Source organism: Musa acuminata, chromosome BXJ2-2, assembly GCF_036884655.1.
Source record: "Musa acuminata AAA Group cultivar baxijiao chromosome BXJ2-2, Cavendish_Baxijiao_AAA, whole genome shotgun sequence".
Taxonomy (NCBI): domain Eukaryota; kingdom Viridiplantae; phylum Streptophyta; class Magnoliopsida; order Zingiberales; family Musaceae; genus Musa; species Musa acuminata.
This window is the reverse complement of record NC_088339.1, coordinates 5,056,091-5,128,179: the sequence shown is the minus strand read 5'-3', so window position 1 is coordinate 5,128,179 and position 72,089 is coordinate 5,056,091. Positions and strand designations below refer to the sequence as shown.

Below are 72,089 nucleotides of genomic sequence, written 5' to 3'. Positions count from 1 at the left end.
CGTAAATCGGTGTTTTCGTACATTACAGTTTACGTTTACGTTTTGATTCTGCAAAACTGTCTTCTGCGTCTTCACGAACAAGTTTCTAAGTGCTGATCTTTTCAAATCTGTTTTCAGACGTAAACCAGTGTTTTCGTGCGATATTTACATTGCAGTTTATGTTTACGCCTTGATTCTGCAAAACTGTCTTTTGCGCTTTTACAAACGAGTTTCTAAGTTCAGATCCCTTTGAAACTGCGTCTAGACGTAAAATTGCATTTAGACGTAAAACTGTCCAAACTATGTTTAGACGTTTTAGACGTAAACTCAGTTTAGACGTAAATCTGAGTTTAGACGTAAATCTGCGTTTAGACGTAAATCTGCGTTTAGACGTAAATCTGCGTTTAGATGTAAAACTGTGTTTTAGACGTAAACTGAGTTTGGACGTAAACTGAGTTTGGAAGTAAATCTGCGTTTAGACGTAAATCTGCGTTTAGACGTAAATCTGCGTTTAGACGTAAAACTACGTTTAGACACAAACTGCATTTAAACGTAAATTGTGTTTAGACGTAAACTACGTTTAGACGAAAACTGCACTTAATCATAAGTTATCTTAGAGTCGGCTTTTGCTTCAAAACTGATTTTTATCGAACGAACGCAGCTTTTGTTTTTAATCGCAAAAAGATTTCCGCTGCACTAATTCACCCCCCCCCCCCCCCCCTCTTAGTGCTCTCGATCCTAACAATTGGTATCAGAGCAAGGTTAACTCTCTAACGGATTAAAACCCAAAGAGAAATGGCATATGCCGGAAACCAAGAGGGGCATTCTATTACTCGTCCACCCATGTTCAGTGGGACGGACTACACCTACTGGAAGACCCGAATGAGGATCTTTCTTATTTCTATGGATTTTGAACTATGGAACCTTGTCGAAAACGGTTTTTCAAAGTCTTCTCTTCCAATGATCGATTGGAATGAATTGGAGAAGAAGGCTTTCGCTCTTAATGCAAAGGCTATGAATGCCTTATTTTGTGCACTTGACAAAAACGAGTTCAACCGCGTTTCAACTTGTGAAACTGCATTTGATATTTGGCACACACTCGAAGTGACCCATGAGGGCACAAGTAGAGTAAAAGAGTCAAAAATCAATTTGCTGTTACATTCTTTCGAACTTTTTCGGATGAAACCGAGTGAAACCATTGGCGACATGTTTACCCGTTTCACGGATGTCGTTAACGGTCTAAAAGGACTCGGAAAGAGCTTTTCGGATTTTGAGCTTGTTAATAAGATACTAAGATCCCTTCCTAAGAGTTGGGATCCTAAAGTCACAGCTATTCAAGAGGCAAAAGATCTGCGAAATTTCCCTCTTGAAGAATTAATCGGGTCATTAATGACCTATGAAATGACTTGTAAAGCTCATAAAGAGCAATAAGACATCCTTCCAAAGAACAGGAAGGATATGGCACTCAAAACTTTTGAAGATCACTTGAGAGAAAACTCAAGTGATGAGGACTGTGACGACGACTTGGCACTTCTAACTAGAAAATTTAAAAAATTCATTAAAAGAAACAAGTTTAAGAATGATACTAAAAATAAACTTGAACCCAAGAAGGATCAAGTTATTTGCTATGAGTGCAAAAAGCCGGGACACTACAAGAGTGATTGTCCCCAAGCCAAAAAGAGAACAACAAAGAAGAAAGCACTCAAAGCAACATGGGATGATTCGAGCGCATCTGAGGAAGAGGAGTCCAACACCGAGCAAGTTGCTCATTACGCCTTAATGGCTATCGGAGAGGAGGTAACGAATTCATTAAATGCTGATTTATCTTTTGATGAATTATTAAATGCTTTCAATGACTTATTTGACGAATGCAAGAGTATCAGTAGAAAATATAAATTGCTGAAAAAGGTGCATGATAGTCTTACCTGTGAGTTTGACAAGTTAAAAGTTGAAAGTCATGATAGTTTAAATTCATGTACCAAATGTCATGATTTAGAAACCTTCCAAAAAGAAAACCTGCTACTCAATGATACCTTGAAGAAATTCGAGGTTGGTAGCAAGTCATTGAACATGATCCTTACAAATAAGGGTCACGTTCCCAAAAGAAGTGGAATAGGATTCGTGAGAAGTTCTCACCAAAATCCAACCACCTTCATAAAAGGCTCCATCTTACATGTTCAACATCAAAACAAATGCAACTTTTGTTGCAAATTTGGACACAAGACACATTGTTGTCCATTCAAGAAAATAAGTCCAAACAAATTGATTTGGGTTCCTAAAGGAACCATGACAAATTCTATGCAACATGATAGAAAATATAGATCTATTTGTGAGGCACCCAAAAGCAAATGGGTACCTAAAAATTATCCTTTCTTGTAGAAACCCATACCATCCCAAGCTAGGAGCAAGAGATGGTATCTTGATAATGGATGCTCAAGGCATATGACCGGAGATCCATCTCAATTCTCTAAGCTCTCTAGCATAGATGAAGGCTATGTTACCTTCGGAGACAACAACAAGGGTAAAATCATTGGCAAAGGAACCATAGGTAACAAATCCAACTTTTTTATTGAAGATGTCTTGTTAGTTGATGGTTTAAAACATAACCTCTTGAGCATTAGTCAATTATGTGATAAAGGATACATTGTCAAATTCGAATCCAATGCTTGTATCATTGAAAAACCCCATAAAAACATGTCTATGATTGCATTAAAACAAAATAACGTATACACTATTGACATCAATGACTTGTGTAATGAAATGTGTTTTTCAGTTTTAAATGAAGATGCTTGGCTATGGCATAGAAGATTAGGTCATGCTAGCATGAAACTAATCACTCAAATATCATCTAAAGAACTTGTAAGAGGAATTCCTCATATCAAGTTCATCAAAGATAATGTATGTGATGCTTGCCAATTAGGTAAACAGATTAAGGGTAGTTTCAAGACTAAAAATCAAATAAGCACCTCTAGGCCCTTACAATTGATCCATATGGACTTGTTTGGACCAATCTCTTCATCAAGTCTAGGAGGTAGCAAATATGCCTTTGTCATTGTTGATGACTATAGCAGATATACATGGACCTACTTCTGAAAACAAAAAAATGAATGCTTTAGATATTTTACCAAGTTATGTAAACTTGTTCAAAATGAGAAGGGTTCTATGATTTCGTCAATAAGAAGCGATCATGGTGGAGAATTTCAAAACCACGATTTCCAAGAATTCTGTGAACTCAATGGATATAACCATAATTTCTCTACTCCAAGAAATCCTCAACAAAATGGGGTAGTAGAAAGAAAAAATCGAAATCTACAAGAAATGGCAAGAACCATATTGAATGAACACAGCCTACCCAAATACTTTTGGGCCGAAGCCGTAAACACTGCATGCTATATTTTGAATAGAGTACTAGTAAGACCCTTACTCACCAAAACTCCTTATGAGTTATGGAATAACAAAAAATCCAATGTTTCATATTTTAAAGTCTTTGGGTGTAAGTGTTTTATCTTAAATGAAAAGGATAAGTTAGGAAAATTTGATGCTAAATCCGATGAAGGAATCTTTCTTGGTTATTCTTCGGTTTCTAAAGCTTTTCGTATCTTCGATAAAAGAACCTTAATTATTGAAGAATCCATTCATGTTGTTTTTAATGAGATTTCCGAAATTAAGAAAAATGATCTTGATGATGATGTTAATTTTGATTCCTTAAACTTAAATGAAACCCCTTCTCCAACTAACAACTTGAATGCATCCACTTCCGAAACATCCGTACCCAAGGATTGGAAGTATGTAGATGCTCATCCTAAGGAGCTAATATTAGGAGACACATCAAAGGGGGTTCAAACACGATCTTCTTTTAAAAATTTTTGTGTCAACGCCGCCTTTCTCTCCCAAATTGAACCCAAATGCGTTGATGAAGCCATGAAAGATGATTCATGGATTATCGCAATGCAAGATGAATTGAATCAGTTTGAGAGAAATGAGGTGTGGACGCTTGTTCCTAGGCCAAATGACCATTTAGTAATTGGTACTAAATGGGTTTTTAGAAACAAGCAAGATGAAAATGGTATCGTGGTTAGAAACAAGGCTAGATTAGTGGCCAAAGGTTTCAACCAAGAAGAAGGTATCGATTACAAAGAAACCTTCGCACCTGTGGCTCGATTGGAAGCCATAAGGATGCTCCTTGCCTACGCTAGTAGTAATAATTTTAAGTTATTTCAAATGGATGTTAAAAGCGCTTTTTTAAATGGCTTTATTTCCGAAGAAGTTTATGTTAAACAACCTCCGGGATTTGAAAATAATAGCCTCCCTAATCATGTGTTCAGATTAACTAAAGCTCTCTATGGTTTAAAACAAGCCCCAAGGGCTTGGTATGAGAGACTTAGTTCTTTTCTTATCAAAAATAACTTCACAAAAGGCAAGGTTGATACTACATTATTTATCAAGAATTTTGAAAATAATTTTCTTATTGTTCAGATTTATGTTAATGATATTATCTTTGGCTCTACAAATGAATCTCTTTGTGAATCTTTTACTAAAACTATGAGTCTTGAATTCGAAATGAGCTTAATGGGAGAATTAACATTCTTCTTAGGTTTACAAATCAAACAACTAAGCAATGGCATCTTTATTAGTCAAACTAAATATGCCATGAGCGTATTAAAAAGGTTCAATATGAACAACTCAAAGGTTAGTAACACTCCTATGAGCACCTCCACTAAGTTAGAAATTGATGAAAGTGGAGAAAGCTTTGATCAAAAAACTTATAGGGGTATGATAGGAAGTTTACTTTACCTCACTGCAACCAGACCAGACATCATGTTCAGTGTAGGACTTTGTGCTAGATTTCAATCAAACCCTAAGATATCTCATCTCAAAGGAGTTAAAAGAATATTTAGATATCTTAATGGTACCACAAATCTAGGATTATGGTACCCAAAATCAGAGAATTTTGAGTTAATTGCTTATGCTGATGCAGACTTTGCTGGTTGTAGATTAGATAGAAAAAGTACATCAGGATCATGTCAATTCTTAGGACATGCCCTTGTTTCCTGGTCATCAAAGAAACAAAACTCGGTTGCACTATCAACAACCGAAGCTGAATATATTACAGCAAGTGCATGCTGTGCACAAGTTGTATGGATGAAAAACACTTTAGAAGATTACAAAGTTAATCTTAAAGATATTCCCATTAAATGTGATAACACGAGTGCAATTTGTTTAACCAAGAATCCTATACAACATTCAAGAACAAAACATATTGATATTAGACATCACTTTATACGAGATCATGTCACTAATCATGACGTAACCATAGAATTCATTGACACTAAACATCAACTAGCTGACATTTTTACAAAACCTCTAAGTGAAGAACAATTTGATTTCATAAGAAGAGAATTAGGAATGTTGATATGTCCGAATAGATAAACTTGCTAAAATTATTTTCGGACTATAGTACATCACTTGATTGCCATGTTTCTATGTGAAAATCTGCAACAAAATCTTGTCCGAATGCATCTTATTTATTCGAATGCTATAATACAGATTCTCTCGTACACTTTCATGAATAAATTTGATGAAGTGATATGTATGTACTCCAAAATTCCTCTATAAGCTTTTAAAGCAATCTTTATAAAGGGGGAAGAAGTTTTTAAAGCAATCTACGTAAAATTCCTCTATAAGCTTGCTAATATTTATTTTCCTGGTATCATAATTACTATGCTTTTTGATGATGACAAAGGGGGAGAAATATATGAATTGATAAACACTGCTATGATTATGCCATCCTTGCATCATCAAGAAATATATGAACATATGAACATGTGCTGAAGTTTGCATTATGCCCTAAATTGATCATGTGAAGAAAATGCAAAACTTGCTAGAATACTTCAAATGTGTGCATCATGTAATAGTGTTTCACAGCTTTATATGATAATGTTTAAACTACATGATGAATAGTTACAAACACAATCATACAAACTTGTTGATGTATGTCAAGCCTTGACATCATCTTTGAAGAGATACATCATGATGAGTATCATGATGGGAGTATTGATAAGTTTAACTGATCTAACTTATCAATACGTCACTTGAATTCTTAGGTCTTGAATTCAAGATTGACTTATCTCAACTATGGCATATAGACAGGGGGAGTTAAGGATAACTCAATTATCAATTGATTGTCATCATCAAAAAGGGGGAGATTGTTGAATCTCGGATTTTGATGATGAAGTCAATTGTCATTTGTTGTCTAATCTATGTGTTGAGATAAGTGTGCAGGATTATCTACGATGAAAGTTAGACAAGCAGCAGGAGTTGCGCCGGAGTCAAGTTCATGATCACATTGGAAGTTCGAGAGTTCGACGGAAGTTCGGACGGTCGTCGGAGGTTCTGCGAGAACAGATCCGAGAAGTCCAGAAGCTTGCCAAGCGAAGCTCGTCGGAACTTGCCAAGGGGATCGTCGCAAAGTCCAGGAGTTTGCCGGAAGTCCGCAGGAGCATCACCGAGGGTTCATCGGATGATCGACGGAAGTTCGCCGGAAACTCGCCGGAAGAAGCGATTGACGCACCGAAGCAAAGCTGTAGAAATTGTCTTAGATTTAATCGTAGTTAGCACGTTGATTAAGTTGGAAAATGGGAGGTGATCCCTTTGGCTTAATCTTGGGGCAATTGGGCCCCTGAAAGACTAAAATTGGGCCGAATGGAACTAACCATTCGGACCCTGATTGCACCAGGAGGTGCAACCGCCTAGGCCAGGAGGTGGCACCGCCTGGACTAAGCCTCCCAGCGAGACTGGGCGGTGCAACCTCCCCAGCCGGGAGGTGGCACCACCTGAGCTCAGTCTTCGAGCAAGACTGGGCGGTGCAACCTCCCTGACAGAGAGGTGGCACCGCTTGAGCTCAGTCTTCGAGCAAGACTGGGCGGTGCAACCTCCCTGACAGAGAGGTGGCACCGCCTGAGCTCGGTCTTCGAGCTCTGCCAAGCTGTGCAACCTCTCCAGTCAAGAGGTGCAACCGCCTGATCCCGGAATTCCGGGATTTGATCGTTTTGAGCTCGAAATTTGAATTGGGTTGGGGCCTATAAATACCCCACCCATTCAGCACTGAAAAGATATAGACCTACACCGAAATCTTGATCTTTTCTGTGATTCTAAGAGCTCAAAAGTGTTGTAAAGCCTCTAAGCCTCCTCCTTCTGTTCTTCAAGTTCTTGAGTTGTAAAGTGAGGAGAGAAAGGTCTGTAAAGGTTGTCTCCTGAGCCTGTCAAAAGGAGAGAAACTGTAAAAGGGTAGTTGGCCTTCGCCTATTGAAGGAAGGCCTCTAGTTGACGTCGGTGACCTCGTCGGTGGAGGAAGCCAAAAGTGGAGTAGGTCAAGACTGACCGAGCCACTCTAAATCTCTGGTTTGCGTTAATTTTGAGCACTTTATCATTGCTGCAAACCTCCTTCATAACTACTGCTTTCTGCGCTTTTACGAACAAGTTCTAAGTGCTGTTCTTTCATAATCTGCATTCAGACGTAAATCGGTGTTTTCGTACATTACAGTTTACGTTTACGTTTTGATTCTGCAAAACTGTCTTCTGCATCTTCACGAACAAGTTTCTAAGTGCTGATCTTTTCAAATCTGTTTTCAGACGTAAACCAGTGTTTTCGTGCGATATTTACATTGTAGTTTACATTTACGCCTTGATTTTGCAAAACTGTCTTCTGCGCTTTTACGAACGAGTTTCTAAGTTCAGATCCCTTTGAAACTGCGTCTAGACGTAAAATTGCGTTTAGACGTAAAACTGTCCAAACTGTGTTTAGACGTTTTAGACGTAAACTCAGTTTAGACGTAAATCTGAGTTTAGACGTAAATCTGCGTTTAGACGTAAATCTGCGTTTAGACGTAAATCTACGTTTAGACGTAAAACTGCATTTTAGACGTAAACTGAGTTTGGACGTAAATCTGCGTTTAGACGTAAATCTGCATTTAGACGTAAATCTACGTTTAGACGTAAAACTGCGTTTAGACGCAAACCGCATTTAAACGTAAATTGTGTTTAGACGTAAACTACGTTTAGACGAAAACTACACTTAATCATAAGTTATCTTAGAGTCGGCTTTTGCTTCAAAACTGATTTTTATCGAACGAACGCAGCTTTTGTTTTTAATCGAAAAAAGATTTCCGCTGCACTAATTCACCCCCCCCCCCCCCCCTTAGTGCTCTCAATCCTAACAATCACTTTATACGAGATCATGTCAATAATAATAATGTTATTCTAGAATTTATTGATACAAAACATCAATTAGCGGATATTTTCATAAAAGCTTTAAATGAATATCAATTTGACTTTATTAGAAGGGAATTAGGCATGATGAATTATCCTTGTGAATGAGCTTGATTGTATATATTTTCTAAAAAAATTTCATCATCTTTTCGGTTTTCGTAGATTTGATTTCTTATTATTGTAAACCTCTATGCTACCTTGACATGCGTTTGACATTATCCTACTATATGATGTTGGATGTTTCTTTCTGAAATTTTGTCAACATTTTGATGCCTCCTTCATATTATTTTGGATGATTTGATGTCTTCCTTGAATGATCAATATTAATGCTAAGTTGAAGCTTTGTCAATTTTTCCATATCCTTTTCAAATTTATTTTTCTTATGAGATGATTTTATGAATGGCTTCAATGATCATGAGTTTTATGCTTAAAACCTCATCTCCTTTTTGTTGATAACAAAGGGGGAGAAGAATGTGCAAAAGATTGATAACTTGTGCAAAATATGAATTGCAAAAGCTAATATGTTATGTAATGCAAATGTCTTATATACATCAATAGCATGACTTATATAAATTGCAAAAGCTTGTGTAATGCAAATGTCTTATATGCATCGATAGCATGACTTATATGTATTGCAAAAGCTTGTATAATACACATGTCTTATATGCATCGCAAATGTGATAGCATGACTTATATGAATTGCAAAAGCTAATATATTGTGTAATGCAAATGTCTTATATGCATCGCAAAAATGTCTTATATTCATCGTAAAACTTTTTGAGAATATCGCAATATAAAAGTTTTTTGATTGGTTGTCGTTTCGTCTCATGATCATATGAAATCATGCCTTACATTTATATCATGAGATTTATGTTGAAAGTTCATATCTCTTGTCGAAATGATAATTGTTTTTTATCATTCGACTTGAAAATAATTTTCATAGCTTAAAATTATGAGAAATACAAAGTTTCGTATTTGCTCATGCTTATAGAAAATAATGATAAGTTCAACGGATAGAACTTATTGGTTTAAGCTTGAATTCAAAGAGATTGAATTCAAGAGTTTTTATCTTATCATTATATGGCATGTAGATAGGGGGAGTTATGTTTAACTCCGTCATCAATTGATTGTCATCATCAAAAAGAGGGAGATTGTTGAATCTCATATTTTGATGATGAAATCAATTGATGGGTTAATTGATCTAATCCATATTATTGAGTTAAGTGTACAAGATTAACTATGATAGCTTGATGATATAAAGCAAGTCTACTGGAGTCAAGTTTGATGGGTGTTCGAGAGTCCGTCGAGAGTTCGAAGATTCGTCAGAAGTGCTGCTGGAACTAACCGAGAGGAAATCGGGGACTTGCCAAAGTTTTCGGAAGTTCGCTTGAGAGATCGTCGGAGGTTCGCGAAGATCACCGATAAGGTTCGGCTACTTGCCAAAGACTCGCTGAACTCGCCACAAGACCGGGAGCTTGTTGGAGGTCCACCGGAAGAAATCTAAGGGTGTATCGGAAGTCCACCGTAAGTTCCCCGAAAAGCTCACCAGAAGGAAACTCGACGTTGCCGGTTAAAAACTTGCTTAGGACTATGTCTTAATTTCATAGTTTGCATGTAATTAGGGTTAGGATTAAGGGTTAATCCTATAACCCGGTTATGGGCCAATTGGGCCAAGTTCGGACTAGTTTGGGCCAAGTTTGGAGCCCAACCAGTGAGCTGAAATAGTCTAGGCGATGGCACCGCTAGACTAGGCGGTGAGCCCGAAGGATCAGGTGGTGGTACCACCGGACTGGGCGGTGGCACCGCCAAGAGCCCGAAGGATCAAGCAGTGGTACCACCGGACTGGGCGATGGCACCGCCAGTACACTATCAATGTCAGACACTGACAGGCGATGGCATCGCCAGCAACAGGAAACCCAAAAGCAATTCAAATTTAGAGCCCAAATTAGAATCCTCTTGGGGCCTATAAATTTCCCTCAATTCTCAACAGAGAAGATAACCTTTTGAGAAGTTAGAGATTGATAAAAAGCCTTAGCAAAGTCTTTTGCAAGTCTTGTTTTCAATAGCTTAAGTGTTCACCTCCCTCTTTCTCTTTGAAAAATATGTAAGAGTGTGAACCACTTGTAAAGGGTTGTAAGAGGGGTATTTGTCCTTCCCCTTCAAAGTGATTTGCTAGTGGAAGTTGGGAGCCTCATTGAAGAAGGCTTCAAAAGTGGATGTAGGTCATTTTGACCGAACCATTTTAAATTGGTGTGTTCCTTGAATGTGTGAGTATTTACTTTTCTAAAACCATTATTTACATAGTAGCAAGTTTTCGGTTTTCATCTTCTCACTTTACTTGAGTTACTTTCTCTAAGTCATTGATGAATTGAAATCTCTACGTATTTACAAAATCATTTTCAAATTTATAAGTTTTAATCTGCTGCACTAATTCACCCCCTCTTAGTGCCGCTTCGATCCTAACAAGTGATAGCACGTGTGACATGATACACATTCTTTACACTTATTATTTGTCATTTTATCACTTTATATTGATTATTACATATGTGATATCCATATATCTATGGAATGAGAATCAGATCATGATGAGATCACGATAATAAAACTGATTCACCTTTAAACATAAACCCTAAATAATCCTAATCATAGGTTACTCGAAAATGACATCGAGATAACCAGATAGACTGGTGTGCTGTATACTCATCCATATGATAGAGGTAACTGGTCTCATAGCTGATCGTGTGAGGATACTAAGGATACAATGTAGGTGCTCATTGGGGAATGAGTTTACTTATTGATCCGCTCGTGGAATATTGGATGGTTGATGATACCTTATTGTCAAACAGCGATTCTATAGTCCCAGTAGTATTTATGGTCCTTAGACTTGAGACACCAAGGAAGTTTCAGATCTAGTACAATCAGTTATTGGGAGTGACATCCAACCTTACAAGGGCTATTGAGTGTCGATAGAGGATTATCCACTCTTGGTATCATGAGAAGAATATTCTATGTGTTCTTGCTTAAACAAATCCTTGGCAAATGTCATTCGGATTAAGAGAGAAAAAGTTCTCCGGGAGAATCCGATTAGAGTGAGCCTTGAGGGGAAACTATATGGGCTTGACAACACCATGCCCGATATATGGTCTATAGGATATTAGATGGATGAGGGACTAAAGGTACATAGTAACTAACGACAGATAGGTCCAAAAGATTGGATTCCCCTATACTTTCTAGGGACTACGACGTAGTGGCCTAGTACGTCCGTAGTCGATGAGTCGAGTGAATTATTATGGAGATAATAATTCACTAAGCTAGAAGAAGTTTTGATAAATATGACTCAAAGCTAGCTCGATATTGAGCCTAGAGGGTTATACACATATGGTAAGTGTTGCGACGAGTAGAGGTTCAGATATGAGATATTTGCTAGAGCTCATATCTTATTGGATATCCAATAAATCCCTGAATTATTGGATCCCATGGATGAAATCCAATAAGATCTAATAAGAGATTATTAGGTAGATGCACACTAATCTAAGAGGCTTGGGTAATTGGATGAAGATCCAATACCCAATAGGACAGGATCCATTAGGGTTAACTAGGGCCTCTATAAATATGAGGGAACTAAAGACCTATAGGCTAGAGGTTCTAGGTTGCCACTATTGAATCTCGTATTTTAATGATGAAACCACTTGATATATGTTTATGTTTTAATCTGCGTTTTGAGTAACGCAGGATGCTTCGATCAGGATGAGACAATTAAAGCAGGAAAATCATGTTGTACCGGAGGAACATGTCAGAAGATTGGACGTTGGGCCGGTGGATCGGTCGACGTATCGACAGAAGGCTTCGGGCCGTGGACTCGGGCATCGGGCCAAGAAGAGCGGGTATTGTGCCAAAGATATCGGAGTTGCGGAGTTAATTGGCCGATTGGGCAATAGGCTGCAGGAGAAGACGATGCACCGAAGAATCGGATGAAGTGTCGATGGACCAATGACATGCCGAACAACTTGGTTAATTGCTTAGGATTAATTGTCTCTATCGAAGTTTTGTTTTAAGTGTGCAGGATTAACTACGATGGAAGAAAGACATGCAGTAGGAGTTGTGCCGGAGTCAAGACTATGATCACGTTGGGAGTTCAAGAGCTCGACGGAAGTCCGGACGGTCGTCGGAGGTTCTGCGGAAACAAATCTGAGAAGCCCAGGAGCTTGCCAAAAGAAGCTTGTCGGAACTCACCAAATGGATCGTCGCAAGTCCAAGAGTTTGCCGGAAATCCGTCGGAGCATCGCCGAAGGTTCGTCGGACGTTCGTCGGAAGTTCACCGGAAGAAGTGATTGACACACCAGAGCAAGCTGTAGTAAATGTCTTAAGAATTATCGTAGTTAGCATGTAGATTAAGTTGGGAATGGAAGGTGATCCCATTAACTTAATCTTGGGGCAATTGGGCCCTTGATAGACCCAAATTGGGCTGAATGGATCAACCCATTGGGACCAGAATTCCTACTAGGCGGTGGCACCGCCTGGGCTCAGTCTCCGAGCGAGACTAGGAGGTGCAACCGCCCCTAACAAGCGGTGGAACCGCTTGAGCTCGGTCTCCGAACTCTGCCAAGCGGTGCAACCGCCCCAGTCAGGCGGTGGCACCGCTTGAGCTCAGTCTCCGAGCTCTAGTAGGAGGTGCAACCGCCCCTGACAGGAGGTGGCACCGCCTAGAGGCTCAGTCTTCGAGCTCTACCAGGCGGTGCAACCACCCCAGTCAGGCGGTGCAACCGCCAGACCCTGGAATTCCAGGAGATGATAGTTTTGAGCTCGAAATTCAAATTGAGTTGGGGCCTATAAATACCCTACCCTTTCAGCAATGAAAGGGTAACCAAAAACCACCAAAATTCTGATCTTACTCTGTGTTTTTTAGCTCAAAAAGTGTTGTATGAGTTAAAAGTTCTCCTTCCTCTTTTCTTCCAAGTTTTGATCTGTCAAGAGAGGAAAGAAAATTCTATAAGGGTTGTCTCCTAAGCCCATCAAAAGGAGTGAAATTGTAAAAGGGTGGTTGGCCTTCACCTATTGAAGGAAGGCCTCTAGTGGACGTCGGTGAACTCATCGGTAGAGGAAGCCAGAAGTGGATGTAGGTCAAGATTGACCGAACCACTCTAAATCTCGGTTTGCATTTACTTTGAGCATATTATCTTTACTGCAAACCTCCTCAATAGCTTGCTGCCTTCTGCGCTTTTACGATCATTTTCAATGTTCAGTATTTTCCGAATCAGCGTTTAGACGTAAATCAGTTTTATCATACGAACATCATATTTCAGTTTACGCTTACATTCTAATTTCCATCACAACTGCAAACTACCTTCATAGACTTGCTTTAACTGTATCTTGCTTGATCACAAGTTAAAGTGATTTACGAATTAGAGTTTCTACCGAAATCGCTCTTATCGTACGAACGCAGTTTTAATCGTCGAAAGTTTTCCGCTGCACTAATTCACACCCCCCCCCCTCTTAGTGCTCTTGATCCTAACAATTGGTATCAGAGCCCGATATTTCTCATTTCGGATTTACACCCGAGAGAAATAGCTCTTCATGGCTTTCAAGAGGGCTTTTCGGTTGTTCGTCCACCATTGTTTAACGGATTAGACTACACTTATTGGAAAACTCGAATAAGAGTTTTCATGATTTCTATGAATTTTGATTTATGGAATATTGTTGAAAATGGTTTTCAACATCCCTCTAAACCGATGAACGAATGGTCGAATTTGGAGAAGAAGTATTTTTCTTTAAATGCAAAGGCTATGAATGTCTTGTTTTGTGCACTTGACAAAAATGAATTTAATCAAGTTTCGATGTGTGATTCGGCTTTTGATATTTGGAGAACTCTTGAGGTCACTCATGAAGGCACTAGCTGAGTGAAAGAGTCCAAAATCAACTTTTTGATACATGATTTCGAGCTTTTTCAAATGAAGCCAAGCGAAACCATTGGTGACATGTACACCCATTTTACGGATGTCGTCAATGGTTTAAGAGCTCTTGCCAAATGTTTTTTGGATTTTGAACTCGTAAACAAGATTTTGTGTTCTCTTTCTAAGAAGTGGGATTCAAAAGTAACTGCAATACAAGAAGCTAAAAACCTAAACAACTTACCACTTAAAGAACTAATTGGTTCATTGATGATATATGAAATGGTGCACAATGCACATGATGAACATGATGAACAAAATCACCTTCCAAAGAACAGGAAGATTTGGGACATAGGACATTTGAAGACCACTCGAGCAAAAGCTCAAGTGATGGTGAACAAGAACTACTCACTAAGAAATTTAAAAAATTAATGAAACGAGAACTGAAGAACAAAAAGAACATAACTACTTGCTTTGAATGCAAGAAAAATAACACAAAGTGGGATGAATCAAGCTCCTCCGAAGACGAGGAGAAAATCAAGAAAGGCGAGGTGGCAAACTATACCTTAACAGCATTCAACGATGAGGTAATTGAAACCCCCTTAATTTATTTTGAAATTACTTGATATTTTTCATGATGCATTTTCTTTTTTTTAGAATAATTATTTTTGAAAATTACATATTAAAAAAAATATTTGAAAATGCAAGAATATGATCATGCTCGTAATTTGAAAATAATAATGAAAATTACATGTTTCATGTTAATGAAATAAAATGTTAGATTTAAATCTAATGATCATATGTATGTTTTTCTTAAGAAGAAAAAATGTGTATTTTGATTATTTCTGATTTTGATTAAAACCATGCTTAATGTCTTAATGAAAATATTAAGAAATTTAATATCATGCTATATGGGTTAAAAAGTAATAATGTGTATCATGTTGATTTCTATTGTTATTTCTCGATTTTGATTAAATAAAATCATGCTTGAAGAAATGCATAATGATGTAATATTAAATATTTTGATACTATGACTGATAATTTTATGCAAGAAATTTTAAGTTATACATGATGATAAGCATGTGTTATTTTCATGAGTGTATTTGAAAAACATACGACAAAAATGTGTCCGAATGCATGAACTTATTAAAATCATTTTTTGAACGTCCTTAATTCACTCACTAAATTGCTATAATGAGAACTTTACACTATTACAAGCCTTAATAACATGTTGGAAATTATGTGTTTTGGATACAAAAATTTTCATGATCATGAGCATGTTTTATCTTTATGATTGTGTTTGAAAATCTATAGCAAAACCATGTCTGAATGCATGAAAGTGTTAAATTTCATTTTTCTTGATCCTAACAATTGATATTTTTTTATTTTCTCGATATATTATTCTCTTTCGGACTTAATAAACATATGTCATATCGAGTTTGATTCATATCAGTGATTTTTGATATATGGAATCAACTAGCAAATGCATCTCTCATAGACTTATCTTGTGAAAAATATCTTTCGAGAAATGGATTTGATGATTCCTTCTTATATCTTTAGAGAAATAGTTTTACGTGCAAGGATTTGATTCACACACATATCTTGATCCTTGTAAAAATGAAGTGTGCTTTAATATCCTATCAATTTTAACTTCATTCAAGTAAGCTCACTAGTGACTTTCCTCCTTCATGCAAAAAAGATAATAACAAATAAAGAAGAAGAAGTAATGAAAGCTATCTCCATGTCATGTTTTCCTTAAGGTGTTTGTATAATTGATATCATATCACTCATTGTTGAAAAATGACATAAACCTAGTTATGGCATGAATCATTACCGCACTTACGTTTAAAACTTGCTTATATCGTTCTTCTTTTTGTTGATGACAAAGGGAGAGAAAAATATGAATTGATACTATGAGTGCTAAATTTGAATGAGAAATAGATGAAATGATATGATTGCTAAATACTTGAAATGTTTGAATCATGTTAAGATATCAATAACTTGCATCGTAATTTTACTTGCTGATATCTTGCCATGTGATGAAATGCTATGATTTGTTGCTAAAATGATGCATGCAATACTTATGCTTTTTATGATATATGTGATGTATTGCATATGATGATTAAAATTACTTTAATTTGAATTCAAGGTTTATCTCAATTATGGAATTTTGAAATAAGAATGATTACTCACCTTTGTCATGATTTAGAAATTGACATAAAGGGTCTTCTCTTCTTTTTGACAATGACAAAGGGGGAGATAGCTAGCTTGCACAATTCAAGAAGAAAGCAAAAATTACACTTCTCAAAAGAGAAGAAATTGCTATCTTGAACATCACCGAGAATTGCTAGCTTGAAATCTCAAGAAAATGCAAAAATATTCTATTTTGCCTATCTCAAGATGCTAAACATGCTAAACTTGTACTTTGCAATGGAAACAAAATTGCGAGCTCAAACATTGCAAAGGAAGCAAAAATTTGCTAGCTTGCAAACTTGCGTATTTCAAGAAGCAAGAGTTGCTTTCTTGAACATCTCTAAATTGCTAGCTTGCATGTTCTAAGATGTTATAACATTGCTAGCTTGCATGATGTAGAACTTGCTATCTTGAACATTACCAAAAGTGCTATCTTGTATGCTGTAAAACTTGCATATCTAAAACTTGATAGCTTGAATGTTCTAAGCATGATGTAACACCTGCTAAATTTTCTAGCTTCAAAACTGCATGATGATAAAACTTGATATTATGTTTTTCATGCAATAAGTTAAACTTATATTCCAAACATAAGAATAGTTGGACTTCTCCTTTTTGTTGATGACAAATGGGGAGAAGTATGATGTTATGCATAAGTTTATGAATAAGTTCATGATGACGTGTTGCAAGTATTCATGATGAATATTGTAATGACATGAATTCAGTTTGAATTCAAAGTTCTATCAATATGGTATATTGATAGAGGGAGTTTGTTTAAACTCTGGGAGTTAAGGATAACTTCGTCATCAAGTAGTTGTCATCATTAAAAAGGGGGAGATTGTTGAATCTCGTATTTTGATGATGAAACCACTTGATATATGTTTATGATTTAATCTGCGTTTTGAGTAACGCAAGATGCTTCGATCATTATGAGACAATTAAAGCAGGAAAATCATGTTGTACCACAGGAACATGTCAGAAGATTGGACGTCGGACCGGTGGATCAGTCGATGTATCGACAGAAGGCTTCGGGCCGTGGACTTGGGCATTGGGCCAAGAAGAGCGAGTATTGTGCCAAGGATATTGGAGTTGCGAAGTCAACTGGCCGATTGGGCAATAGGCTGCAGGAGAAGACGATGCGCTGAAGAATCGGACGAAGCGTCGAGGGACCAATGACATGCCGGACAACTTGGTTAATTGCTTAGGATTAATTGTCACAATTAAAGTTTTGTTTTAAGTGTGCAGGATTAACTACGATTGAAGAAAGACATGCAGTAGGAGTTGCGCTGGAGTCAAGACTATGATCACGTTGGGAGTTCGAGAGTTCGACGGAAGTCCGGACGGTCGTCGGAGGTTCTACGGGAACAAATCTGAGAAGTCCAGGAGCTTGCCAAAAGAAGCTCATCGGAACTCGCCAAGTGGATCGTCGCAAGTCTAGGAGTTTGCCAGAAGTCCGTCGGAGCATCGCCGAAGATTCGTCGGATATTCGCCGGAAGAAGCGATTGACGCACCGGAGCAAGCTATAGTAAATGTCTTAAGAATTGTCGTAGTTAGCATTTAGATTAAGTTAGAAATGGGAGGTGATCCCATTAACTTAATCTGGGGGCAATTGGGCCCTTAATAGACCCAAATTGGGCCAAATGGATCAACCCATTCAGACCAGAATTCCTACTAGGAGGTGGCACCGCCAGGGTAGGAGGTGGCACCTCCCAGGAGAGGGTCTCCCAGGAGAGCTGGGCGGTGCAACCGCCCCAGGCAGGCGGTGGCACCGCTTGGGCTCAGTCTCCGAGCGAGACTGGGCGGTGCAACCGCCCCTGACAAGCGATGGAACCGCTTGAGCTCGGTCTTTGAGCTCTTCCAAGCGGTGCAACCGCCCCAGTCAAGCGGTGCAACCGCCCCAATCAAGCGGTGGCACTGCCTGAGCTCAGTCTCTGAGCTCTGGTAGGAGGTGCCACCACCCTTGACAGGAGGTGGCACTGCCTAGAGGCTCAGTCTTCGAGCTTTGCCAGGCGGTGCAACCGCCCCAGTCAGGCGGTGCAACCGCCCCAGTCAGGCGGTGCAACCGCCAGACCCTGGAATTCCGGGAGATGATAGTTTTGAGCTCGAAATTCAAATTGAGTTGGGGCCTATAAATACCCCACCGTTTCAGCAATGAAAGGGTAACCAAAAACCACCAAAATCCTGATCATACTCTGTGTTTTTGAGCTCAAAAAGTGTTGTATGAGTTAAAAGTTCTCCTTCCTCTTTTCTTCCAAGTTTTGATCTGTCAAGAGAGGAAAGAAAATTCTGTAAGGGTTGTCTCCTAAGCGCGTCAAAAGGAGTGAAATTGTAAAAGGGTGTTGGCCTTCACCTATTAAAGGAAGGCCTCTGGTGGACGTCGGTGAACTCATCGGTGGAGGAAGCCAGAAGTGGATGTAGGTCAAGATTGACAGAACCACTCTAAATCTCGGTTTGCATTTACTTTGAGCATATTATCTTTACTGCAAACCTCCTCAATAGCTTACTGCCTTTTGCGCTTTTACGATCATTTTCAATGTTCAGTATTTTCCGAATCAGCGTTTAGACGTAAATCAGTTTTATCATACGAACATCATATTTTAGTTTACGCTTACATTCTAATTTCCATCACAACTGCAAACTACCTTCATAGACTTGCTTTAACTGCATCTTGCTTGATCATAAGTTAAAGTGATTTATGAATTAGAGTTTCTACCGAAATCGCTCTTATCGTACGAACGCAGTTTTAATCGTCGAAAGTTTTCCGCTGCACTAATTCACACCCCCCCCCCCCCCCCCCTCTTTGTGCTCTTGATCCTAATAATTGGTATCAGAGCCCGATATTTCTCATTTTGGATTTACACCCGAGAGAAATGGCTCTTCATGGCTTTCAAGAGGGCTTTTCGATTGTTCGTCCACCGTTGTTTAACGGATTAGACTACACTTATTAGAAAACTCGAATAAGAGTTTTCATGATTTCTATGAATTTTGATTTATGGAATATTGCTGAAAACAGTTTTCAACTTCCCTCTAAACCGATGAACGAATGGTCGGATTTGGAGAAGAAGTATTTTTCTTTAAATGCAAAGGCTATGAATGCATTGTTTTGTGCACTTGACAAAAATGAATTTAATCAAGTTTCGATGTGTGATTCGGCTTTTGATATTTGGAGAACTCTTGAGGTCACTCATGAAGGCACTAGCTGAGTGAAAGAGTCCAAAATCAACTTTTTGATACATGATTTCGAGCTTTTTCAAATGAAGTCAAGCGAAACCATTGGTGACATGTACACCCATTTTACGGATGTCGTCAATGGTTTAAGAGCTCTTGCCAAATGTTTTTTGGATTTCGAACTCGTAAACAAGATTTTGTGTTCTCTTTCTAAGAAGTGGGATTCAAAAGTAACTGCAATACAAGAAGCTAAAAACCTAAACAACTTACCACTTAAAGAACTAATTGGTTCATTGATGATATATGAAATGGTGCACAATGCACATGATGAACATGATGAACAAAATCACCTTCCAAAGAACAGGAAGATTTGGGACATAGAACATTTGAAGACCACTCGGGCATAAGCTCAAGTGATGGTGAACAAGAACTACTCACTAAGAAATTTAAAAAATTAATGAAACGAGAACTGAAGAACAAAAAGAACAGAACTACTTGCTTTGAACGCAAGAAAAAGAACACAAAGTGGGATGAATCGAGCTCTTCCGAAGACGAGGAGAAAATCAAGAAAGGCGAGGTGGCAAACTACACCTTAACAGCATTCAACGATGAGGTAATTGAAACCCCCTTAATTTATTTTGAAATTACTTGATGTTTTTCATGATGCATTTTCTTTTTCTTAGAATAATTATTTTTGAAAATTACATATTAAAAAAAATATTTGAAAATGCAAGAATATGATCATGCTCGTAATTTGAAAATAATAATGAAAATTACATGTTTCATGTTAATGAAATAAAATGTTAGATTTAAATCTAATGATCATATGTATGTTTTTCTTAAGAAGAAAAAATGTGTATTTTGATTATTTTTTATTTTGATTAAAACCATGCTTAATGTCTTAATGAAAATATTAAGAAATTTAATATCATGCTATATGTGGTTAAGAAGTAATAATGTGTATCATGTTGATTTCCATTGTTATTTCTCGATTTTGATTAAATAAAATCATGCTTGAAGAAATGCATAATGATGTAATATTAAATATTTTGATACTATGATTGATAATTTTATGCATGAAATTTTAAGTTATACATGATGATAAGCATGTGTTATTTTCATGAGTGTATTTGAAAAACATACGACAAAAATGTGTCCGAATGCATGAACTTATTAAAATCATTTTTTGAACGTCCTTAATTCACTCACTAAATTGCTATAATGAGAACTTTACACTATTACATGCCTTAATAACATGTTGGAAATTATGTGTTTTGGATACAAAAATTTTCATGATCATGAGCATGTTTTATCTTTATGATTGTGTTTGAAAATCTATAGCAAAACCATGTCTGAATGCATGAAAGTGTTAAATTTCATTTTTCTTGGTCCTAACAATTGATATTTTTTTATTTTCTCGATATATTATTCTCTTTCGGACTTAATAAACATATGTCATATCGAGTTTGATTCATATCATTGATTTTTGATATATGGAATCAACTAGCAAATGCATCTCTCATAGACTTATCTTGTGAAAAATATCTTTCGAGAAATGGATTTGATGATTCCTTCTTATATCTTTAGAGAAATAGTTTTACGTGCAAAGATTTGATTCACACACATATCTTGATCCTTGTAAAAATGAAGTGTGCTTTAATATCCTATCAATTTTAACTTCATTCAAGTAAGCTCACTAGTGACTTTCCTCCTTCATGCAAAAAAGATAATAACAAATAAAGAAGAAGAAGTAATGAAAGCTATCTCCATGTCATGTTTTCCTTAAGGTGTTTGTATAATTGATATCATATCACTCATTGTTGAAAAATGACATAAACCTAGTTATGGCATGAATCATTACCGCACTTACGTTTAAAACTTGCTTATATCGTTCTTCTTTTTGTTGATGACAAAGGGGGAGAAAAATATGAATTGATACTATGCGTGCTATATTTGAATGAGAAATAGATGAAATGATATGATTGCTAAATACTTGAAATGTTTGAATCATGTTAAGATATCAATAACTTGCATCGTAATTTTACTTGCTGATATCTTGCCATGTGATGAAATGCTATGATTTGTTGTTAAAATGATGCTTGCAATACTTATGCTTTTTATGATATATGTGATGTATTGCATATGATGATTAAAATTACCTTAATTTGAATTCAAGGTTTATCTTAATTATGGAATTTTGAAATAAGAATGATTACTCACCTTTGTCATGATTTAGAAATTGACATAAAGGGTCTTCCCTTCTTTTTGACAATGACAAAGGGGGCGATAGCTAGCTTGCACAATTCAAGAAGAAAGCAAAAATTACACTTCTCAAAAGAGAAGAAATTGCTATCTTGAACATCACCGAGAATTGCTAGCTTGAAATCTCAAGAAAATGCAAAAATATTCTATTTTGCCTATCTCAAGATGCTAAACATGCTAAATTTGTACTTTGCAATGGAAACAAAATTGCGAGCTCAAACATTGCAAAGGAAGCAAAAATTTGCTAGCTTGCAAACTTGCGTATTTCAAGAAGCAAGAGTTGCTTTCTTGAACATCTCTAAATTGCTAGCTTGCATGTTCTAAAATGTTATAACATTGCTAGCTTGCATGATGTAGAACTTGCTATCTTGAACATTACCTTTGTCATGATGTTATGCATAAGTTTATGCATAAGTTCATGATGACGTGTTGCAAGTATTCATGATGAATATTGTAATGACTTGAATTCAGTTTGAATTCAAAGTTCTATCAATATGGTATATTGATAGAGGGAGTTTGTTTAAACTCCGGGAGTTAAGGATAACTCCGTCATCAAGTAGTTGTCATCATTAAAAAGGGGGAGATTGTTGAATCTCGTATTTTAATGATGAAACCACTTGATATATGTTTATGATTTAATCTGCGTTTTGAGTAACGCAAGATGCTTCGATCATGATGAGACTATTAAAGCAGGAAAATCATGTTGTACCAGAGGAACATGTCAGAAGATTGGACGTCGGACCGGTGGATCGGTCGACGTATCGACAGAAGGCTTCGGGCATTGGGCTAAGAAGAGCGAGTATTGTGCCAAGGATATTGGAGTTGCGGAGTCAACTGGCCGATTGGGCAATAGGCTGCAGGAGAAGACGATGCGCCGAAGAATCGGACGAAGCGTCGAGGGACCAATGACATGCCGGACAACTTGGTTAATTGCTTAGGATTAATTGTCTCGATCAAAGTTTTGTTTTAAGTGTGCAGGATTAACTACGATGGAAGAAAGACATGCAGCAGGAGTTGCGCTGGAGTCAAGACTATGATCACGTTGGGAGTTCGAGAGCTTGACGGAAGTCCGGACGGTCGTCGGAGGTTCTACGGGAACAAATCTGAGAAGTCCAGGAGCTTGCCAAAAGAAACTCATCGGAACTCGCCATGTGGATCGTCGCAAGTCTAGGAGTTTTCCAGAAGTCCGTCAGAGCATCGCCGAAGGGTCGTCGGATGTTCGCCGGAAGAAGCGATTGACGCACCGGAGCAAGCTATAGTAAATGTCTTAAGAATTGTCGTAGTTAGCATTTAGATTAAGTTAGAAATGGGAGGTGATCCAATTAACTTAATTTGGGGGCATTTGGGCCCTTAATAGACCCAAATTGGGCCAAATGGATCAACCCATTCGGACCAGAATTCCTGCTATGAGGTGGCACCGCCAGGTTAGGAGGTGGCACCTCCCAGGAGAGGGTCTCCCAGGAGAGCTGGGCGGTGCAACCGCCCCAGGCAGGCTGTGGCACCGCTTGGGCTCAGTCTCCGAGCGAGACTGGGCGGTGCAACCGCCCCTAACAAGCGATGGAACCGCTTGAGCTCGGTCTCTGAGCTCTTCCAAGCGGTGCAACCGCCCTAGTCAAGCGGTGGCACTGCCTGAGCTCAGTCTCCGAGCTCTGGTAGGAGGTGCAACCACCCCTGATAGGAGGTGGCACTACCCAGAGGCTCAGTCTTCGAGCTTTGCCAGGCGGTGCAACCGCCTGACCCCGGAATTCCGGGAGATGACAGTTTTGAGCTCGAAATTCAAATTGAGTTGGGGCCTATAAATACCCCACCGTTTCAGCAATGAAAGGGTAACCAAAAACCACCAAAATCCTGATCATACTCTGTGTTTTTGAGCTCAAAAAGTGTTGTATGAGTTAAAAGTTCTCCTTCATCTTTTCTTCCAAGTTTTGATCTGTCAAGAGAGGAAAGAAAATTCTGTAATGGTTGTCTCCTAAGCCCATCAAAAGGAGTGAAACTGTAAAAGGGTGGTTGGCCTTCGCCTATTGAAGAAAGGCCTCTAGTGGACGTCGGTGAACTCATCGGTGGAGGAAGCCAGAAGTGGATGTAGGTCAAGATTGACTGAACCACTCTAAATCTTGGTTTGCATTTACTTTGAGCATATTATCTTTACTGCCAACCTCCTTAATAGCTTACTGCCTTATGCGCTTTTACGATCGTGTTTCAAAGTTTAGTATTTTCCGAATCGGCGTTTAGACGTAAATCAGTTTTATCATACGAACATCATATTTCAGTTTACGCTTACATTCTAATTTCCATCACAACTGCAAACTGCCTTCATAGACTTGCTTTAACTACATCTTGCTTGATCACAAGTTAAAGTGATTTACGAATTGGATTTTCTACCAAAATTGCTCTTATCGTACGAACGCAGTTTTAATCGTCGAAAGTTTTCCGCTGCACTAATTCACCCCCCTCACCCCCCCCCCTTCCCCCTCTTAGTACTCTTGATCCTAACAGCCACTTCCTATTCTCTTCTCCCCTTCTCCTTATCAGAGAATGGGCCTGAAGATTTGAGGAGCATCGTTGCAGCCCTATTATGTGGATCACCGCTAGAGAGGATGACGTTTGACCTCCTTCATCCACTCCTACAGATCTGCAATGATTCAGGGATATATGATCTCCCTTGATAACACAACTATCTCATACATGGTTTTCTATTTCGTGGGTTTTGCGCACCAATCTACGCATGACGACAAACACATATTAGGAAATTTACGTTTTTGTTTTATGTTCTTCCATTGCACAAGTGATATTGCCCCTAGATTTCCCTATATAAAGGTTCTCTCCTAAGCTTGTAAAAAGGAGAAAGAGTTGTAAGGGTAGTTGGTCCTCGCTCGTTGAAAAAAGATCGATAGTGGAAGCCGGTGGCCTCGAGTGAAGAGGAATTGGGAGTGGATATAGGTCACGACGACCGAACCACTATAAATCTCATTTACATTTACTTTGAGCTTTCTATTTTCATTGCAAACTGATTTGTTACTTTCACTACACTTATGAATATGTTTTCAAGTTAACATCTTTCGGATATCAGTTTTCATCATACGAAAGTTTTTGAATCGATGTAATTTTTTCTTAGGTGGTGGTATCATCAGAGCCCGATTTTTGAGACTCTGTCAGGTGGTCGTACTGCCCAGACTGGGCGGTGGTACCGCCTAGTATTAGTTTGCGAGCGATAGTACCGCCCAATAATGACGGTGGTACCGTTAGTACTCTAGAAATTGGGGATGAGATACTTTTTGGCTCCATTTTTGAAGTCATTTGGGTCTATAAATACCCACTCTTTCTTGCATAAAAGAGTACGATAAGTGTGAACAAAAGCCTTGAGATTTTGGTTGTATAAGTGTTGAAAAAGTGCTAAGTATCATCCTCGTCCTTGTTTTAGCTTTGTGATCAATCCAAGAGAGTTGTGAGGTTTGTAAAAGGTTATCTACTAAACCTGTAAAAAGGAAAAAGTATTATAAAATGGTGGTTAGTCTTCGCCCATTGAAGAAAGACCATTAGTGGACCTTAGTGGCCTCAATGGAAGAGGAATCGGGAGTGGATGTAGGTCACGATGATCGAACCACTATAAATTTGGTGTGCACTCTCTTTTTACTCTTCATTACTATTTGTTGATTCTCGTATTTTGATGATGAACCCAATTAATAATTATGTTTATGTTTATGTTTTAATCTGTGTTTTGAGTGACACAGGATGCTTCGATCGGGATAAGACAATTAAAGCAGAAAAATCATGTTGGGCCGGAGGAACATGTCAGAAGATTGGACGTCCGGCCGGTGGATCGGTCGACGTATCGACAGAAGGCTTTGGGCCGTGGACTCGGGCATCGGGCCAAGAAGAGCAGGTATTGTGCCAAGGATATTGGAGTTGCGGAGTCAACTAGCCGATTGGGCAATAGGCCGTAGGAGAGGACGATGCGCCGAATAATAGGACGAAGCGTCAAGGGACCAATGACATGCCGGACAACTTGGTTAATTGCTTAGGATTAATTGTCTCGATCGAAGTTTTGTTTTACATGTGCAGGATTAACTATGATGGAAGTAAGACATGCAGCAGGAGTTCCACCGAAGTCAAGACTATGATCACGTTGGGAGTTCGAGAGTTTGATGAAAGTCCGAACGGTCGTCGGAGGTTCTGCGGGAACAAATCTGAGAAGTCCAGGAGCTTGCCAAAGAAGCTTGTTGGAACTCACCAAGTGGATCGTCGCAAGTCCAGGAGTTTGCCGGAAGTCCACCAGAGCATCGCCGAAGGTTCGTCGGATATTCGCCGGAAGAAGCGATTGACGCACCAGAGCAAGTTGCATAAATATCTTAAGAAATATCATAGTTAGCATGTAGATTAAGTCAGGAATGGGAGGTGATCCCATTAACTTAATCTGGGGGCAATTGGGCCCTTGATAGACCCAAATTGGGTTGAATGGATCAACTTATTCAGACCAGAATTCTTGCTAGGTGGTGGCACCACCAAGGTCAGCGGTGGCACCGCCCAAGAGATGGTCTCCTAGGAAAGCTAGGCGGTGCAACCACCCAGGTTAGGCGGTGGCACCGCCTGGGCTCAGTCTCCGAGCGAGACTGGGCGGTGCAACCGCCCTAATCAGGTTAGGCGGTGGCACCGCCTGGGCTCAGTCTCCGAGCGAGACTGGGCGGTGCAACCGCCCTAATCAGGCGGTGGCAACGCTTGGGCTCAGTCTCCGAGTGAGACTGGGTGGTGCAACCGCCCCTATCAAGCGGTGGCACCACCCAGAGGCTCAGTCTCCGAGCTGCCAGGTGGTTGTATCGCCCCAGTCAGGAGGTAGTACCGCCAGGACCCCAAAAATCCGAGAAAAGATATATTTTAGCTCCAAGTTCAAACCAGTTTGAGGCCTATATATACCCCACCCTTTCCTGCATGAAAGGGCACCGAAAATCCAATCTTACTCTATGATTTTTAGAGCTCAAAAGTGTTGTAAAGGCTAGAAGTTCTCCTCTCTCTTTTCTTCCAAGTTTTGATCTTTCAAGAGAGGAGAGAAAATTCTGTAAGGGTTGTCTCCTAAGCCCATCAAAAGGAGTGAAATCGTAAAAGGGTGGTTTGCCTTTGCCTATTGAAGGAAGGCCTCTAGTAGACGTCGGTGACCTCATCGGAGGAGGAAACCAAACGTGGATATAGGTCAAGATTAACCAAACCACTCTAAATCTCGGTTTGTATTTACTTTATGTTCTCTATCTTAACTGCAAACTGCCTCCATAGCTTTACTTTAACTGCACTTCGCCTAATCTAAGTTAAAGCAACTTCCGAATCGGCTTTCATACCGAAATCACTTTTATCGTACGAACATCGTTTTAAATCGTCGAAAGTTTTCTACTGCACTAATTCACCCCCCCCCCCCCCCCCTTCTTAGTTCTCTTGATCCTAACAATTGATATCAGAGCCCGGTATTTCTCATTTCGGATTTACACTCGAGAGAAATGGCTCTTCAGGGCTTTCAAGAGAGCTTATCGGTTGTTCATCCACCGTTGTTTAATGGATTGGACTACACTTACTGGAAAACTCGAATTAGAGTTTTGTTGATTTCTATAAATTTGGATTCATGGAACATTGTTGAAAATGATTTTCAACTTCTCTCTAAACCGATGAACGAATGGTCGGATTTGGAGAAGAAGTATTTTTCTTTAAACGCAAGGGATATGAATGCCTCATTTTGCGCTTTGGACAAAAATGAGTTCAATCGGATTTCTACGTGCGAAATGGCTTTTGATATTTGGCGAACACTTGAAATCACGCACGAGGGAACCAGTAGAGTCAAAGACTCGAAAGTTAACATTTTATTGCATGATTTTAAGCTTTTTCGAATGCAACCAAGCGAGACTATAGGCGATGTGTACACCCATTTCACGGATGTCGTCAATAATCTAAGAGTTCTTGGTAAATCTTTTTTGAATTTTGATCTCGTAAGCAAGATCTTAAGATCCCTTCCAAAAAGGTGAGATCCTAAAATAATCGCAATACAAGAGATAAAAAATTTAAATGATTTTTCATTAGAAGAATTAATCGGGTCATTAATAACATATGAAATGACACTTTTGGAACATTTTGAACCCGATGAGCACTTGAATCACCTCCCAAAGAATAAAAAGGATTTGGAACTCCGGACAAATGAATATCACTTGAGCAATGACTCAAGTGATGAGGACAATGATGAACTTGAACTTCGAACACTAAATTTTAATAAGTTTATTGAATAAAAATCTAAAATAAATAATGAACTTGAACGGAGGAAGAGGCCTAAGAAGAGGAAGGCAACCAAGGATGAATCAAGAACTTCCAAAGGTAAAATGGCGAATTGGGCTTTGACGGGCTTCGACTACAAGGTAAGTAACTCAACTCTCTTGAATTATTTTGAAATTACTTGAAGTTTTTCATGAGTGCTTAATTTAGATAGTAGGAATAGGAAATAAAAAATTATTTTTCAAAAATTATATCATGTTTTTCTTTTTAGCATTATTGAAAAATTAAAAATTTGATCATGAAAAGTATATTGCTAAGGTTTCATGCATGTTATGTTTTGAAATGTTGAATGATGTATGCAACATTAGGGATGATAATTAATTATAATGCTTAAAATTAATCCATGCATGTGTATCTTGATAATTTTATGTCATGCATGAGTTTTTGAAGTAAATGTTGATTTGAAACTCTCATTTTAGATTAACATGTTTTTGGTCTAATCGTTTTTATAACGAATTAAGATGACATTCTCATGACATATTAAGATGACATAGTGCATATATATCTATGTATGAATTTCTTGATAGTCTTTTGATGATAGATGTGATATCATGATGTGTTTGGTCTTGACGGCTTCATGACGAAACTTATGTTTCAATTTTAAATGATGATACATGTTTTCACAAAAGACTTGAATACCCTCACATGAAATCAATTGTATGAAATGGAAATAAATTTTCTATCCTATTAAGATTAATGAATTTATTTTACCAATCTTGTGAATCTCATGAAAATAAACATGATGAATATTTTGAAAATAAATGAGTGTATCATGCATTTGGTTTTAATGATTTCTCTTTAATATACTTTTTGAAATCATACTTGATGATGAATATCAAGATATTAAAAGGATGTTATCATGGAATCATGCTTGATGATTTGTTTTTTACCTTTTCGTCTTAAATGTTGACACTTGTTTTATTAAAGGTAAAGGCATGCTTATAAGAAGCAAATCACATGAATAGAAATTTATAAAAACGAAATGTGATCCTTAACTTACTCTTTATATGGCTTGAAAATATATGTTTAAAATCTTGCTTGATGTGTTGTTTTATAAGATTTTGCCTTTACGTCTTGAACCTTCATACTTATCTTGATTTGGCATATAAAGACTAAGGCATGCTTAGATGAAAAAGAATCACTTAAAAAATACCTTTCCCATCTGATTGAGATTAATGATTTCATGATATTTTGTGAATCTCGAAATTGATTTTGTTGACTTGATTATGAGTTTCAAGTTAATGATTTGACTTGAATGAGTTTTATCTAAATCATAATCTTGATCTTGCAAAATTGGAATCATAAATAATATCTTTTGGTATTTATGAATTGATACTCACAATATGAAAGTATTGGTATTCATGACTTGAATTTGATTGAAACATTGCATGCTTAAATTAATCATTCTCCTATGTTTCAAAAATTCTTTAAATGCCTTATATGATGATTGAAAATTAATTTGCTTTATGATGAATCACGAATCATGACTTGATCTATGATATTGATATATTTTAATCATGATCCTTGGTTGTATAATTCTTTGGCTATATTAAAAAGATTTGTCAAATGAATCATGTCCTTCTTGAATTTTCTTGATATCATGACATGATTTTGTAATATGGCTAGTATAATGATTAAATTTTTTAACCATTAATTTCACCCTTCTTTTCGATAATGATAAAGGGGGAGTTAGTTTACTAACCTGCATATTTCAAAGGAAAAAAAATTTGCTAGCTCGATCATTTCATTGAAAGAACTTGCTATCATGAACACTACCAATGAATTATAAATCTTGCAATATAAAGAGAAGCAAAGAATTGCTAAATTGAAAGAATCAAAAAATGCAAAACTTAGAAAACTTGCAATATAATTGCTCTTGTCATGCTTTGTATAAAAAATAGGTTGATATCCTTAAAAGCATCGCATTAAATTTTTTAGTGTATTACAATGTATTACATGTATCACAAATTAAAATTTTTGAGACTATTATCATATCATGTTTAACAATTGATGTCTTTCATAACATGATTTCTTTGCATTATTGTCTTGTATGTATCATGTGATGATTGAAATATTGATTGATGCAAATTCATAGTTTATGTAAAAGTCTAAATCATTGGTTCCTCTCATTCTTTTCGGCAATGACATAGGGGGAGAAAGATTGCTAGCTCAAGGCAAATGCTAGCTAGCTTGTACTCTTCCCTTCTTTTTGACAAAAACAAAGGGGAGAAAGCTTTTGCTAGTCAGAACATGCAAAGAAAAGCAAAGTGCAATCTTGCACAAAAAACAAGTGTTGAATTGCCATAATTGAACTTAAGAATCTTGCTATACTTTTATGCTTATATGTTGTGATGAAAAGCTAGCTTGTATGTAGTAAAACTTGCATATCGTAAAAATTGCTAGCTTGTAGTCTAAAGAGAAGCAAACAGTTGCTATCTCAAGAAAAGCAAACATGCTAAAACTTGCACATCTTTAATTGCTAGGTTGTATGATGATAAAATTTGATACTATGTTTATCATGCAATGATTTGAACTTCTTATCTCTAAACACATAAGAGTATGAACTTCTCCTTTTTGTTAATGATAAAGGGGGAGAAGTATGATGACATGACATGTTATGCATAAGTTTATGATGACATGTTGCTTTGATTCTTGAATCCAAGAGTTTCTATCAATAAGCCATATTGATATGGGGAGTTTGTTTAAACTCCAAGAGTTAAGTTTAACTCCGTCATCAATTGGTTGTCATCATCAAAAAGGGGGAGATTGTTGAATCTCATATTTTGATGATGAAACCAATTGATAATTGTGTTTATGTTTTAATCTGTGTTTTGAGTGACGCAGGATGCTTCGATCAGGATAAGACAATTAAAGCAAAAAAATCATGTTGGGTCGGAGGAACATATCAGAAGATTGGACGTCGGGCCGGTGGATCGGTCGACGTATCGACAGAAGGCTTCGGGTCGTGGACTCGGGCATCGGGCCAAGAAGAGCAGGTATTATACTAAGGATATCGGAGTTGCGGAGTCAATTGGCCGATTGGGCAATAGGCCGCAGGAGAGGACGATGCGCCGAATAATCGGACGAAGCGTCGAGGGACCAATGACATGCCAGATAACTTGGTTAATTGCTTAGGATTAATTGTCTCGATCGTAGTTTTGTTTTACATGTGTAGGATTAACTACGATGGAAGTAAGACATGCAGTAGGAGTTGCACTGGAGTCAAGACTATGATCACATTGGGAGTTCGAGAGTTCGACGGAAGTCCGGATGGTCGTCGGAGGTTCTACGGGAACAAATTTGAGAAGTCCAGGAGCTTGCCAAAGAAGCTCGTCGGAACTCGCCAAGTGGATTGTTGCAAGTCTAGGAGTTTGTCGGAAGTCTGCCGGAGCATCGTCGAAGGTTCATTGGATGTTCGTTGGAAGTTCGTCGGAAGCTCGCTGGAAGAAGCGATTGATGCACCAGAGCAAGTTGCAGTAAATGTCTTAAGAAATATCATAGTTAGCATGTAGATTAAGTTAGGAATGGGAGGTGATCCCATTAACTTAATCTGAGGGCAATTGGGCCCTTGATAGACCCAAATTGGGCCGAATAGATCAACCTATTCGGACCAGAATTCTTGCTAACGGCGATGGCACCGCCCAAGAGATGGTCTCCTAGGAAAGTTGGGCGGTGCAACCGCCCAGGTTAGGCGGTGGCACCGCTTGGGCTCAATCTCCGAGCGATACTGGGTGGTGCAACCGCCCCAATCAAGCGGTGGCACTGCCTGGGCTCAGTCTCCGAGTGAGACTAGGCGGTGCAATCGCCCCTGTCAATCGGTGGCACCGCTAAGAGGCTCAGTCTCCGAGCTGCCAGGCGGTTGTACCACCCTAGTTAGGAGGTAGTACCGCCAGGACCCCGGAAATCCAAGAAAAGATATTTTTGAGCTCCAAATTCAACCCAGTTTGAGGCTTATATATACCCCACCCTTTCTTGCATGAAAAGGCACCGAAAATTCAATCTTACTCTATGATTTTTAGAGCTCAAAAGTGTTGTAAAGGCTAGAAGTTCTCCTCTCTCTTTTCTTCCAAGTTTTGATCTTTCAAGAGAGGAGAAAAAATTCTATAAGGGTTGTCCTAAGCCCGTCAAAAGGAGTGAAACCATAAAAGGGTGGTTGGCCTTTACCTATTGAAGAAAGGTCTCTAGTGGACGTTGGTGACCTCATCGGAGGAGGAAGCCAAAAGTGGATGTAAGTCAAGATTGACCGAACCACTCTAAATCTCGGTTTGCATTTACTTTCTTTTCTCTATCTTAACTGCAAACTGCCTCCATAGCTTTACTTTAACTGCACTTTGCCTAATCTAAGTTAAAGCAACTTTCGAATCGGCTTTCATACTAAAATCACTTTTATCGTACGAACATCGTTTTAAATCGTCGAAAGTTTTCCGCTACACTAATTCACCCCCCCCCCACCCCCCCTCCTTAGTGCTCTTGATCCTAACACTATTGTTCTCTGTTTTTAATTACTTATTATATTTACTTCAAGTCAAATACACTTTCGATATCAATTCCGATACGGGTTTAATCGAATCAAGCTTTTTAAAATTATTGAAGTTTTCCGAATCGATGAAATTTTTATCGTAAGTACTAATTCACTCTCCCCTTTTAGTGCCAACTTGATCCTAACAATAATAATATTTTTAAACATCTTAAATGATCATTAATGACTTGTACGAAAAATATTAAGAGCAAATTATGTCATATTGCATTTGTTGACATGGTATGAAGTGAAATAAATAATAAGAATGTGAGAAATAACTCCTTTATAGTTTCATTTTGTTGTTCACTTTACAATATATTGTGTATGAGAACACATCAGAATAAATTATGTCATATTACCCTAAATGATTCAAAATAACCCAAAGGATTCTTTAAGATTTGTATGAAACACATAAGTATAAATTATGTCATATTACATTTATTGGCATGATATAGAGTAAAATGAATGACAAGAATACGAGAAGTGATCCTTTATAATATTTTTATATATGAATAATCCCTTTGTAGTATTTTTCTATCCACTTAAATTGGTACACCCTATAAACTGATGCGGCTAAAACATGAAAAAAGTAATACTATTAATTTTTTTAAAAAAATTATATATTTTTAACATTAAAAGTACTATTTAAAAAAATAAAATGATAATACTTTTGAACAAAACTAAAAAAAAACTTTTTTAAGAAAAGCGATCATTAATTTTATCTAATTTATTTTAATATTCGTCGTTGGCTAAATACCACACACAAATGTAATAATAGTCAATCTACAACTTGCCTTGAAACGTGTCCATCACGCCTTATCCACAAACAAACGTTCAAAGAGAAGCCTGCACGAAAATATCGCGGGAACGACGCTATCTCGCGCACTAGGAACACGTCATCTCTCCTTTGGCGGACGTTACGAAGAATATCCACCCGATTTGAACTCCAAGCTTTCGATTCCGCGAAAACCAACGTCCGTTGCCTACCTCTGCTTATCTGATAGGTTCACATACTTCTGGCATTGGTAAGCGGACTTATCGGTGATAAGTCGGTGGAAAAGTCCGGGAGGACTGCAAAACCGCATCGAGGAAAGGGAGGAACTCGGATGGGTCGCCAAACCCTAGACATTCCCCTACCGCTTTGAATTCTCGCGCGCGCTGCTTGATTTCGACGACGCCTCCCTCGAATTCGTGGTGCCCCTGCTCTCCGCCACTACTCCAGCTCCAATTCGATCTCTTTGTCGGACTTCCTCGCCCTGGTTTGAGCTCTGATCATTGGTATGTCATCGCTAAGCCGGGAGCTGGTGTTCCTCATACTCCAGTTCCTGGATGAGGAGAAGTTCAAGGAATCGTTCCACAAGTGAGTTTCTTGCATGCTTGGCTGCTCGGTTTTGTTTCGGTTGGTTTTGGTTTGAAAGTTTCGTGTTTCTGCGGTTTGATGGCAGGCTAGAGCAGGAATCGGGGTTTTTCTTTAATATGAAATACTTTGAGGAGAAGGCACAGGCGGGAGAGTGGGATGAGGTGGAGAAGTATCTATCGGGGTTCACTAAGGTTGATGATAATAGGTACTCGATGAAGATTTTCTTCGAGATTAGGAAACAGAAGTATTTGGAGGCGCTTGACAGGTTTGTCTTTGGCTTCTCTTTTCCCTGTTTCCTTTGGTTTCGATTGATGTATAGTACATATAGATAAAAGGTTGCATCTTTGACCTATCTGATGTTTCAAAATTGTTCTGTTCTCAGGCATGACAGGGCAACGGCAGTTGAAATACTAATAAAGGATCTCAAGGTTTTCTCGACATTTAATGAGGAGTTGTATAAAGAGATTACTCAGCTTCTCACCCTTGAAAATTTTAGGTGGTTGACCTTTCCTCAAAGTATATCTGTTCGATTAAGGATTTATACATGGTAGAACAAGAAAAAGATTTGAAAAAAACGCAAAAACTACTTGCAGAATACAGGTAAAAACCGACATTTGGATAAAAAGGTTAGGAATACCTTTTCCGACTTCATCTCTTTGTGAGATTTGATTATCACTTGGCTCAATAGGTTCTATATTCTGATTGCATACGGGCAACATGAGCTGAAACTGAAAATTTGAACTTATTCTCATCAACATATAACTAACCATGCAATTATGATGCATATCAATTTTTTTTATTTGAGAGAGTATTTGAGCTATTGGCTAACTTTTCTATGGACCCGTAGATGAATCTAAACACTGAAGAGGAGAAGGTGCATCTCAATTATGAGGAGCTTGCAAGTGAAGAGACAATCAGTTAGAAGACTGATTGTGTGCATTGTGAAGAATGTGTGTTTACTATTTTGATGTGGTTATTAAAACAAAGGCAGCTTATTGGTAAATTGCAAGTATAGTTACAAAAACAAAAGAAGTTTATTGGTATATCTATTTCATTCTAGGAAATCAATCTGATATATAACTTTAGTACAAACTAAATTGGGGGTGGGGCTGGGTGGGGCTGGATTAAAAGCATAATGGTAGAAATCAGATTGGAAGCATAACATGGAATTGCCAAAACTGTTGAAAAGCAAAATTGAATTGAAACTTTAGACCCTGGGTGGGGCTGTATGCTGGTCGAGAGTTGTAATATTTGTGTTCCTGAATAGAAGATTATTGTTTTTTTTTTGGTTAAATTTTCTGGTTATTTGAGGCATTTGTTCTGAAGCCTTCTGTTGGCTGGTTCCTTAACCTGGTATATTCATATAGTTTTTACATATTTCCCCTCACTTTATTCAGATATGCTTTTTAATAAAGGCTTTTTCATTGTGTGATATAATTATGTGATTGTCAACTTTTGGTTATGTCAATTTTTGCTACGTTTGCTCCAAAATGTTTGACCAATTCTTCATTTTATCTCTCAGGGAAAATGAACAGTTATCTAAATATGGTGATACTAAGTCTGCCCGAAGTATCATGCTTATAGAACTGAAGAAACTAATTGAAGCAAATCCTCTCTTTAGGGAGAAGCTAGTTTTTCCTACTCTTAAAGCTTCACGGTTGCGAACTCTGATTAACCAAAGGTAGAAATATTGACAATGGAATTCTCTTTACCTGGTCTATTACTCTTCTAAACTAGTTATTTAGTGCTAAAGAGCAGTTTTTTTGTCATTAGCGAAGATATGCATGAACCCTTATTAAATGGTTGGTTGCTAACTTGTGGTAGCATTGCATTACAGCTTGAACTGGCAGCATCAGCTGTGTAAGAATCCAAGGCCAAATCCTGACATCAGGACATTATTCACAGACCATACTTGTGCTCCTCCAAATGGAGCTCGTGCTTCACCAGTACCTGTTCCGCTTGCAGCTGCACCAAAAGCTGCTGGTACATATACACCACTTGGGGCTCATGGGGTATGTTGGATGATGTGTTGTCCTTTATGATGAGCTTCATTTGAGGAATGGGAAATTGAGCATTTTGTTTGTTCTTATCCTCCAGCCGTTTCCACCTCAGGCAGCTTCAAATGCTAGTGCTTTAGCTGGTTGGATGGCTAATGCTGCTGCTTCATCCTCTGTCCAGTCTGCTGTCGTTACAGCATCATCAATACCTGTTCCACTGAATCAAGGTTTAACTTTATAGTTGTCCTCATCTTTGTATAAGATCTGATGAAATATTAACCCCTTGTCAAATGCCAATCAACATTATTCAACTAGTTCCTTTTTTGTGGAAAAAACAGATGGACAACCTTCCACTTCCTGTCCTGAATTGATCTTTAAGTGCTCTATCTTCTGTGAAATAGCCTTATATCATTTCCTGTCCTGTCAGCATATGTCGATGGAGATATTGACTTGGCACTCAGAGGTCATAACGATTTTGATGAAAATTATGATTTGAGGTGCCTTCCTGGATTTTTAATTTTTCCATGTCATCCATTTGGGACTCTGAGGTCATAACAAATTTGATGAAAATGATGATTTGACACTCATGGTGCCTTCCTGGATTTTTATTTTTTCCATGTCATCCATTTGGGATGCTAGTTGATCCTTAGGCATGAGTTTGAGAAACTGAAGTTGCCAACTTAGGCTTCTCATTTAAGTTATATGGCAACTGGGCTTCAAATCAGCATTGGACAGAAGGGAGTATGAGGGTATTTCAAGAAAGGTCAAGAACTTATGAAGGCAACTGAGTCATAGAGGGGTTCACTTTGCAAAGAACATGAGTACAGAACTTTCTATTCAATTTTCCTGTGATTTCTTGGATTCTTTATGTTCTGTAGAAATTGTATTTATGATTATGAGTTTATTTGTCCATCCCTTTGTCAATATTATTTACAGTTGCATGTTCTGGTTAATATGCTAAAACTATTTGCTGCCAGAAAATAAAGGTGAATATGAGAAAAGCTAATTTTGTTGTAACTTCTCTCTTTATCTACCAGTTTCTATCATGAAACGCCCAAGAACTCCTCCAAATACCATCAGCATGTCGGACTATCAAAATGTGGAATCTGAGCAGCTGATGAAGCGTCTGCGGCCTGGTTCACATCCAGTCGATGAGGCATGATGAAATTTCAAATATCAATGTTGCAAGTTTGCAATGTTCAAATGTAATTTGTACTGGATGTGTTCTCATTGATTTTACAAGTAATGGTGTTTTCCCTATGCAGGTCACATATCCTGCTGCTCTTCCACAAGTTACATGGTCATTGGATGACCTGCCAAGAGTTGTAGCTTGCTCCTTGACACAGGGATCCAATGTGACTAGCATGGATTTTCATCCTTCTCATCACACAGTACTTCTTGGTATGACTCCATTCTTTGATTGTATCCTGGGGGATGGGGAACTTATTCCATGTTGGTTAGATATTTTCAATCTTATCCTTTTATTTTCCAGTGGGATCTGTAAATGGTGAAATCACACTATGGGAGATTGGTCTCAGAGAAAAGCTGGTGTCAAAGCAGTTCAGAGTATGGGAAATGGCTGCTTGTTCACCGCAATTCCAGGTCTAAAGAAGAACTCACTCCTGTATTTCTTTAATTCAACTTGCAAACTGTCAGTGATATATTCCATGTGATGGTATAAGTACAAGAACATAGCATGTGGTGCTTTCATAGTCTCTCTTGCTATGTGTTATTGTGTTCTTAAATGCACTCTGGCCTTAATATACTATTTCAATTGAAGTGCAGACATAAAAGAATAAGCTATAATTCTCTTGATGCGGTTATTGTGCCATATGTTTGGTGATTAGGATTAGTGCATAGTGACAATGGCATTAGCAAGGAAAATTTTTATTATAAATACGGTAACATCATATGAGGATAAAATAAGATAATAGTATAGGAAGTTTAACATGTCAATAGAAACTAATTAAGTGCACACTGAACTAGTGGTAGATCAATTTGGATCAGATGCTGAATAGAAGGGGAATACCATAGAAGATATAGTTAGAAATAAGAAGTATTATTACCCTTGGATAATTGGAGGTAATTTTTGGAGCGGAGTTAAATGTTTGTGAGCTTTGGTATAACGGTAAGGTTGCTCGTTTATGACCTGAGAGGCTTGGGTTCAAGTTTCAAAAACAGTCTCTCTAAATATAGAATTATGACTATGGACATTGATCTTCCCCCAAATCTGCATCAGTGGGATCCTTGTGTGCTGGGTTTGCCCTTATTTAGCATAGCTAAATGCTAGGCAAGATCAAATGTTGCTGACCTCATAATGCTGCTGTGTTTTGTCTAGGGTCAACTAGCTGGAGTATCTATTAATGGTTGATTTGTGACTCACCGCTTGATATCAGTGCATGATCTTGTTGACTAAAACAATTAATGGAGGCTTATTGAAATGCATTTTAAAATCACAATGTTATCATCATTGTAGTTAAATGCTGGCATGGTTAGTATGGGCATGGTGGCCATAAAGAGTGTCAGTGTAATGCTAACACAGTCTACATTAACCAGCAAAGTGCACCATGCTGGTGTGCATGGGTTAACATGTAATGGTGCATACAGCCTTACCGAATACTTCAGCTCCAAGTTGTGATTGCCTTTACTATTCGTTCTGTTCCAGGTGGCCTTGATTTGTTGTCCCTTTTTTTTTTTTGGGCAAAGGGTAAGTGGCAAATGGGGATTCGATCCCAGAACCTTACGATAAACTGTCAATGTCTTTATCAGTTAAGCTAGCTGGCACCTTCGTCTTTCTCTCATATCTTTCCAAACTGTAGACCTTTGCTCAACCTTTTTGTCTTTGTATATGTTGTCACCATTCGATGCTTTTTAGAATTTAATTATATTTGCTTGTTGGTCTCCAAGGTCCTTGTACCTCTATTTGAGGTTGGAAAGTTGTGTTCCTTATGTCTGAGCCGACTTTTGGCTGAAGTATTTGTTAATAATTTCTTTGTATGCATCCTTGCCCTTTCTTTAGGGCAGTATTTTGCTTTTTGATGACTTCAAATATCAAACAAGAGAAGAACTTGGCATTTTTGAATTGCTTTGCAGGTCTATGCTTTTTAGTAGACCATGCCAAAAAGTTCAGTAGGATTGATAAATGGTTTTGTACTAATGTCCATGAGTTTGTCAGTATGCTGATCTGTAAGGTGCAAGTTCTTTAGATATTTTACTGGTCCATGTATGCGCAATATTATAATTTTCTCTGATTTTATTGCCTGAACATGTCTTATAACTTTCTGCCAAGTAAACATTTTTCTCTAGATGATGCACATCATTTATTTTCTACTGCCTGAGTAATAGACAATTCTGATACTGGTATCTCTCTTTCGAACTCAATTTGCTTGATATGTGTTACACATTTTACAGAGTGCCATTGTCAAAGACTCTTCTATATCAATTACCCGAGTTATTTGGAGTCCAGATGGAAATTTGATTGGTATTTTCTTTTCTTGGATAAGATCCAATCATTTATTTAATTTGCTTAGATTTGAGTTGTATATACAGGGATTGCATTCACGAAACACTTGATTCATTTACATGGATATCAGGCACCAAATGATCTCTGCCAAGTTATCGAGGTCTTGTGAAACATTTTGATTTCTTCTTACATTAGATGTATCAGTGGCTAAATACTTTGCTTTTTTTTAACAGATTGATGCTCATGTTGGAGGAGTCAATGACATAGCATTCTCTCATCCAAGTAAACAACTTTGCGTGGTCACTTGTGGAGATGATAAGCTTATAAAGGTGTAAACAGTCAAATGTTGTTCTCTTTTATTTTTTGGTGTTGTTCCTTTCAATGGTTTTCAAAGAGATCATGCACATCTGTAGGTGTGGGATTTAAATGGTCAAAGGCTTTTTGTCTTTGAAGGACATGAGGCACCTGTCTATTCTATTTGCCCCCACCGCAAAGAAAATATTCAGGTATGTTAATACTGGTTCATGTTTACCTAGCAGCATTTTTCTTAAAGTATTCCTCTGTACTGTGGACTGTTCTTAGTCAATTTTTGTAGTATCAAACTTTACAGCTGTGGTCATTCACTTGAACTTTTTGCTAATATCTCTAGTTTCATCCTTGTGATAACTTTAAACTGTTTTGCATTTGTAGTTTATCTTCTCAACTTCCCTTGATGGAAAAATAAAAGCATGGCTGTATGACAATATAGGGTCCAGAGTTGACTATGATGCTCCTGGGCGTTGGAGTACCACAATGCTTTATAGTGCTGATGGAAGTCGGTAAGATGATTAATACTGAAGATATATATGTGTACATATGTATGTATGCATGCATACACACATATATGTATGTGTGTGTGTGTGTGTGTGTGTACATGCATACATATGTATGTCTATTGGCCATTAACTGTCTATTGGTTAAAATGCAGATTGTTCTCATGTGGAACTAGCAAAGATGGAGACTGTTTTCTTGTTGAGTGGAATGAAAGTGAAGGATCCATAAAGAGGCAATACACTGGCTTCCGGAAGAAGTCCACTGTTGTTGTGCAGTTTGATACTGCACAAAATCATTTTTTGGCTGCTGGAGAAGATAATTTAATAAAATTTTGGGATGTAGACAACATTAACATGCTTACAAGCACTGAAGCTGATGGTGGACTTCCTGTAAGTATATTGTATGTAGTAAAGAATTGGAAGTACTTTTATTTTATTGTTTGACATGGGCATATCAATTAATTCAGAGTCGTCCACGATTGAGATTTAACAAGGAAGGAAATCTTCTTGCTGTTACAACTGTAGATAATGGCTTTAAGATACTAGCTAATGCAGATGGTCTTAGGATCTTACGATCCTTTGGAAGTCGCTCCTTGGAACCATTTAGAGCTCAACATGAAGCTTCTCCTATCAAGGTGAGAACCTCCCTTTTCAAAATGAATATACATACCGGCTTTCTTAGCAGTTCATATTTCATAATCAGGTTTCATGTTCACCTGTGGTGGCAAATATCTCACCAAACATCAGCATTGTGGACCGTTTGGACAGAAATTCTCCTGCAAAGCCCTCTATTATTCTTGTATGTTCCATAAAAGAGTATATTTTTTAGGGCCTCACGGGCATAGTGCTTTTTCCTTTTCTGCTATTTTTTGGAATAAATGGAGAAATTGTGCTGTTTATTATTTTCTTGAATAAACATATGTGTGTAGCATTATGAATTTTTTTACCAATTCCTCCTTGAAAATATTGGACTTGACTACTGGACAAACTCATAATTATAAAGGAAAACCAAATATACTATATCATTTTGTTCGATGTATATGCTTATATATGTATCTTTATGCTTGTATATTTTTGCTTTAACACCCCTGGTTTTATTCTCACATTGAATAACACTAGATTGTTAATACTTAACATTTTGAGTCAGTGGTTTAGAACTTAATTAAATTAATACTCGAATTGAGATGATCGAATACTAGAGCATGGTGAGAAGATCAAGTAGGAAAGCATTACCCATTGAAGGGGCTCTAGAGCACATCACAACATGGAGCTACCACTGATCTAAGCCTCACATGCACTATGCTAGGGTTTGATTATAGGCATTGCTGAGGATGTTGAGACTTTAAGTGGGGAGATCATAAATAATCCCAATTTAGTTCCACATCAGAAATTGGCTAAGACAAAGTAACTTATAAGAGTTTGATTGAGTATGCTACTAAAATTTTATTGGTTTAAGTTCAATGAAATTAATTAGTGTAGTACTGTTAATCTTAGTAGTTAAGGCTCAACGAAGTTGATGAGTTAGCTATCCATCAGGTAGGGTCATGACACTCACAGCATCCAGCAAGTAATTGATGCTTTCATTTAAAGAGATTTCGATTCTTCCAGATTGTCTTATCTTGATGCCCCATAATTTTAGACTTCCTATTTGTGTACTTGTGTATCCAATAGTAAATTTGCAGCAATATTAAACAACACTTAAGCATAATGCTTTTAGTATCTGTTAAGGGCTTGGCTTTATGGTCAGTAACTCCCTGTTGATTCTCAAGTTCTTGACTTAGAATTAACTTGGCTTCACCTACATTCTGCCTAGATGTGGAGTAGGATTCAGTTTAGTCTTTTCCTTATGTTATAAGATTGGGTTTTGTTGCAGAGTGGGGGTGATCCAACTCCTAGGAATGTAGATAATAAGCCAAAAATTTCAGAAGAGTTGCAGGATAAGATGAAGTCATGGGAGTTGGCTGAAATTTTGAATGCAAAACAATGCCGAGTTGCTAGCATGCCAGATACTGATTCTGCCTGCAAGGTGCAAGCACTGAGTTCGTTTTGTAATTAATGCTGGTAGTGTTATATATTCTGGAAGTTAAAGGGTTTGCAATCAATAATAAAACACAGGTTGCAAGGCTTCTTTACACAAATTCTGGTGTTGGCTTATTAGCTTTGGGGTCTAATGCTATTCAGAGACTGTGGAAGTGGAGCCGCAATGAGCAAAACCCCAGTGGCAAGGTATTCTTTTATATTTGTTGTGTACATTTCTTTTAAGATACTTGATGAGGAAGGATTATTTAAATTGGTGTGCTTTTAAAGGCCACTGCCAGTGTTGTTCCACAACATTGGCAACCAAACAGTGGTCTTCTTATGACTAATGATGCATCAGATACAAACTCTGAAGAGGCAGTCCCTTGTATTGCGCTTTCAAAGAATGATTCATATGTCATGTCTGCATGTGGCGGGAAAATTTCTTTGTTTAATATGATGACATTTAAGGTAGTCTCAGTGCCTATCTCCAATGTAACTTATTTTGTGTTGAATTCTTTGTGTCAAAGGTGTGCACTTTTGTACCTTGCAGGTAATGACAACATTCATGTCCCCCCCACCAGCTTCGACATTTTTAGCATTCCATCCACAGGACAACAACATTATAGCAATTGGAATGGAAGATTCAACCATCCACATATACAATGTTAGGGTGGATGAGGTAATAACTCTGCTGAATTATGCTGATTTGTGATGCTGTTGTTCATACTGGCTTGGTTTTGCCTATTTTTGTCAGGTCAAAACAAAACTGAAGGGTCACCAGAAGCGCATAAGTGGGTTAGCATTTTCAAACAATCTTGGTATCCTTGTATCTTCAGGTGCTGATGCACAGGTCAGTAAGAAAATTGGTTGTTGGTTTCCTTACATACGTCAGATCTTCAAATCTTAATCTATGTTAACGTTCATAGGTAACTTGTCTGTATATGCATGCCTAGAAAACCATTCATATTTTAGAAATTTCAAGTTGGTTGAAATTATAATTCTTCTAGTTTTCTACTAAGGTTATGACCCATTTGCTCTGATTTTAGTTGCAATATGTGTACAAGGGGCAACATTTTATGGTATTATACCACTAAGATGTTCTCTAACAGAAGATTCAACTAGTTCACAGTGAGCAGATAGAAGGCAGAAACCTTTGCATCAAAATGGCAATGTTACATTTTATGGTATTATACATGAAGCATGTTATGGTTATGCAATGAGATTATATTGTTGAGTTCTCTAAATTTTGAACTTTTCATATTATGCTATGAGATTATCTTCTCCATATTACTAACCATCAACTAAATTTAATCATATTCACTAGATGTTTAGGCACTTAAGTTGTGTATGTTTCAGGTTTGCTGAAACTTGATTACCTACAATTTGCCTGGCACATGATCCTGTTTTATGGCACTAGTCTCTATGATTTAAGTTTAAATTTCTATCTTTTGGTTGCCCTATGAGCCATTGTAAATGGTTTTATTTTCCTGTTACCAGATTCAGTTGAATAGTTTTAATAGTCTGATGACTGACATTAATATTTGCAATTTATAGGTTTTCTGTTAAACATGAATATTTGATGGTACGACTTATTTTTTTCAGCTTTGCATATGGAACACGGAGACCTGGGAGAAAAAGAAATCTCTGGCTATTCAATTGCCTACTGGAAAGACACCAGCTAGTGATACCCGGGTCCAGTTTAATTCTGATCAAAGTCGCTTGTTTGTAGTCCATGAAACACAGCTAGCTATATATGATGCCTCCAACACTGAGCGTATCCAACAGGTGATATATAATAGTGAGATTTGTTTCACCATGGTTGTGCTCCACTATTTCTGATGAATGTTTTCTTATTATACAGTGGGTTCCTCAAGATGCCCTATCTGCTCCTATATCATATGCATCATACTCGTGCAACAGTCAACTTGTTTATGCTTCCTTCTGTGATGGTAATATTGGTGTGTTTGATGCTGACAACTTGCGATTGCGATGCCGAATTGCCCCATCGGCGTACATGACTCCTGCTGCTGCAAGCAGGTAGTTTAACTTTGGTATCATTTTTTTTATTTCTTGCAGCAACAAAAGAATTTTCTTTTGAAAAATTGTAGTTTCACCTGAGACAGCAGTATTTCTCCTACCATCTTTTATCGTTGGAACAGCTGCTGTTCTCTCTAACTCGAGTGTTTTTATTAGAGTGTCAGTAGAATTGCAGAGCTCAACTGCTGATAAACAAGCAATTTCATTTTTCAGCAACCTGCCAGTGTACCCTCTTGTCATTGCGGTGCATCCACAAGAGCCAAATCAGTTTGCTGTTGGTTTGGCAGATGGAGCAGTTAAAGTATTCGAGCCTTTGGAGTCTGAAGGAAAATGGGGAGCTCCTGTACCGGTTGATAATGGGGTACATGGTAGCAGGGCGCAAGCATCATCGACTACAAGCAATTCTGCAGTGGACCAGCTCCAAAGATGATTGTTGCATCACTGTAAATGTTCTAATCTTTAGACCAAGAACCCCATATTTGTGTTGTACCAATTGTAGGTTTCATTTAACTAATTTCAACTTTTCTTTTATACCTCTGTATGTGATTCCTGAAAGGTAACCATAAAAATAGAATCAATAAGAATGGATGTGTATGTTTGATACTAGTTGTGAGATACTAATTTGATACTTAAAATCCTTGTCGTGACAATTGGTTTAGATTTATTGTTTGACATGCTCTACTTCAATTTCTTGGGCCTTTATTTTCTACTGAAAATTAGTCTTTGTTTGTATATTCTATAAATAGAAAATAAAAATTATTAGATTATGTGGTCTTATTTAATTAGGTAAGATATATTATAGATATGATTGGATTCTAATTATGGTTATTGGTTAATAAAAAGAAATTCATGTTAAAGTAGGATTCTTTAGGAGATAACCTTGATGGAAGGAATTTTTCTAATAATTTATCCTAGACCCTTTGCTTTCACTTGTAAATAGACAGAATCTCTAGGGGTTAAAGAAAATGCATCTCAATACAGTTGATAGATTAAAGTTTTTCTCTCAATCTGCCTAATCCATGTGGTCTTGTGAAAAAATAGAAAGAGAGGAGAAGGATTTAGTTCTCCTTGCATATTGATATTCAGATCATATAAGATTTATTCTTCTGAACAACAATGAAAGGTACGCGTCGTAATATTGTTAGATCTAATTGTATTTGATTTCAATCTTGGCATAAAAGTTTTTTCACATTACAGATAGCATGATTATAGATTTTATACTAACAATTGGTATCAGAGCCTAGGTTCTTGAGATTAAATATATTAGATCTATTATTTTTGTTTACGATGCATAAATGATTCATTGGATATTATTGATATGTTTTGCTCTATCACTAATTGTGAACAATGAAAGCCGCTGAAGGGCCATGTACCACCTTGCAACGGCACATCACGGTCGCGTGCGGGCATAGGTCCGCTTGCGAGCGGTGGCTGCACCACGCAACGTGCGCGTCGCAGCGGTTGGGTTGGGCAACGTGCGCACTGCAATGCATGCGGCGGCGATCACACGTAGGTAGGAGTCGCGCGTAGCTAGGGAGTGCCAAGGCGAGCATAGGTCGCACATGGTAGGAACGGTTGTGGTCGTGCTCAGGTAGTGGCAACGGTCGTGGGCGGGTAGGCCGCGCCCAAGCAGCAGCGGTCGCGTGCGTGCACAGGCCACACGCGTAGGCGGCAGTGGCAGTCGCGTGCTGCCAGTCTGCACCAAGGCGGCGGCCAACCGCCACAACGACCACGCGCGAGTACAGGCAACGCCTCACGTGCAAGCGGCGGTGGTGCAGCTAGGGTTTTGACATATGTATAGTTTTGCCCTTAAGGTTAAGTTTTTTTTATCAAATTATAATTTTACCCTTTACAATTTCATAATTCAAATTTATGTCTTGTCAATATATTTACAGTTTTACCCTTATGAAATTAAGAATTCTAATTTATATTCTTAATTATAAAAGTGATAAATATGATTTATTATAATTATGATTGAATTTGATCATGATTATATTTTTTATTGGATTTACTTTTTTTTATTAAAAAAATTATATTATAGTTTACTTTTATAGTTTTCTCATATGATTTATTAATTGCATGTAGTAAATAAAATCTAATTATTGTTCTTGCATATTCATTTGGTTCACAAGTGTATATATGAAATTGTGAAATGATAGTTATCTTTCACATAAAAGCTCTTCATGATTTATATATTATCATGATTATAGTTATCATATGAGTTTTCTTTATACTGATCAATATTTAATAATTATTATAGTTGTTATTTTATTATTGAACTACTTAATCAAGATAAATAAATTTATGAATATTATTTGTAATTTATCTTCATAAGTTTTATCTGACCGATAGCTGCTAAAGTAGCCTGGGATGGTAGATTTATGAGATATGAATTATAATAAATACCTTTTTATTTATAAGACATTTTAGATTGTATTTTATATTTTTGTATTGGTCCTACAGCCATCAAAGTGATTTGGACTAATAATTTGTAAAATACATTATAAAATTAGTTATAAATAATATTAAATAAAATAATATTCATAATGACAGCATGAATCAGGATAAATAAATTTGGTGAATATTATTTATAATTTATCTTCCTAAGTTTTATCTGACCAATAGTTACCAAAATAGTTTGGGATGATAGGCGTATGAGATATGAATTACAATAAAGTTCTTATCATTCATGGGATATTTTTAGATTGCATTTTATCTTCTTGTATTGGTCTTCCAGCTACCAAAGTGACCTGGACCAATAATCTATAAAATACATTATGGAATTGATCCTAAATGATATTAAATAAAATAATATTCACGATGACACATATAATTAGGTGATTTAGATAATTCCAAAAGAGAATATATTTCAAATAGTTATGTGATGGGGTAGGATGATACTGTTTTGGATATCCTTCCAGTTTAGGGTTGTATACCCAAAGGTAACAACACTATTCCACAAAGATAGTATCCATCCTCTATAAATGATCTTGAGTGAATACTAGATATGTCAATATTTCATCCAAAGGTGAAATATAGATAATATCAATAGTTTATATTTTAAAAATTCAAAACATTAATGTTATATTATTATAGTGGTACTTCCTTTATTATATTTTTGTAAATATCCATATATTTTCTGAAATAAATGGTTTGAGCATATGCAAGTTGTATTAAGTGAATGAGACCTTGATCAGATTAATCGAACAGAACACAAACTTAAATACTGAAAGTTTTATGGAATAGATAATTGAGGTGACCGATCAAGAAAGGTATGAAAGACTCAATTTTATGATACTTAGACTTCAGTATAGTTTACAACTAGCGCATAAGAATATCTAAGGATCAATTTAAATTTTCTGATAAGTCATTAGTTGACACCTTAAAATGATAGTATTTGAGGAATTCAAGATTATATCCTCAATATAAATGACAAAGCTGTAAGCTCAAGACCCATAATATTTTGAGTACTACTAAGGGAGTAGGTAACACTAAATTAAGGATAAAGCGTATGTCACTTGAGTTTATAATTACTATATAAACTCATAAAAGAATATCTTTACAATAAAATGTTACTTCTGTAGCAAAGAAAGTTATGTGAAAAAGGAAAAAAATCTATAAGATTTGATTTGAAATAAAAAAGGTATAAATATAACCTTTATATGATTTAAATTAAATATTACAAAAATTATTTTTTTAATACTTGATAGATTAATTTGATGCTTTAACATATATTACCAATAATAGATATTTATTAAAATAAAAAAAATGAAGGGGATAAAACCAAAAGAGAATGAGATATTCATCATTATAGAGAATCATCTTAAAGTAAAAACGATATTAGTTTGTATTTATTGCTTAAATTTAAAGATAATTCATTTGATAGATCTTGAGGATCTATGCTACGTTCTTATAATTCTGAGAATTTAGGTTTTTTACCTAGAATTATTAAAATATTATTTCCTTTTTGATAGTTGTAAACTTAATGTGATTCAATAAAAATTAATATTTGAATTCTGTATAATAGTCTTTATAGAATTAATATGAATCTTAAGTTTACAATGGTCCTATAAGTAAATATTAAATTAAAATATAGTTTTATAAACTCCTTAAAATCATGCTTATATCTATGGGTCGCTCTATGCTTTCGTCTCATTAAAGAGAGACATTTTATCACTATATACATAACCTATTAAGATATGATTATATATATATATATATATATATATATATATATATATATATATATATATATATATATATATATATATATATATATATATATATATATATATATATATATATATATATATATATATATATATATATATATATAATTTATATAAAGTATATGACCGTTCGTACTCTTGAAGTGTACATAAATGAAGTCGATAGAAAATTAGATAAAAAAGTCAAGATCATCATATCTAACAAGGGTGATGAATTTTATAGTATTTATGATGAATCTAATTATAATTCTAATTCTTTTACTAGATTTTTGAAAAAATAAGGTATATGATTTATCAGATGTTTTACAACAAAATATGATTGTTGAAAGATGTAATCGTACTTTTATAGATATTGTTAGGTGCATGATAAGTTATTCTTTTATACTCAAATCAATGTGAGAAGAAGCTCCAAGGATAACTATGTATTTCTTTAATAGTGTTTCTGTTGAATCTCGAATTTTGATGATGAAACCAATTGATAATTATTTATATTTTAATCTGCGTTTTGAGTGATGCAGGATGCTTCGATCAGGATGAGACAATTAAAGCAGGAAAAATCATGTTGTGCTGAGGGAAAACATGTTAGAAGATTGGATATCGGGCCGGAGGAATGGTCGACGTATCGACAGAAGGCTTCGAGTCGTGGATTCGGGCATCGGGCCAAGAAGAAAGGATATTGCACCAAGGATATCGGAGTTGCGGAGCCAACTGGTCGATTGGGCAATAGGCCGCAAGAGAGGACGATGCATTAAAGAATCAGACGAAGTTTCGAGGGACAAATGACATGCCGAACAACTTGATTAATGCTTAGTATTAATTATCTAGATCGAAGTATGTTTTACATGTGTAGGATTAACTACGATAGCAAGGTATGAAGCAAAATGAAGTCCCAGAGTCAAGGACGCGACTTCGTTGGGAGTTCGTCGGAAGTTCGGACGTTCGTCGGAAGTTTTGGCGGAACCAATCGAGAAGTCTCGGAGCTTGCTAGAGAAGCTCGTCGGAACTCTCCAAGAAGATCGTTGTGAAGTCCAAGAGCTTGTTGGGAGTCCGCCGGAACATTGCCGAGAGATCGTCGGAAGTTCGTTGGAAGATTGCCGGAAGAATAGAAATAGGGACTTATTTAGCTTAGCAAATGTCTTAGAATTTTGTAGTTAGCACGTAATTGAGCTTGGATTTGGGCCAACCCAATTAGGGGCTAGCTAGGCCCATGTAAGGATTGTGTTGGGCCCAATGAGAGGCCCAAACAATGCCCCAAGAAGTCTCACTATCGTGGCATAGTCTTCGAGACTGTGTTAGGCAGTGGTACCGCCAGTCTGGGAGGTGGTACCGCCCAGGACAGTGTCAGTGTCGACTGACACTAGGTGGTGGTACCACCCGTACCCGGGGAACCCAGGATGGGAAAGTTTTAGGCTCTAAGTTTGAATCAACTTTAAGCCTATAAATACCCCTCTCATCCCTGGTTAAAACACACAAGGACAAAGAGATTAAAAGAGAGAAAACATTGTTGCGATCATAAGTGAATTCCTTCCTCTAAGTCTAAGTGTTAGATTTCTGTTTAGAGAGGAGAAGTGCTTGTAAGGGTTATCTCCTAAACCCGGTAAAAGGAGAAGAGAGGTGTAAAAGGTTATTGGCCTTCGCCTATTGAAAGAAGGCCTCTAGTTGACGTCGGTGACCTCGTCGGAGGAGGAAGCCAAAAGTGGATGTAGGTCAAGATTGACCAAACCACTCTAAATCTCGGTTTGCATTTACTTTCTACCATTTATCTTAACTACAAACTACCTTCATTGTTTTACATCAACTACACTTCTACAAGCTCTCGATTTAAAGATCTTTTCGAAACAGTTTTTGACGAAATCAGATTTTAACTGACGAAAGTTTTCCATTGCATTAATTCACCCCCCACCCCCCCCTCTCTTAGTGCCGATTGCTTTCCTAACAATTGGTATCAGAGCCAGGTTATTTCTCAGTTGGTTTAACACCTAAGAGAAATGACTCTTTTCGGCTTTCAAGAAGGTCACTCTCTTATTCGTCCTCCCTTTTTCAATGGGACAAACTACACTTATTGGAAAAGTCGAATGAGAGTTTTCTTGCTTTCATTGAATCTTGATTTATGGCACATAGTCGAAAACGGATTTGAAATGTCTTCTCTTCCAATGAACAATTGGAATGATTTGGAGAAGAAGACGTTTTCTCTAAATGTAAAGGTTATGAATGCCTTATTTTGCGCTTTAGACAAAATCGAATTTAATCGGGTTTCTATGTGCGAAACAACCTTCGATATTTGGCATATTCTCGAAATCACTCACGAAGGCACGAGTAGAGTTAAAGATTCTAAGATTAACCTTTTAATGCACGATTTTGAACTTTTTCATATGAAACCAAGCGAAACCATTATTGACATGTACACCCGTTTTATGGATGTCGTCAATGGTTTAAAAGCTCTTGGTAAAAGCTTTTCGAATTTCGAACTCGTTAACAAGATTTTAAGATCTCTTTCTAAAAATTGGAATTCGAAAGTAACGACAATACAAGAATCAAAAGATTTGAACTATTTTCCAATTGAAGAACTAATTGGGTCTTTAATAACCTACGAAATGACTAATGTGGCACATGACGAATATGAGAACCACCTTCCAAAGAACAGGAAGCGTTTTGAACTTAGAACAATTGAAGACTATTCGAGCATAAGCTCAAGTGATGGTGAACTTGAACTACTCATGAAATTCAAAAGTTAATGAAACAAAAATTAAAGAAAAAAAATAAAAAGAATGCAACTACTTGCTTTGAACACAAGAAAAAAGAACTTTGGGATGAATCGAGCTCCTCCGAAGACGATGAAAAAATTAACAAAGGCGAGGTGGCAAACTACGCCTTAATAGCTTTCGATGATGAGGTAATCGAAACCCCCTTCATTTATTTCAAAATTACATAATGCTTTTCATGATACATTTCTTTTTTTATTTAGTTAAAAAAATTATTTTTTGAAAATTACACATTTAAAAATGTAATGCAAAAATTGGGATCATGCTAGTGATTTCGAAAATGATAATAAAAATTACATGTTTAATAACAAAATGATTTTGTTTGAAAATACCTTATATCCAATGAAACCATCATTGATGAATATGCTTTATGTTTAATGGTTTCTTTGGCTTGTATGCCTTATCATGATGAATGTTTTGAAAATAAATATTTGTGTGGAAGGCTTGATAATTTTTTGATGAACCTTCTCTTTGGTTTTCAACATGATGTATGGTTTTGACATAAGAACAAAAATTTGGGCATGCTAATATAAAGTCAATCGTATAAATTAAAACTAAAGAAGTTTAGATATCTTTAAGAATCAATTATGTTCAACGAAACCATGCTTGATGTTTTAATGAAAATGTAATGATGATTTGAAAGCATGCTTAACGAATTTATATTTCAAACTTATGCATGATAATTTTTGCAATCTATTGAAAGTTCTTTTTGGTGTTAATGAATGATGCATGGATTTGAAAGAAAAGAACATGTATGAAATCAATCAATAAGTTGAAACAAAAGGAGGAAAGCATTTTTCTTGAAAATTTTCTTGTTCTCTATCTTATCGATTCTTCACTAAGAGACCAATAAACTTATTTATGCTATTTTTAATCTCTTGAAAGAAATGTTGAGATTTTGATGATTTTGACCATTTGAATTTGAATGAGTTTTATCAAAATCATGATCTTGGTTTCTTGGAATTACTTGAGATTTATATGAATCAAAATTTTTCATGATCTCTTAAGAACTCTTTACGTTATTTATTTAAGAGGAGATTTGTTAAAATGAATCACAGTTTCTTTTGATTTCTCGGAATTATAACTTGAGTATTCTTTTTATAAATCAAGATTGTTTACTATGATTCTTTTCACTATTTAAGTTATCTAAAAAGAATTATAATATGTCTCTTAATATTCACAATTTGTCTTCATGATTTGTGTATCTCATCACTAATTTTTATTGTTAATTTTCATGTTATGATATGAAATCATGCAATACTCATGATATTATACAAATGAGAAGTTATGATCTTGATAGGATATAATGACATTTAGATATCATCATGATTTGAAATACTATGATTTGTTGCTAAAATGATGTATTTTGAATATCTTAGTATCATGTATGATATGCTCAAAATAACGATGAATATTTTGAAAATAAATATTTGTATCATGTTTGATGATTTTATATTTTAATAATGTGCATGATGAGTTGCAGTGATGATTGATTTATTTTTAATATCATGCATGAACAATAAAATATAAGGTTTTGAAATTATGCATGTTTTAATTTGAAAATATAATGATGCACAAATAAGATTGATACTTACCTTTGTCATAATCTGAAAATTGATATAAAGGGCCTTCCCTTCTTTTTGACAATGACAAAAGGGGAGATAAAAGATGCTAGCTTGCACAATTCAAGAAGAAAAATTGCACTTCTCGAAAGAGAAGAAAGAACTTACTTCTTGAACATCTCAAATTGTTAGCTTCTATGTTATAAAATAATGTAATATTTTGTTAGCTTACGTTTTTGCAAAGGAAGCAAAAATAATCGCACTTCTCAAAAGAGAAGAAATTACTATCTTGAACATCACTAAGAATTACTAGCTTGAAATCTCAAGAAGATGTAAAAATATGCCAACTTGCACATCTTTAAATTTGCTAGCTTGTATGTTGTACTACCTTGCATTTCTACAACTTGATAGCTTGAATGTTCTAAGCATGATGTAATACTTGCTAAATTTTCTAACTACAAATTACATGATGATAAAATTTGATATTATGTTTTTTCATACAACAATTAGAACTTGTATGCTAACACTACAAAGTGGAACTTCTCCTTTTTGTTGATCACAAAGGGGGAGAAGTATGATGACATGACATGTTATGCATAAGTTTATGATGACATGTTGTTTGGATTTTTGAATCCAAGAGTTTCTATCAATATAACATATTGATAGGGGGTGTTTGTTTAAACTCCGGGAGTTAAGATGAACTCCGTCATCGATTGGTTGTCATCATCAAAAAAGGGGAGAGTGTTGAATCTCGGATTTTGATGATGAAACCAATTGATAATTATTTATGTTTTAATCTGTGTTTTGAGTGATGCGGGATGCTTCAATCAGGATGAGACAATTAAAGCAGGAAAAATCATGTTGCGCGGGGGAAAACATGTCAGAAGATTGGACGTCGGGCCGGAGGAACAGTCGATGTATCGACAGAATGCTTCGGGCAATGGATTCGGACATCAGGCCAAGAAGAGAGGATATTGCGCCAAGGATATCGGAGTTACGGAGTCAACTAGCCGATTGGGTAATAAGCCACAAGAGAGGACGATGCGCCAAAGAATCGGACGAAGCGTCGAGGGACCAATGACATTCTGCACAACTTGATTAATGCTTAGTATTAATTGTCTAGATCGAAGTATATTTTACATGTGCAGGATTAACTATGATAGCAAGGCATGAAGCAAAATGAAGTCCTAGAGTCAAGGATGTGACTTCGTTGGGAGTTCGAAAGTTCGTCGGAAGTTCTAGCGGAACCAGCCAAGAAGTCTCGGAGCTTGCCAGAGAAGCTCATCAGAACTCGCTAGGAAGATCGTCGTGATGTCCAAGAGCTTACCAAGAGTCCGCCGGAACATTGCCGAGAGATCGTCGGAAGTTCACTGGAAGATCGTTAGAAGAATAGACATAGGGACTTATTTAGCTTAGCAAATGTCTTAGGATTTCGTAGTTAACACGTAATTGAGCTTGGATTTGGGCCAACCCAATTAGGGGCCCGCTAGGCCCATGTAAGGATTGTGTTGGGCCCAATGAGAGGCCCAAACATTGCCCCAAGAAGTCTCACAATTGTAGCACAGTCTTCGAGATTGTGTCAAGCGATGGCACCGCCAGTCTGGGCGGTTGTACCTCCGCTGGCAGGGTGCCAAGCGGTGGTACCGCCAGTCTGGGTGATGGTACCACCCAGCACTGCCCCCTAGGCGATGGTACCGCCAGACGTGGGCGATGGTATTGCCCAGGACAGTGTTACTGTCGACTTACACTAGGCGGTGGTACCGCCCATGCCCGTGGAACCCGGGATGGGAAAGTTTTAGGTTCTAAGTTTGAATCAACTTAAAGCCTATAAATACCCCTCTTATCCCTGGTTAAAATACACAAACACAAAGAGATTAAAAGAGAGAAAATGCTGTTACGATCATAAGTGAATTCCCTCCTCTAAGTCTAAGTGTTAGATTTCTGTTTAGAGAGAAGTGCTTGTAAGGGTTATCTCTTAAACCTGGTAAAATGAGAAGAGGTGCGTAAAAGGTGATTGGCCTTCTCCTATTGAAGGAAGGCCTCTAGTGGACGTCGGTAACCTCATCGGAGGAGGAAGCCAAAAGTGGAAGTAGGTCAAGATTGACCGAAACACTCTAAATCTCGGTTTGCATTTACTTTCTGTCATTTATCTTAACTGCAAACTGTCTTCATTGCTTACATCAACTACACTTCCACATGCTCTCGATTTAATGATTTTTTCGAAATGATTTTCGACGAAATCATATTTTAACCGACGAAAGTTTTCTACTGCACTAATTCACCCCCCCCCCCCCCCCCCCCCCCTCTCTTAGTGCCGATTGCTTTCCTAACAGTTCCTAATAAGTAAATTACATGACTTCTTTTAAGTTATGAAATAATATGAAACCTAACTTAAGATATTTACATATATGAAATAATATGAAACCTAACTTAAGATATTTACATATATGAAACCTAACTCATATAAAAGAAAATTAGATTTAATAACTAATTTTAAATATTTTATTATATATTCAGAAAAGTTTAAAGGGGTATATATCTTATTGCTCTAATCATAGTACGAAGATAATTAAATCTAGTAATGTAAGATTCCTATAAAATAGCAAATGATTGGGAGTGAAAATCTCGAAATTCAATTTTGATATAGAGAAGATATAGATTTATACTCCTTTATTATTCGAGAGATTATTGTTACTCAAATCATTAATTGATTTGATAAAAGTGAATAATAAAATAACATTACTAAACTCCCACATTATATTAATATCATTGTTAATGGTTTTATAGAACAACCATAATTGACAACCTTGGGAATATCTCAAAGGAAAAGAAATCCTATCATTTATGATTATTATATGACATATCTACAAGAATTATATTATGATATAGGAATCATAATGGATCTCTTATTGTTTTCACAAGTTATGAAAAGTAATGATTCTAAAAAGTAATATGATGTAATAAAAGAAGAGTTAAAATCAATAATCAAAATGGTGTTTGATAAATTTATTGAATTATCCAATAATTGTAAAAGAGTCTATTATATAAATGTGACTCAAAGGATAATGTCGAACGATATAATGGTTAGACTTGTGGTTAAAATTTTTACTCATAAAGAATGTATCGACCATAACGAGACATTTAGTTTTAATGAACTCGTTAAGAATCATCATGACATTAGTGTTAGGATCATAGGGGTGAATTAGTGCAGTTGAAAAATTATATCGATTTGAAAATCTTCATATGATAAAATTCGATTCCGACAAAAACCATTTGATTTTTTCAAGAATAAGTAGAAAAGAGGGGATTGGATAGTTTATAATAAAGTAAAGTTGAATATAGTAAAGAGATTAAGTAGTAAGGAATGAACACACTAAAATTTATAGTGGTTCGATCGTTGTGACCTACATCCACTTTCGATTCCTCCTTCGTCGAGGTTATTGGCGTCCACTAATGGTCTTCTTTTAATAGGCGAGGACCAACCACCTTTTTACAGTGCTTTCTCCTTTTCACGGGTTTAGGAGATAACCCTTATAAGCCTTACACCTCTTCTTGGATGATTACAAAGCTAAAGAGAGAGAGGAGGAGGACTCTTCTCACTTTTATAATACTTTTTAACACCACAACACTTAGAATTTTTGTACACTTTGATTGCATTTTTATTACCCTTTCATGTAGAAAAGGGTAGAGTATTTATAGGCCCCAATGACTTCAAAATTGGATTCAAAAAGTGTCTCATCCCAGATTTTCGAGGTACTGACAGTACCACCGCATGATAGAGTCTTGGATACTGAGCTCTAGAGGTACCTCCGCTTGATAGGGCAGTACCATCGCTTGATAGGTAATAACTACCGATGGTACCACTACCCTGACCACTTGGGAGATCGTTTCCTAGGCGGTTCCACTGCCAAACAAGGTCCAACAACCTGGTTGGGCCTTGAATCTGGCCCAAACTAGTCCAATTACGGGCCCAATTGACCCCTAACTGAGTTAGTGAGATTACCTCATAAACCTAACCTTAATTATGTGTTAACTATAATTCTTAAGGCATACACTAAGCAAAACAAGTTCGGTTAGTTTAAGTTTCTTCCGACGAGCATCCGACGATCTTTCGGTGAACTTCCGACAATCTCTTGGAAATGTTTCAGCAGACTCCTTGCAAGCTCCTGGACTTCACGATGATCTTCTTGGCGAGTTCCGACGAGCTTCTTCAGCAAGCTTCTGGACTTCTCTGTCAATTCCGGCAGAACTTCCAACGAACTCTCGAACTCCCAATGAAATCTCAATCTTGACTCCAACACTTTGTTTTGCTTTATGCCTTGATTGCTATTCTAGTCAATCCTGCACACTTTTCTCAACATATAGATTTAATTAAATAATTTACTAATTGATTTCATCATCAAAATCCAAGATTCAACAATCTCCCCCTTTTTGATGAAGATAATCAATTAATGACAGAGTTAACCTTAACTCCCCCTATCTATATGTCATACTTGAGAAAAAAATACTTTTGAATTCAAGGCCTTTGAATTCAAGCATCAAGCCAATAAATTATATTCAGTTAAACTTATCAACATACACATCATGATATTTATCAATTCAAAATACGATACCATGTATTTATTAATAAAAATGATGTTAAGGCATGACATCCATTTTTAAGTCCAATATAGAGAGATGATAGACAATCATCATTTTCAAGTATGATACAAATTTCAAATATGAAATTTAGCAAGATTCAATTTTCGATAAAAGATGACAATTTATCATTCCAAGGCATGATATCAATTGTAAATAGCATGATAAATTTGATACCTCATCATAATGATAGATATTTATCATTTTGATACGAAATCAAGCATGATTTTAAGAATAAGCAATTTCAAGTATCCATGCCACATTATGATAGAAATCAATCATACATTTTAATATTTTTCAAGTATTTATGATGTATTTGACAAAACTAGTCAAATTTCAAACATTTGTAATACATTCAAACATTTATGATGAGATACATTTTACACATTATTTCAAACATTCATAATGCCAATTTATCATCAATTTGTCATATTTCTCTCCCTTTGTCATCAACAAAAAGGAGAACATTCAACAAGGTAAGTTTTTAAAAAGAACTATTCAAATAAGTTCAACACCAATTTATCCAAGTTAGCAAAAGGAGAACATTCGACAAAACTTTGCATAATAACTTCTTTTAGATAAGCTAATATTTTTACTTTAGATGCACAAAAGCTTTTGGTTCTTCTTAGATGTGAAAGTTTCTTTCTTCCTTTGTCCTAAAATATAAGAAGAGGAAGAAGAGTAAAGGAGAAATTCATCAAGAAACAAATTCATGAAAGGATTTGAGCTAAGTCAAATCCAAAACAATAAATGAGTTTCATCAAGTCAAGCTTCTATTTTAACAAAGAGAAATGATTCATTAAAAGGAACAAGATGTCCATACAAAATCAAATCCTTATTCTTACAAGTGATCATCACATCCATAAAAATTCTTCTTCCATGAGAAGAGTAAGGAAGAATTCATGGGAAAGGAGCATTATATGAAGGATAAAAAATCCACGAATAAAACTTCATAAAATCAAATCCATTTCTTATTGAAAATTCACAAGAGTAAAATCCGTGAGACATGTAGTTGTTAATGAATTCCATGAGTGAAGGGACTAAGTGTATCGAAAATCATTAAGTGATGGAGCAAGAGTATGAAGCAAATTTGATACCAAGTATATTAATATTCCGGATTTCATGAAAGCTTTATTTACGAAATAAAATAATCTCATGAAAGCTTTATATATATAAAAAAATCAAGAAAATTCTGGAAATGATATACAATAAACTCATATATTTAGATAATTTAATATCCCTAACTTTGCAAAATCACATGAGAATCAAGTTGTAAATACTAAAAGTCGAATCTTTTCTTTTTGTAAATATCATGAGAAAGAAAAACGTTCTTGATTTAAAAAGAAGACCGAGAAATTTGAAGAATGTATCAAGGAATTTTTGCATTCAAAAGATTTATCATGTCTAATTCTTAGAGTGATGCAAGTCTTAAAACATCAACACAACTCATCATGGTACTTTTTAGTTCCCTACTCCCTTTTATCAGTAAAAGAGAATACATAACCTATTCAGGTGGTGGTAAATCAAAATGCCTAAATAAAGTATTCAATTACCGATGAATTTATTACGTCTCGGTTAAGATTTGATCTTGACGTTGTTTAATTCGATCCAGTCGAGTCACTATTGGATCGACAGATGAGGATGGTGCTTGCTATGTTGAAGGTGCTAAATCAAAGGGACTGGTAGGAGGAGAATGACTTTCCCTATAGATAGGTGTTTCTGGTTCTAGTTCAGATGGGGGAGGTTCAGTCCTCCTAGGTAATCTAGTCCAAATTCTATTTCTTACTATGCATCTTAATCTCTTTAATAGGTTTTTATTGATGACATTGAATCGATCTAGTTTTAAAGTTTCTTCATCAAATAGAATAACTATGTTATGTGCACACATTAGTCTAGTGATTAAACCACCATAAGGAAGCATCATATCTTTTGTTGATAGTTCAATTATATTTTGTTTTATCAGATATCCAAAACAATTATCGTGTCTTATCATAATCCAATACATTATTCCTAATTCCATTTGACTAATTTCATCATGATGGTGTTGTTTTGGAAGTAGGATACTTATCACTATGTGATGTAGCAATTTTGTGCTAAAGGGTAGCAAATGTTCATAACTTTTTGGAACGATGGAAAGATTTGGGTTACCAAAGATAGTTCCTAATGCCTCAGAATATGTAACTCTAACTGATTCTTTATCCCATAGCCCTCTAAAGTAACAACCTCTCCTTTTCTCAAGAATTCCTATAAAGTTGTAAATTACACTATCCGTAATGGGTATATTATGCCCTAAGAGATAAGTGGACACCCTATCGTTTTCATCTACTTGCAAGTTGTTGTAAAATAATCGAACAAGTCTAGGATAAATGGGTTCACTTATTTAGAGGATTGGAATGACATCTAAGTTGGCAAACCATTGAATTGGTTCTAAATTATCCAATTCTTCTAGATCTATATATTTTCCCTTATGAATACTTCTGGATTCAAATGTTAAAAATTTAAGGGCATGTCGGGTGGAATCAAAGAGTGTGGAGTCATAGGTTTCATCTACTCTCCTATTTCCTTTGTCCCTTGAGGATGTTCTTGTTAGGATCAAGAGCACTAAGAGGGGGGGGGGGGTGAATTAGTGCAGCGGAAATCTTTCAGCGATTAAAAACGAAAGCTGCGTTCGTTCGATAAAAACTATTTTGATGCAAAAGCCGATTCTAAGATTACTTATGATTAAGTGCAATTTACGTCTAAACACAGTTTGCGTCTAAGCGCAGTTTACGCAGTTTGCGTCTAAATGTAGTTTGCGTCTAAATGCAAATTGCGTTTAAGCGCAGTTTGCATCTAAGCGCAGTTTGCGTCTAAGCTCAGATTGCGTCTAAGCGCAGTTTGCGTCTAAGCGCAGATTGCGTCTAAGCGCAGTTTGCATCTAAGCGCAGTTTGCATCTAAGCGCAGATTCGGAAAGATCTGAACTTAGACACTCGTTCGTAAAAGTGCAGAAGACAGTTTGCAGTTATAAATAGAATCAAAACGTAAATGTAAACTGCAATGTAAAGATCGTACGAAAACACCGATTTACGTCTGAATTCAGATTCGGAAAGATCAGAACTTAGAAACTTGTTTGTAAAAGCGCAGAGAGCAGTAGCTATGTAGGAGGTTTGCAGTAATGATAAAGTGCTCAAAATAAAAGCAAACCAGAGATTTAGAGTGGTTCGGTCAGTCTTGACCTACTCCACTTTTGGCTTCCTCCACCGACGAGGTCACCGACGTCAACTAGAGGCCTTCCTTCAATAGGCGAAGGCCAACTGCCCTTTTACAGTTTCACTCCTTTTGACGGGCTCAGGAGACAACCCTTACAGAACCTTTCTCTCCTCTCTTTACAACTCAAGACTCGAAGAACAGAAAGAGGAGAACTTTTGGACTTTACACAAATTTGAGCTCTTAGAATCACAGAAAAGATCAAGAATTCGGTGTAGGTCTGTATCTTTTCAGTGCTGAATGGGTGGGGTATTTATAGGCCCCAACCCAGTTCAAATTTGGAGCTCAAAACGATCAAATCCCGGAATTCCGGGATCAGGCGGTTGCACCTCCTGACTGGAGAGGTTGCACTGCCTGGCAGAGCTCGAAGACTAAGCCTCTGGGCGGTGCCACCTCTGTCAGGGGCGGTTGCACCTCTCTGCCAGAGCTCGAAGACTGAGCTCAGGCGGTTGCACCGCCTGACTGGAGAGGTTGCACCGCCTGGCAGAGCTCGAAACTTGAGCTCTGGCGGTGCTACCTCTTGACAGAAGAGGTTGCACCGCCCAGTCTCGCTCGGAGACTGAGCCCGGGGCGGTGCCACCTCTTGGCTGGGGCGGTTGCACCTCCCAGTCTCGCTGGGAGACATAGCCTGGGCGGTGCTACCTCCCTGCCTGGGCGGGTGCACCTCTTGGCACTATTTCAGATCATTGGTTGGGCTCCAAACTTGGCCCAAACCAGTCCGAATTCGGGCCCAATTGGCCCCTAACCGGGTTATAAGATTAACACCTAATCCTAACCCTAATTAACATGCTAACTACGAATTTAAAGACATTTCTTAAGCTATTACAAAGTCCGCAAGTCAAGACTTCTTCCGGCGAGCTTCCGGTGAACTTCCGGCGGTCTTCCGATAAACTCTCGGAAACCATTCTGCGGACTCCCGGCAAGCTCCTAGACTTCACGATTTGATCTTGGCGAGTTCCGACGAGCTTCTTTGGCAAGCTTCTAGACTTCTCGGATTTGTTCCCGCAAAACCTCCGACGACCATCCGAACTTCCGTCGAACTCTCGAACTCCCAACGTGATTATAGTCTTGACTCCAGCGCAACTCCAGCTACATGTCTTACTTTCATCGTAGTTAATCCTGCATATGTAAAACAAAACTTCGATCGAGACAATTAATCCTAAGCAATTAACCATGTTGTCCGGCATGTCATTGGTCCCTCGACGCTTCGTCCAATTCTTCGGCGCATCGTCCTTTCCTTCGGCCTATTACCCAATCGGCCAGTTGGCTCCGCAACTCCGATATCCTTGGCACAATACCCGCTCTTCTTGGCCCAATGCCCGAGTCCACGACCCGAAGCCTTCTGTCGATACGTCGACCGATCCACCGGCCCGACGTCCAATCTTCTGACATGTTCCTCCGGCACAACATGATTTTCCTGCTTTAATTGTCTCATCCAGATCGAAGCATCCTGCGTCATTCAAAACGCAGATTAAATCATAAACATATATCAAGTAGTTTCATCATCAAAATACGAGATTCAACAATCTCCCCCTTTTTGATGATGACAACCACTTGATGACGGAGTTAAACTTAACTCCCGGAGTTTAAACAAACTCCCCCTATCAATATGCCATATTGATAGAATCTTGAATTCAAACTGAATTCAAGTCATTGCAATATTCATCATGAATACTTGCAACACGTCATTATGAACTTATGCATAAACTTATGCATAACATGTCATTTCATCAACATACTTCTCCCCCTTTGTCATCAACAAAAAGGAGAAGTACCACAATCAAGTGTTTGTGATTTTGGTTCAACTCATGAAAAACATAATATCAAGTTTTATCATCATGCAGTTTGCTATTATTAAATGGTAAGATATCAATATGTAAAATTGCGATTCCAATTCTTGATATCTTAACATGATATGACATTCATAGCACCTATTCATATGAATGCTGCTTTTGATATCTCATCATAATATGGCATTCATGACATCTATTCATATTATTCAAATATGACACTCATAGTATCAATTTATATATTTCTCCCCCTTTGTCATCAACAATAAAGAGAACGATATAAGCAAATTTTAAATATAAGTGCGATGCTATAGGTTGGTTCATGTCATTTTCCAACAGTGAGTGATAGGATACCAATTATGCAAACATCTCGAGGAAAACATGACATAGAGATAGCTTTTATTGCTTCTTCCTTTTTATTTGTTATCTTTTTACATGAAGGAGGAAAGCCATATGTGAAGTTCAAATCGATAAGATATTAAAGCACACTTCATTTTTGCAAGGATTAAGATATGTAAGTGAGTCAAATCCTTGTATATCTTCCTTTTATAAGAGGGAATCATCAAATATGTTTCTCGAAAAATATTTTTCACATGATAAGTGCATCTGCTAGATGATTCCATATGTCAAAAATCAATGATGTGAATTAAACTTGATATGACATATGCTTGTTAAGTTCGGAAGAGGATAATGTATCAAGAAAATCCAATTATTAGGATCAAGAAAATCCGAAAATGAAATTTGACACTTTCATACATTCGGACAGGGTTTTACTAGAGATATTCAATTACAATCATGAAGGTAAAACATGTTTATTATCATGGAAATTTTTGTATTTAAGCACATAATTTCCAACATGTAATCATGGCAAGTAATTGTGTAAAATCATTATTGCAATCAAGTGATTTGATCATTCAATCAAAAAAGTCCGAAAAATAATTTTAACTCGTTTAATCATTTGGACATATTTTTGCCATAGTTTTTCAAATATAATCATGAAGATAAGGCATGCTCATCATCATGGTAGTATGATAGCAAGTTTACCATATACAAGCTAGCAAAAAATTTCTACATTTTAAGGCCCGCAAGCTAGCAATTTTGAGATGTTCAAGAAAGCAACTCTTGCTTCTTGAAATATAAGTTTTGCTAGATGTGCAAGTTAACTTTTTGCTTCTTGAGATAGGCAAGATAGCATTCCTTGGTGATGTTCAATATAGCTAAGTTCTACATCATGCAAGCTAGTGAATTTTATAACATTTTAGAACATGCATAATCACCAAAGCATCATAAATTTTAATGATGTGCAAAATTACAAATTTTGCATGATTGCATTTGTGTGTCTTGAGATTTGCAAGATAGCACTTCTTGGTGATGTTCAAGATAGCAATTTCTTCTCTTTTGAGAAGTGCAATTTTTGCTTTCTTCTTGAATTGTGCAGGCTAGCTATCTCCCCTTTTGTCATTGTCAAAAAAAAGGGAAAACCCTTTACATCAATCTTTAAATCATGACAAAGGTTAGTATCAATCTCATTTGTGCATCATTATATTTTCAAATTAAAACATGCACATTTTCAAAACATATAAACTCATTATTATATGTATGATTCCAAATCATTATTCATATTATTTCAATCATTGTTTCAATCACCACTTATAGCTTATCATGCACAATATATAAAATCATCTAACATGATACAATCATTTATTTTCAAAATATTTATCATTATTTTAATGTATGATAATGAAGTATTCATGATACCGAACATTAAATCAATATTTTTTAAGTATTTATCACTTCATTTTAATCATGATTCCAAATATTTATCATTTAAAGCATTCATGATACACATCATAAAAAAAGCATATGCATCATTCCAAATCATAAATATTTTAAATCATCATGGTATTAATTTGTCACATTGCATTCTACCATGCATGATCGAAGCTTCTCATTTGCATACATCAAAATAAATTCATGAATATCTCATGCATTCATATCATCACTTGTGGAATATTGAAAAAGAAATAATTGGGTGATGAGATAAATATTTCATAAATACAAAGAATTGCATAAAAATCATATCAAGGAATACAAGTCACAATCATTCAAGAGAAAAATCAAGATCATGATTTTAATAAAACTCATTTCAAATTTGAATCATCAAAATCATTTTTATGGCTCACAAAATTTATAACATAAATAGATTCATGATTTCATTGATAATATATTTTTCCCTTTTTAAGTGTTTCATTTTAAGTGGTCGATTTCATATTAGCATGCCTTTTCATTTATGAAAACATGCATCAATTTTTTTAAAGCCACTGTTATTATCATGAAAATCGATAATCAAGAATCATCATACATAATTTCAAAAATATATACTCATTAATCATAACTTCAAATTAAACATGATTTCATATACTCAAAATCGAGAAATAACAATGGAAATCAACATGATACACATTATTACTTCTCAACCACATATAGCATGATTTCATAAGGTATTTTTAATCAAAATCATTTTGTTTATCATAAACATGCAATTTTCATGATTATTTTCAAAATTACTAGAATGATAAGCATGATTCCTAATTGTTTGTATTTTCATTATAAAATTATTAAACATGTAATTTTCAAGAAAATTAAAAAAGGAGAAATGCTTTATGAAAAGCATCATGTAATTTCAAAGTAAATTAAAGGCATTTTGATTACCTCAGCGTCGAAAGGCGTAAAGGCGTAGTTTGCCACCTCGCCTTTGTTGATTTTCTCCTCGTCTTCGGAGGAGCTCGATTCATCCCAGTTTTTGTTCTTCTTCTTGCGTTCAAAGCAAGTAGTTCCGTTTTTTTTACTTTTTAATTTTTGTTTCATTTGTAGTTTAAGTTCACCATCACTTGAGCTTATGCTCGAATGGTCTTCAAATGTTCTATGTCCCAAATCCTTCCTGTTCTTTGGAAGGTGGTTCTCAAGTTCTTCACGTGCATTGCACGTCATTTCATATGTGATCAATGAACCAATTAGTTCTTCAAGTGAAAATTGGTTCAAGTTTTTCGATTCGTGAATAGCAGTTACTTTTGAATCCCAAGTTTTAGAAAGTGAGCGCAAAATTTTGTTAACGAGTTCAAAATCCGAAAAGCTTTTACCAAGTGATTTTAAACCATTGACGACATCCGTAAAACGGGTGTACATGTCAACAACGGTTTCGCTTGGTTTCATATGAAAAAGCTCGAAATCATGCAGTAAAATATTAACTTTCGAGTCTTTGACTCTACTAGTTCCCTCGTGCATGATTTCAAGAGTGCGCCAAATATCGAAAGCCGTTTCGCACAAAGAAACCCGATTGAACTCATTTTTGTCCAAAGCGCAAAATAAGGCATTCATAGCCTTTGCGTTTAAAGAAAAATATTTCTTCTCTAAATCCGACCATTCGTTCATCGGTTTAGAGGGAAGTTGAAAACCGTTTTCAACGATATTCCATAAATCCAGATTTAGAGAAATCAAGAAAACTCACATTCGAGTTTTCCAATAAGTGTAGTCCAATCCGTTAAAGAACGGTGGACGAAAGACCGAAAAGCCCTCTTGAAGAGCCATTTCTCTCGGGTGTAAATCAGAAATGAGAAATACCCCGCTCTGATACCAATTGTTAGGATCGAGAGCACTAAGAGGGGGGGGGGTGAATTAGTGCAGCGGAAATCTTTCAGCGATTAAAAACGAAAGCTGCATTCGTTCGATAAAAACTATTTTGATGCAAAAGCCGATTCTAAGATTACTTATGATTAAGTGCAATTTACGTCTAAACACAGTTTGCGTCAAAACGCAGTTTACGCAGTTTGTGTCTAAATGCAGTTTGCGTCTAAATGCAGTTTGTGTCTAAATGCATATTGCGTCTAAGCGCAGTTTGCATCTAAGCGCAGTTTGGGTCTAAGCTCAGATTGCGTCTAAGCGCAGTTTGCGTCTAAGCGCAGATTGCGTCTAAGCGTAGTTTGCATCTAAGCGCAGTTTGCGTCTAAGCGTAGATTCGGAAAGATCTGAACTTAGACACTCGTTCGTAAAAGTGCAGAAGACAGTTTGCAGTTATAAATAGAATCAAAACGTAAATGTAAACTGCAATGTAAAGATCGTACGAAAACACCGATTTACGTTTGAATTCAAATTCGGAAAGATCAGAACTTAGAAACTTGTTCGTAAAAGCGCAGAGAGCAGTAGCTATGTAGGAGGTTTGCAGTAATGATAAAGTGCTCAAAATAAAAGTAAACCAGAGATTTAGAGTGGTTCGGTCAGTCTTGACCTACTCCACTTTTGGCTTCCTCCACCGACGAGGTCACCGACGTCAACTAGAGGCCTTCCTTCAATAGGCGAAGGCCAACTGCCCTTTTACAGTTTCATTCCTTTTGACGGGCTCAGGAGACAACCCTTACAGAACCTTTCTCTCCTCTCTTTACAACTCAAGACTTGAAGAACAGAAAGAGGAGAACTTTTGGACTTTACACAAATTTGAGCTCTTAGAATCACAGAAAAGATCAAGAATTCGGTGTAGGTCTGTATCTTTTCAGTGCTGAATGGGTGGGGTATTTATAGGCCCCAACCCAGTTCAAATTTGGAGCTCAAAACGATCAAATCCTGGAATTCCGGGATCAGGCGGTTGCACCTCCTGACTGGAGAGGTTGCACCGCTTGGCAGAGCTCGAAGACTGAGCCTCTAGGCGGTGCCACCTCTGTCAGGGGCGGTTGCACCTCTCTGCCAGAGCTCGAAGACTGAGCTCAGGCGGTTGCACCGCCTGACTGGAGAGGTTGCACCGCCTGGTAGAGCTCGAAACTTGAGCTCTAGCGGTGCTACCTCTTGACAGAAGAGGTTGCACCGCCCAGTCTCGCTCGGAGACTGAGCCCGGGGTGGTGCCACCTCTTGGCTGGAGCGGTTTCACCTCCCAGTCTCGTTGGGAGACATAGCCTGGGCGGTGCTACCTCCCTGCCTGGGCGGTTGCACCTCTTGGCACTATTTCAGATCATTGGTTGGGCTCCAAACTTGGCCCAAACCAGTCCGAATTCGGGCCCAATTGGCCCCTAACCGGGTTATAAGATTAACACCTAATCCTAACCCTAATTAACGTACTAACTACGAATTTAAAGACATTTCTTAAGCTATTACAAAGTCCGCAAGTCAAGACTTCTTCCGGCGAGCTTCCGGTGAACTTCCGGCGGTCTTCCGATAAACTCTCGGAAACCATTCTGCGGACTCCCGGCAAGCTCCTAGACTTCATGATTTGATCTTGGCGAGTTCCGACGAGCTTCTTTGGCAAGCTTCTAGACTTCTCGGATTTGTTCCCGCAAAACCTCCGACGACCATCCGAACTTCCGTCGAACTCTCGAACTCTCAACGTGATCATAGTCTTGACTCCAGCGCAACTCCAGCTACATGTCTTACTTTCATCGTAGTTAATCCTGCACATGTAAAACAAAACTTCGATCGAGACAATTAATCCTAAGCAATTAACCAAGTTGTCCGGCATGTCATTGGTCCCTCGACGCTTCGTCCAATTCTTCGGCGCATCGTCCTTTCCTGCGGCCTATTGCCCAATCGGCCAGTTGGCTCCGCAACTCCGATATCCTTGGCACAATACCCGCTCTTCTTGGCCCGATGCCCAAGTCCACGACCCGAAGCCTTCTGTCGATACGTTGACCGATCCACCGGCCCGACGTCCAATCTTCTGACATGTTCCTCCGGCACAACATGATTTTCCTGCTTTAATTGTCTCATCCAGATCGAAGCATCCTGCGTCACTCAAAACGCAGATTAAATCATAAACATATATCAAGTAGTTTCATCATCAAAATACGAGATTCAACAGTTCTAGATGCCATGAGACTACATACATAATCAATGAGAGAACTACATATAAGAAACAAGATCTATCAATGAATTTGAGAGAAAAGTTTTGAGAATTACCCTTGTAGTGATTTCTTGAAAAGTTGAGATTGATCATTAGATTTGTAGAAGAGAAGGGTTTTCTTGGGTTTCTAGAGGAAGAGCAAGGAGAATGAGAGGTGGAGAAGGGTTTAAAGGTGTGGGGAAGAGGTCTAGGAAGGCTTGGGGACAGTTCTACCACCGGCCCTAAAAGCCCTTTTATAGGGTAGAGTTGCGAGCGGTGCTACCGCTAGTTGGGCGGTGCCATCGCTTACAACCAGTGCTTACTGGCGATGCTACCCCTAGTCCAGTGGTGCCATCGCCGATGCACTGATTTTCTTAATCTCTTTGTTTTCTTTGTCTAGATCATTGTTTTTCTTTTGAGATACAACAAGCAAGTACTCTTGCCTCCTTTCCTAAGCAAGATCACAGTCATTTTGTGGTGCAAATGCTTATTTGCATAAATATCATATCAAATCATTTTGAAGTTTTAACTTTCGTGAGAATATGATTAGTTCAAATATTTCAATGATCAATTCAAACAAATGATCCAGGGATCAAATCTCTAGTTTTGTAAATTGCAAAGAGAGGGAACAAGAATAAACAATCTCGAAAAAGAAGACTCAATTTTCAAAATTCGAGAAATCTGAAAAATATAAGAGAGGAACTTATGCATAAGAGTTCTAAAGTTTTTGAGAAATCAAGATCAAATGTTTATCACATAATTCCAAAACATAAGATTTCAAATAATCATTGCATCATTAAGTCAACAAGCATGATCTTATTGAATATAAAGTGTCTTCAATCATTTTGTAATCGATAGTTCTAATTCTAATGATCTTTCCTTTATTGTTTTAGCTAGAGAGCTTTTAGGGTATTTTGGATCTCGGTCATAAGCCTTGAGCATCAATTATCAAAATATTTATTTTCGCTCCTAGCTTATGATGGCAAATATTTCTACAAAAAAAAGTGATTTTTAGATACCCATTTGACCTTGGGTGCCTCAAAAATCGATCTACTCAACTTATCGTTTTACATAGAGTTTTTTGTGGTTCCTTTATGAACCTAAATTAATTTGTGTGGACTATATCTCTTATATGGATATTTATAAGCAACATGTCCGAGTTTGTAACAAAAGTTGCATTTGGTGCGGGGTGATACATGCAAGGTAGTGCCTTTAACAAAGGTGGTTGAATTTTGGTGAGAGCTACTCACAAATCCGATTTCGCTTCTTCTATGAACGTGACCTTATTGGTAAGGATCATGTTCTAGGACTTGTTGCCAACCTCAAATTTTTCTAAAGTTTTTTTGAGTAGCAAGTTTTCCTTCTCAAGTGCCTCTAAGTATTCACACTTAATGTATGGAGGCAAAGAAAGATTATCATGCTTAAATTTTTTAAAATTAATATTTAAAAGGGCATGCTCCTTTTTCAAAGAATTATACTTTTTATTCAATATTCTACATTCATCAAACAATTCATGAAAAGCACTTAAAAGCTCATTGAAAGATAAATTTACATCTAATGAACTACTTACCTCATCTCCGAAGGCCATTAGTGCGTAGTTGGCAATCTCCTTGCTGCTTTGTTCTTCACTTTCGAAATCGCTAGAGTCTTCCTACGTTGCTTTGAGCACCTTCTTCTTCTTTGTTTGCTTCTTCTTTACTTGGGGACATTCGCTTTTGAAATGTCTCGACTTCTTGCATTCATAGTATATAACTTATTCTTTCTTGGGTTCAATTTTATTTTTAGTGTCATTTTTAGATTTATTTCATTTTATGAATTTTTTGAATTTCTTGTCAAGAGTGCCAAGTCATCATCATAGTCCTCATCACTTAAATTTTCTTTCAAGTGGTCTTCATAAGTTCTTAGTATCATATCCTTCCTATTCGTTGAAAGGTTGTTCTCAAGCTCTTCATGAGCATTGCAAGTCATTTCATAGGTCATCAAAGACCCAATAAGTTCTTCGAGAGAAAAGTTATTCAAGTCCTTGGCTTCTTGAATTGCCGTTACTTTAGGATCCCAACTTTTTGGGAGGGATCTTAATATTTTGTTAACAGGTTCGAAATTAGAAAATTTTTTACCAAGTCCTTTTAGACCATTGACGACATTCGTAAATCGGGTATACATGTCTCCAATAGTTTCACTTGGTTTCATCCGAAACAATTCATAAGTATGAATTAAAAGATTAATTTTGCACTCCTTTGCTCTACTAGTGCCCTTATGAGTGATTTCGAGTGTATGCCAAATATCGAAAGTCATTTCACAAATAGACACTTGATTGAACTCATTTTTATCTAAAGCGCAAAACAAGACATTCATAGCCTTGGCATTTAAAGCAAAAGTCTTCTTTTTCAACTCATTCCAATCGTTTATTAGAAAAGAAGACTTTTGAAAGCTATTTTCCATAATGTTCCATAACTCAAAATCCATAGAAATTAGAAAAATCCTCATTTTAGTCTTCCAATAGGTGTAATCCGTCCCATTGAACATGGGTAGATGTGTGATTGAGTAACCCTTTTGGTTGCCGGCAAATATCATCTCTCTTGGGTTTCAAACTAAAATCAGAGTGATCTTGCTCTGATACCAATTGTTAGGATCAAGAGTGGCACTAAGAGGGGAGTGAATTAGTGCAGCGGAAAAATTACATCGATTTGAAAATCTTTATATGATAAAATTTGAATCCGATGAAAACCATTTTGTTTTTTCAAAAATGAGTAGAGAAGAGGGGATTAGATAGTTTGTAATTAAGTAAAGTTGAATGTAGTAAAGAGATTAAGCAGCAAGGAATGAACACATCGGAATTTATAGTGGTTCGGTCGTTGTGACCTACATCCACTTTCGATTCCTCCCCCGTTGAGATCACCGGTGTCTACTAATGGTCTTCCTTCAATAGGCGAAGAGCAATCATCTCTTTATAGTGCTTTCTCCTTTTCATGGGTTTAGGAGATAACCCTTACAAGCCTCACACCTCTTCTTGGATGATTACAAAGCTAAAGAGAGGGAGAAAGATGACTCTTCTCACTTTTATAATACTTTTTAACACCCTAACACTTAGAATTTTTTCACACTTTGATTGCACTTTTGTTACCCTTTCGTACAAAAAAGGGTGGGGTATTTATAAGCCCTAATGGTTTCAAAATTGGAGTTAAAGTGTGTCTCATCCTGGATTTTCAAGGTGTTGGGCGGTACCACCGCCTAGTCTGGCAGTACCACCACCTGACAGAGTCTCGGATATTGAGCTCTAACGGTACCACTGCCTGGCAGGTAATAACTACCGACGATACCATCACTCAGTCTGGGCAGTAGGAGACCATTCCCTAGGCGGTTCCACCGTCCTAGTCTAGCGATGCCACCGCTAGACAAGGTCCAACAACTTGGTTGGGCCATGAATCCGACCCAAATCAGTCCAATTACGGGCCCAATTGGCCCCTAACTGAGTTAGTGGGATTACCTCTCAAACCTAACCCTAATTATATGCTAACTACCATTCTTAAGGCTTACACTAAGCAAAACAAATCCGGTTAGTTTAAGTTTCTTCCGACGATCTTCCAGTGAACTTCTGACGATCTCTAGATAATGTTCTAGTGGCCTTCCGGCAAGCTCTTAGACTTCACGACGATCTTCTTGGCAAGTTCCGATGAGCTTCTTTGGCAAGCTTTTGGACTTCTCGGTCAATTCCGGTAGAACTTCCAACGAA

The 72,089-nt window shown here is 37.0% G+C and overlaps 1 protein-coding gene across 2 annotated transcripts; it reads left to right on the top strand.

Annotated features, from left to right (window-relative positions):
- Nucleotides 1-33,612: 33,612 nt before the first annotated feature.
- On the top strand, nucleotides 33,613-44,871 carry LOC135605129 (protein TPR1-like). 2 transcript variants are annotated; one of them, XM_065094858.1, is made up of 25 exons: nucleotides 33,613-33,937; nucleotides 34,023-34,202; nucleotides 34,320-34,433; nucleotides 35,460-35,618; nucleotides 35,775-35,949; nucleotides 36,035-36,161; nucleotides 36,972-37,090; nucleotides 37,200-37,335; nucleotides 37,427-37,536; nucleotides 39,346-39,415; nucleotides 39,484-39,557; nucleotides 39,631-39,726; nucleotides 39,811-39,903; nucleotides 40,088-40,215; nucleotides 40,365-40,599; nucleotides 40,677-40,844; nucleotides 40,913-41,008; nucleotides 42,083-42,235; nucleotides 42,325-42,435; nucleotides 42,517-42,696; nucleotides 42,779-42,907; nucleotides 42,983-43,078; nucleotides 43,831-44,013; nucleotides 44,090-44,265; nucleotides 44,479-44,871. In XM_065094858.1, exons 1-25 carry the CDS (start codon nucleotides 33,858-33,860, stop codon nucleotides 44,693-44,695), a joined length of 3,405 nt encoding a protein of 1,134 aa, XP_064950930.1. In that variant the 5' UTR covers nucleotides 33,613-33,857; the 3' UTR covers nucleotides 44,696-44,871. The 2 variants fall into 2 exon arrangements, with proteins under 2 accessions (XP_064950930.1, XP_064950931.1); XM_065094859.1 differs by lacking the exons at nucleotides 33,613-33,937; nucleotides 34,023-34,202 and having other exon boundaries at nucleotides 34,335-34,537.
- Nucleotides 44,872-72,089: the final 27,218 nt, after the last annotated feature.

Excerpts from the sequence above, each read along its gene's own strand:
- LOC135605129 (XM_065094858.1), top strand. The coding sequence starts at position 33,858 with ATGTCATCGCTAAGCCGGGAGCTGGTGTTCCTCATACTCCAGTTCCTG. Across the intron at positions 37,336-37,426 it reads TCATCACACAGTACTTCTTG|TGGGATCTGTAAATGGTGAA; the intron begins GTATGACTCCAT and ends TTTATTTTCCAG. Across the intron at positions 44,266-44,478 it reads ACTCCTGCTGCTGCAAGCAG|CAACCTGCCAGTGTACCCTC; the intron begins GTAGTTTAACTT and ends TTCATTTTTCAG.